This window comes from Pimephales promelas, chromosome 2 (assembly GCF_988280905.1).
Source record: "Pimephales promelas chromosome 2, fPimPro1.hap1.1, whole genome shotgun sequence".
NCBI classification, from domain to species: Eukaryota; Metazoa; Chordata; class Actinopteri; order Cypriniformes; family Leuciscidae; genus Pimephales; species Pimephales promelas.
This window is the reverse complement of record NC_142770.1, coordinates 41,029,485-41,101,573: the sequence shown is the minus strand read 5'-3', so window position 1 is coordinate 41,101,573 and position 72,089 is coordinate 41,029,485. Positions and strand designations below refer to the sequence as shown.

The 72,089-nt window shown below is 38.8% G+C and overlaps 2 protein-coding genes, 2 long non-coding RNA genes and 1 pseudogene across 13 annotated transcripts in view; 1 reads left to right on the top strand and 4 right to left on the bottom strand.

Annotated features, from left to right (window-relative positions):
- The window catches only part of LOC148997415 (NACHT, LRR and PYD domains-containing protein 3-like), a 56,835-nt gene extending 53,312 nt beyond the window's left edge, over positions 1–3,523 (top strand). For 6 of the 7 annotated variants that reach the window (XM_089122506.1, XM_089122508.1, XM_089122511.1 and 3 more), the window contains 2 exons: positions 2,216–2,389; positions 2,925–3,523. In XM_089122506.1, the coding sequence (XP_088978632.1) occupies positions 2,216–2,389; positions 2,925–2,943 (193 nt within the window). In that variant the 3' untranslated portion in view covers positions 2,944–3,523. Of the gene's footprint in view, positions 1–2,215; positions 2,394–2,924 lie in introns of those variants that run through there. The other variant, XM_089122507.1, reaches the window with a different exon arrangement.
- Positions 1–19,981, bottom strand: part of LOC148997414 (uncharacterized) — a 131,201-nt pseudogene extending 111,220 nt beyond the window's left edge. The window contains exons 1-4 of the transcript XR_016146598.1: positions 19,945–19,981; positions 11,569–11,664; positions 11,099–11,482; positions 10,869–10,970 (exon numbers count right to left, since the gene is read on the bottom strand). The product of XR_016146598.1 is annotated as an uncharacterized LOC148997414 (transcript). The remainder of the gene's footprint in view (positions 1–10,868; positions 10,971–11,098; positions 11,483–11,568; positions 11,665–19,944) is intronic.
- A 12,038-nt stretch (positions 19,982–32,019) lies between these two features.
- LOC120477264 (uncharacterized) lies at positions 32,020–60,396 on the bottom strand. 2 transcript variants are annotated; one of them, XR_016147349.1, is made up of 4 exons: positions 60,366–60,396; positions 60,215–60,277; positions 32,938–33,029; positions 32,020–32,133 (listed from the first exon to the last, which is right to left on the bottom strand). It is a non-coding gene; the product is annotated as an uncharacterized LOC120477264 (long non-coding RNA). The 2 variants fall into 2 exon arrangements; XR_016147347.1 differs by having other exon boundaries at positions 32,033–32,294.
- On the bottom strand, positions 46,372–49,098 carry LOC148997413 (uncharacterized). Its single transcript, XM_089122628.1, has 5 exons — positions 48,927–49,098; positions 47,572–47,652; positions 47,433–47,471; positions 46,932–47,357; positions 46,372–46,851 (listed from the first exon to the last, which is right to left on the bottom strand). The coding sequence occupies exons 1-5, from the start codon at positions 48,934–48,936 to the stop codon at positions 46,391–46,393; spliced, it is 1,017 nt and encodes a 338-aa protein (XP_088978754.1). The 5' UTR covers positions 48,937–49,098; the 3' UTR covers positions 46,372–46,390.
- On the bottom strand, positions 51,398–54,580 carry LOC148997412 (uncharacterized). 2 transcript variants are annotated; one of them, XR_016147333.1, is made up of 5 exons: positions 54,438–54,580; positions 53,056–54,332; positions 52,519–52,574; positions 51,711–51,896; positions 51,398–51,483 (listed from the first exon to the last, which is right to left on the bottom strand). It is a non-coding gene; the product is annotated as an uncharacterized LOC148997412 (long non-coding RNA). The 2 variants fall into 2 exon arrangements; XR_016147332.1 differs by having other exon boundaries at positions 52,519–54,332.
- Positions 60,397–72,089: the final 11,693 nt, after the last annotated feature.

Here is a 72,089-nt window from a genome sequence, read left to right as displayed (position 1 = left end):
ATTTATTTCAGGCAATGGCACAAAAGTATAAGGCAGACAAAATGTTTGTTAAGTCATACAGTGCAAAAAGAAACAAGAAACAAAAAAAAACAACAAAAAAAACAAACAAAAAAAAAACAACAACAAACAAAACAAATCGAATTCTACCTGAAAGGGAGTGGGAAGAAGAAAACTTAACATTGAAACATTGAAAATAAGGAAGATTTCCCGGATTCCACCCCCAAAATAAGGGATTTTTTTACAGGATTCTTAACCACAAACTTTAAAAATAAAGCAATAATCATTAAAAGTCTAAATAATTTTTAACTAGCCTACATATGTTTGAGAGAGAAAGAGACTGATATCATGGAGAATGTTTAAATACTAATATCAGCTTACGAGGGAAACGGAGGCGAAGTTAGTGCGATGAGAGCGCGCTGACACGGATCAACTCAGCCTTGTTTATTCTCGGCGCATCCGCGGCAAGTGACAAGTTTGGTGCGCAAGACCGCCAAGACTTCGTTTCACTTAGCTGTGTCTAAGCTGTGTGCACAGCTTTTTTGTAACAGCACGCGGCACCGCAAGATTAGCATCCGAGAATGAACGACTTCAAGCCGAATCTGTCCAAGCGTGTATGTCTCACACAATCAGAGTGTAAAAATACGTTGCCTGGATACAATTTGGGTGGACTGAACCATTTTATGATAATTGAGAGCAGGGCCGTGCACAGGGGGGTGGCCCGGTGGCTAGAGCCACTGCCCCTCTGCCCTCATCGTCTGAGGTGCCCCTCTTCCCACCCCCACCGCTCCGCTAAAATAAAAAAACGCTGATTCCGCTAACCCGCTACAGATTTCCCGGTCGCTCCGCAGCATCATTCACATGTGTCTGCGGCGATCTTTTGAAACTGAGTGAACACGACGACAATTTATGAAAGCTGTCGCATTAACAGGAAGGCTATGCAAGACAGTGTTTGAATCAGCAAAATTATTATTTTTTTTGTTTTGTTTTCTGTTTTATGTCGGTAATGTTTTGCTCTTGGTCTTCTGTTGGTGTTAACAACTTGTACAACATATATGCTAACACTTCTTAGAATTAGCTGCTTGTCTAATCAAATTATTGTACACCCGAATAGATCTAATACAAATAACTCCATTTTCTGTTTTTGGCATACTTTATAGACAAACTTTGTAGACACTTTGCTCTGTAAAAGGAAAAGGTAAATACCAAAATGTAAAACGGTAAATAGTTTCTGTTATTGTGACCAATGTGTAATTGTGAATCATTAAAAATTAGGTTATCAAGATCTTTCAGGGCATATGGTACCAAATAAAAAAGTGTTGCTGTAAAGGGAACAGGTAAATATAAAAAATGTAAAACAGGATATAGGCTAGTTTCTGTTATTATCAGCAATGTGTACGGTAATTGTGAAAGGGCTGACTTCTTATAGTTGAGGATTCGACGATTCGTTTCGGAGAGGTCTGATTTGACTATTAACCTCATTCTCGGTGCGCAAGACCCCATTTCGCTTGGCTGAGTGCACAGCTTTTTTTGTAACAACGCGCGCAACCCCGCATCCGAGGATGAACGACTTCAAGCCGAATTTGCCCGAGCATGTAGGCTATGTCTCACCGCACGGCAAGCAGTTTGCGCGTCTAAATTGCAAAGTTTATTGCAAAGTTTTTTTGTTAAGGTTTTGTTTACTTTGTGTGATTCGACTATGAAAATCCTTGAAAACGGAAGTTGAAGTTGAAAACAGCCAAATTGTGATGTTATATCAAAACATCTACAATAAAGTCTAAAATGTTTTTGAATTTTGAGCTTGTGCGGTCTTCTCTTTTAATTGTATATTTTGTAATTACTGGATCATTTGTGTTAACAAGCAACCACCCCTTTAGTGCCCCTTTTTTGGTTTAGGCCACTGCCCCTCAAAATGTCTGTGCACGGCCCTGATTGAGAGGGGGAGAGGGGCCCACGGACGTTTGTGTTTCCTAAACAAAATCATTTTTTGACACCAGGAAACAGCAAATAGGGTAATTTAAAGTGAATAATTTTAACAATCAAATATATTTTTTTTGAACCACAATTTTATTGGGGCCCCCTCTTAGTCATGGGCCCCGAGAATCGTCATCGTTTACCCCCCCTTTACGGTGCCCCTGGACAGCATTATGTTATTTATAGTTTAAGTGTTGTGTTTATCTCTGGATATAGGCTTAATGTGTGTCATTGTTCTCTACAGGTTGTGGGGTTGTGGAGTCACAGATGAAGGTTGTGTTGCTCTGGCTTCAGCTCTGAGATCAAACCCCTCACACCTGAGAGAACTGAATCTGTCTGATAATAAACTAGGAGATTTAGGAGTGAAGCTGTTGGAGGATCTGAGGGATAATCCACATTATAAACTGGAGACACTGTGGTAAGAATAGTTCTTAACGATTTTCATCATCATTTTCATTTAAATTTCAAATGGCTGATTTACTCACTAGAAATAAAAGTAATGGTTCAGATTCAGTAACACTGTGTGTGTGTGTGTGTGTGTGTGTGTGTGTGTGTGTGTGTGTGTGTGTGTGTGAGAGAGAGAGAATATAAATTAGTTTAATTCTGCTCATACTGTTGTGACTATAATATTAATAGTAATATTAATGTTATTTTCAGCTTTTCCCCTTTAACTGTCTCTGATAATCTGAGATTTGGGTTGTTATCAACAGATATTAAATCTGTAGTGAGTGTAATGATGATTTCTGCTGGTTCTGGATCAGCTGTCCGTTGTGTGAAAGTGACCTTTCATGTGCTTTTGATTTTGTAAAGTGACTTTGAGCATCAGATAGAAGCTATATTATCATGTTGGAGAAGGAATTAATATAGATTATCTAGTTAGTTTTCTTATGTAAAGATGTGACAGATGTAATATCTCATACTGCATATGTGACTGTGTCTGTGTTTTATTTTAGGTATTCGAGGCCAGTCTGATCTTCTGCTGATCATCTGATGGTGAATAAGGATCCACTACAGAGACTATCAGTCAACAGAGACTGAAGATACAGTGACTTCACTGTTTAACACTTCATTTAGATTTCAATCATCCTCTGACAGACCTGATGAGGCGGCAGTGAAACACCTTTTATTTCACAGCAAATTACACTTTCTCATTCATAGATTAACCATTTTATTTGTATAATGCACAGTATATAAAAATGTTGGCGTTTTAGAGTAAATATAGAGCCTGAATGTGTGTGTTGTACCAGCAGAGGGCAGGCCCGGTTCTAGAACCAAATCACTGAGGGTGCTTCTGAAAATAGTGGGGTGCTCAAAATACATACAGTAGTTCCCACATGACGTCACAACATACGGGCATTTGCCGACCCGGCGCCATTGCTGAGGGCAAAACAAAACATTTGAAGAAGCAATACGAGTTGAACGAAGTGAAATGAGTTTCGTGCTATAAAGTGAAAATGGTCATCTCCTGCTGGGTCAATGGATGATAAAATCGTGCCGGATGTTCAGTTAAATCGGGATTTTACACTATACCCGTCATTAGACTCCATGGATGTGAGAAGACTAAGCTTTTGTCCGAACAACGACGGAGATTATGGCGAGCATAAACAGGAAAGAAACTCACTCAAAACACGCACAAATTTGTTTGACAAAAGCACAATGTTGTGTTTTATTGCGAGTGTAAACAAATGTAAGTTAACACATTGCAGTTTGTATAATGTCCTGTATGAACAAAATGACGAGGTATTAAAAACATACAAAACAACATTGTTTCCACTGTTTGATCTCACATTCCAGCATTGCAATCTCAGATTATGTCCCTAAAGATCTCGCATATAATGTAGTTCCGCTGCATTAGCTACATTAATTAAATTGCACGCGAGTTATTTATTTTTATATTCATGCACCGAACCATGACCATGACGCCTGCAAGTACATGCATATTACAGAAAGCACCGTCGGTGACTGTTTTAAGGGGAACATAGGAATTAAGTTGTGCAGGCTATGGCTTTTTAATAGACTGATTAGCATCATGCTACTTCGCTATGATGACTAAGTTACTTTTCCATTGATTGCGCTTGAGCAAACGTCACCAAACCAACCCCACATCAATCTGATCGTACGCCTCCAGTGATTTCCAGCCTCGGAATTGCTCACATGTGTAAAAACTCCTCACCAATACCAGATAATGGTACACATGAAAATACTGTATCTGAGGCAAAGTTGCATAATCAGTGCTCAGTGCTTCCTTCGTTACTGCATACAGATCCACACCATTTATGAATGAAATGTTCGCATTGTACCTCTCTCTGTCTTGTTTTAATAGTCTCTTTATAATCTTTCACTTTGTCTTTTCATGATTTGCATAACAATATAAACAGAAATAAATATTTGTTTGTAAAACGTCATTCTCTGATCAAACTCTCCGCCATCTTGATTTTCAGTCAAACCTACCTAGACCGTTTTTCTGTTTTTCTTCAAAATCGAATCGTATCATCTCCAAACCCGACTAAAAGTTACAGATTTCGTGTCGATAGAAGAAACCGTTTTCGTATAGCGCAGCAGCAAAGTTGAGGCACGATGCTAAATGCAGTATTCAGGCTTTATTTCTGCAATGCCTTGACATATTGACACCAAACTTTATGTGTGTGATTGTCACTTCACTCTGACCACATCACATTAGTTTTTGTAACTGTGCCACCTATTGGTCGAAAGTGATATCCATTAAATCATATTTTTATTGACAGTTTCTATGATTTTTCTGCCATTTTGCCTACATTTGTCTTTAAATGTCTTTAATTGCTCATTGTTGCAGTTGGTCTGACACTTTCAGCAATGTTGGCATGACTTGTTGTCTGATTGTGCTTGGCTCCGGTATAGATACAGTCGGTTGGTCTGGGAACGCCCCCGGGAACGCCCCGTCACGTGGTGTGAATTTAGCCCGTGGGGGAAAACATTGCCTTGGCGCTCATTGAAATACATGGGGCAATCATGCCGAAGAGTTGCGGTGTCGTTTTCTTTACCACCAATAAACAAACAAATTATAAATTGAAGTTCTACAGCCTTTCTTACATACATACAGAACCGGATAGGAGGACAAAATGGCAAAATTAATCATATCTTATTAGATTACTGTGTGAGTAGAGGTCCGTGTGATATAGTAGTAGATGTTTAACTCGTATTAGGCAGTGGGCCAGATTTGTCTGACTTTACATCCCTTACGAAAAAGAACTATAGTAATCCTATGGCTATTAGTATTCTATAGTAGTGTATAATACTTCTGTGATGTTCTTTAATACCTATACTTCTAGGCTATGTCCCAAAATACTATAGTATTCCTATAGGATTAACGTTACTATAATATTTTGTCCTAAAATACTACAAGATTCCTTTAGTTGTTTTTCATAAGGGATGTTATTAGCGTTATCAGCTGAAGGTTATCAGACTGCAGTCTGTGAGAATTCGGATAACTGTCAGCAAAGTCCCTCTGCAACTTCGTAGCGACTACTAATGATCACCGTTTTACAAAAGGATTAATAGTTTGGAGTGAAGCATACGTACAATTGGTAAGTGACATGGTTTTATGGACTTATAGTAACTTATACGCAAGTTGATTGAGTTACAGGCTTGTGTTGCCGGTAGCTTCCGCAATGTCTTACCTGAAGATTCAACCAGATATAATAGTCTGGAAACGACACCTCCGGCCATTTGGTTGGGTCATTGACCCAGGTTTTAATTAAATAAGGGCAATCATAACCTATTACAGTTAATTTTGCAATGTACCGTTGCCGGTCGGCAGGCATAAATGACTCGCAATATGACATTTTTGTCATTCAAATACATAGGATAGTCGCGCTGCTTTCCCCCACACCGACCACGCCCCCCAACTATGACGCGTTGCCGACTGTATCTATTGCTGCTTGCAGCTATATTTTTGCATTGAAATTTCAATATCAACCATAATGATGATTCAGATGGAAAAACAATGTTTATTCAATGTTGGTCTGCAGTTTGATACATTCCATCGATACTATCGAGTATCAAAACATCTTGTTTTTTCGGTACCGAATTTCGATACCTAAGGGGTTAATCTCGTCAACGTTAGTGAAACAATAAGCATGCAGCATGATTGGCTGTGGCGGAAAAACACTAGTTTACGCGACTGTCCAGAGACGTGGCTCGTCGAACTGAGGCTTTTGTGTGTGTGTGTGTGTGTGTGTGTGTGTGTGTGTGTGTGTGTGTAAACGTCCCAACCGTCCTGATAGAGAATATGTGGAAAAGATCAAAAGTGTACCTATCTATGTGCCTGACTCAATGCCAGAAGAACTCAATGCAATATTTTCATATTCTTTCAGCAACAATAGTAAAGTCAAGTCAAGTCAAGTCACATTTATTTATATAGCGCTTTCACAATACAGATTGTATCAAAGCAGCTTCACAGTGATAACATGAAAGTAGCACAACACAGATCAACAACATTGCTAAACACTAAATAACCCCAACTGAGCAAGCTCAAAGCAAGCCAAAAGCAAGGCGACAGTGGCAAGGAACCAAAACTCCATCAGATTGGATGGAGAAAAAACCTTGGGAGAACCCAGGCTCAGTCGGGGGCCAGTTCTCCTCTGGCTTACATTCATATTGTTTTAATATAAATATTAAGTAAACCTCTTTGAATCAGTCCACATCCTAACACAACGCTCCACTCTTCTCCACAATGGTAACCCACTGTAATGTAAATGGTTCAAATAATTGCAAAATAATTGAATATTAAACACAATTACACACTATAAAGTCTTCCCCTTACCTCATTTTCAAAAAATACATTTTCAGTTAATGCAACACAAATCATTCATGTAATCCAACACAAACGGATTAAGTATACTTTAATTTAACATGCAGATTGAAATCAAGCAAATTAAGTTTGGACAAAATGTACAGCAATTGTGTTGCTTGAAATCATTTGAAGCAATTTTTTTTTTCCATTGAAATATATTTAAAGGCATTCCAGAACAGACTTTCTGAAATACTCACAGAAATGAAAGACTAAGCCTTTAGATTAGCATTATATTTTCTCTGAGGCCATGCACCTGCTACTTTCTTCGAACACTCCATCTTCATCCAATACACTGGAAATGGTCTCATCCAGGTTTTTTTTATCTCAAAATTAAACCCTTTACATTATTTAACAGCTGATAATTAAGTAAAGTGGAAAAGTTAATTAAATGCAATACAATAGTTTTTTGGTGGTAAAAGAAATATATGTGTGTTACTTTAACAAAACATATTTGTGTAAAAAGAACAGTGCCACAAAACCATTTTTTGAGTGCATAATCATCTTTGCAGCCAACACACTCAGTAAACACTTGAAACTATTAAAATATCTCCTTGAGTATTTTTTCCCTGACACATTTTTTCTTTTGCTTTGCGGCAAGCTTTATACACATTTATTTGTAGTATTTCTATTTTTTCACAATACATATCGTTTCAAAGCAGCTTTACAGAAAATGCATGCGTCTAAATTAGGGGTCGACCGATTATCGGCCTGGCCGATTATCGGCGCCGATTTTAAGCATTTTTATGGTTATCGGTATCGGCCATTTTCAAATCCGATTTGCCGATAAAATAATTTTATTTTGAAATGCGCTATTTTTGGCTCTAACGCAGCCACCTCTGTCGGAACTCACCACTCTGTAGACTAGACTTATGTCCCCGCACATCTGATTTGTTGATAGTCATGAGTCCGGCCAATCAGCGCGGCAAGCTGAAGGCACTGAAAGTTTTTGCACCGAGACCGAGAGCACTCGCTGACTGGAGCTGCTTCACGGATCACGCATCAGTTGTCTCTCAAAGGCATCAGTTGTCTCTTAAAGTTAAGGCAGCAGCAGATTTTGCTGAAGAAGCATTGCAATACACTGAAGTTGCAAAATACTTCAATATAATACAGCCCTGTGATTTCCGCGGTGCAGTAAACAGACAGAATCGCGGACTCCAGTCATAAAAACAGAATTTACTGTATAAAGCGGAATATCACGGAATTTGTCAACTTTGATGAATTAATAAAAAGCAGGTCAGTACAAATCAAACCGCAAAAAGACTATTTAAATATTAATCCTGCGTGTCTCTAAATGAATGGCGCTGACGTGTGATTTCATTTACCACACACACACATAACACACACTGGAGCACGCGTGACGCTTGCGCTGTTTTCAGCCTCATCCGGATCATTATATGAGGACATGATTGCATAAACAACATCTCCAGAGTCGCTCGCTTAGTCACTTCATGAGCTTTTTAATGCTTCAACTGAGAAAAGTTATCATCACATCATAGACAAACGGAAACTCAAAGATCTCCACGGCTACCCGTCAAAATAAAAGCTCGGTTTTTCACAAAGCCCTAAAAATTTAATTTTTGTTAAACTGTAAATAAATTGAATAAGTTTAATGATTTTAATGAATTAGAAATGCTTTTTGATTACTACAATTTTATTTAAACATTAAAATAGAGTCTTTAAGTTTTACAAAATGTTTTCAGAATGCTGCTGGGTGCTCCCTGCACTTTGTTTTTATTATTATTATTATTATTAATAACAGTTCTCATATTCAAAGATATGTTTAAAATCATTTAAAGAAAGTATTTGTCAACTTAATTTTGACATTAATTTACAGTTTTACACCAGACATAGGCTAAAATATAATATAATATATATATATATATATATATATATATATATATCGGTTCAAAATATCGATTATCGGCCTATTTGATCTGTAATAATCGGTATCGGCATAGGCCCTGAAAATCACATATCGGTCGACCCCTATACTGAACTGTCCATGATGGTCCTGGATCAACATTAGCGAATCTACCCTGCATTGAACTGATCATGATGATCCTGGATCAACATTAGCTAATCTACCCCATATTGAACTGATGACTTTATAGCAATTATCAAAATATTGATTACAATTATATTCAAAAAGCAGATTCTACTGTTTTTTTTAAAACGCATGTACTTTTTGCACACTTTATTCTGACTAAAAGCATAGTAGTCTGTTTTAAAGAGCAGTAATTTATTACCATTTTTAAAACATTATTATAAAATTGTAAGGAATATTACATTTGTGTGTAAGAGTATGTGAGAAGGAAGACTTTTAGGGGTTATAGAGAAAAGCAAGCTAAGCTATTAGCAAGCTAAGCTATTCACCGGCACATGGCAGTTGTATGTTCAGAGTTGCATTACATTATGCCATTTAAGTGTAATATTTCAGGATTTTTTCGTGAAAAAATACATTTACAAAGGTAGATTTTTAGTTAGGGAGAGGGTGAAAGAAAGAGGACAGACAAAATAACTTACCTTTTGTCGGTCAGCCGAGGAAGGTGGGGAGGGAAGATTCAAAATGGAGTGATGGGTTTTTGGGTCGGCACACACGGATGACATCAGAGGCTTGTGATTGGTTGATTAAATGTTGATCCAGGATCAACAAAATATGTTGATCCAGGAACACCTCTTACTTGGCAAAATCACGGTCACCCAAAGGGTCTTCAGTTCCTCTGCAGAACCAAAACATCTAATTGCATGTGTCCTTTTTGTGTTACAGTGGAAAGAAGTGGCCATTGGAGTGGGTGGCGGATATGGACACCTGTTAGTGCTCCTGTCAGGAGCCCAAGAAGGTTGTGGAGCACTGTTTTTTGTGTGTAGTTTGCCTTTCTTCTTACTGTTGTGAAAATAAACGCTTCTTGCTACTGGACCCTTTCATTGCCATTTTGGAGCACTTTTTTATGAGCATCCAAGACAACATAAAATATATCTGGGAATTTATTCAGAGAATAGTTTCATAAATTAAAAAATAAACATTTGTTGCTTTTTTATCCTTAACCTTTCTCTATGTAGAAAACATACTGACTCCCCTATGAATAATACATTATGTCCTGTCAGTGTTGGGATATTGAAACATATCAATCATCCATACTAATTAATTGATCACATATTTTGCCTTTGTACACATCTCTTCTGTGTCACACAATGGAATTGCCTTTGCATACAGCACCATGATTTTAAATGGCAACCTGTCAAACAACTTTATACAAAGCTTTTTTTACATAAAGATTGACTTAATTGCAATTTTTGCATTAGTCTTAAATATATGTAAAACTACATTACATAATGTGTTGAGTAATCATAAAAAATTAAAATAATGTTAACTGTTGCCTACCAGTCACATGATTAGGCCTACCAAATAAAGTGGGTTTAAAATTGTGTGTCAGTGCCCTCATAAAGCATTGCACCTACACTCACCTGAATGATTGTTAGAAACACATGTTCAATTTCTCATAAATGCAATTATCTAATCAACCAATCACATGGCAGTTGCCTCAATGCATTTAGGGGTGTGGTCTAAAATGGCCCCCACAGTCACCAGAACTCAACCCAACAGAGCATCTTTGGGATGTGGTGGAACGGGAACTTTGTGCCCTGGATGTGCATCCCACAAATCTCCATCAACTGCAAGATGTTATCCTATCAATATGGGTCAACATTTCTAAAGAATGCTTTCAGCACCTTGTTGAATCAATGCCACGTAGAATTAAGGCAGTTCTGAAGGCGAAAGGGGGTCAAACACAGTATTAGTATGCTGTTCCTTATAATCCTTTAGGTGAGTGTATTTGATGTGTCATTATGACATACAGTTTGTGACCTTACTTTGTCCTGGATGGAGCTGTCCCTGGATCCCTCGTCCTCTTCAGATGGCAGCGTTATTACCAACAGTGTATAGATTACTTTTACTAAGATTACTGCAAATGTCTTTCATTATCAAGGAAACAAAATAAAAAAAGTAGAACATTCTAACACACGAAGGGACAAGAATTATTTTTAAATATAAAACCATAGTTCCTACCATTTATGCAAACCAAAATGATTGCTCTGCCAGCTGATTCTGTGAAATTTGAAGAGTCGCAAGTGCATAACTGGGCAGGTCTCACTGTAGGTAATAAACATACTGAAAAGAGAAGAGAAATAATTTTAGCGAAGCATTAAAAATATGTACAATTAACATAATAAAAGTTAAAAAAAAAAAAATAATAATAAAAAAAAAAAACACTTTACCAAAAAGGTTCAAAACACTACCTTGATTGACCAGTGTATATTTGCCATCTTTTTTTAAGCAGCACACTGTTGGCTCAATGGGCTTGTAAATTCCCTCAATGCAGGACTCCCTGTTATGGAGGGTGAGTTTTTTGTGTATCTGCGTGTCACAATCCATACACAGCCACTCTTGTGGCATGCAGTCTCTGCAGCGAATGACGGCAGGAGATGTGCAGTGGCTGCAGTTCTTTTCTGGAGCCACATTGCAGGACAGCAAGCAGTTGATATGAAAAGACCTCGCTTTCCTCCACTCGTCTTTGGCTACAGATTGGCGCAAGCACCATGATGTGGATGTTGAAGGGGACTTGTTGGTGCCTTGAATGTCTGCTGAGGTCAGAACATCCTGCAGTTTCTGCATCTCAATGTCTAAAATACAGAAATAAGAATATAATAATTCCTTTCACGCTTATTGCTAAATTGCTTAATTACAGTAAGGTCAGGTGTCATCTTACCAAATAAGTGTTGAGAGCAGTTTGATTGTGTAACTGTGGGGACCTCCTCAGATGACTCAAAAGGTGTCGTGTCCTCACTGCCAACCACAGAAACAACTGAAAAGATAGATAGGAAGGAAAGAAGGAAAGAGATAATGTTCATGTCTTACAAGCATACAATACAGTGTTCATTTAGTGACTTAAGGCTATAATCGGTTGATTGATATGTCTGACACTTCCTTTAAACTCTAAACGTTTTTTTGAAAAAACTTGTTAGCAGCATGAACCTGACACTGCTGCTTCACTTCTACTTATTTTTTTTGGAATTGCTAAGCATTGCAGTTAAATCCATAACATAAGTAACACATCCACCATGTGGTGTTTCTGATGGCACAGTTAAACATTCAGTATTTAAAGGAAAATTATTAAAATCCAGAAACAGAAATCTGGCCAGGCCAATCATAACGCCGAATACGCAACTTTGTCCGTCAACAAAGCTGTAAGTAGATTAACGTCGGTGGACTTGAACTTGAAAACGGTATTGTTTAAATTACTGAAATGACAATATTTGAAAGTTGAGACTTTGTTTCATATCATCAGTAAGCTGCTCTGAACCCTCTCTCGTATAATCACTCGGTGAAACGTTAGTCTTTGGCCCGCGATGTATTTTTCACTGCGTGAGTGCATGAGATCATGATGTGTCTGACCGTGACTCGTGAGGAGAAGGAGGTCTCTGCAGAACAACAAGGGGCGTGCCTCAATTTGGGGGCGTTTTACAACCGGGTAGGCGTTTTACAACCTCTCTGCCTGGTTCGCTAAAACTTGAGTGGGACGCGCGATTCCCTTGAATACGCTTTTCCCATCAGATATGAGTGATAAAGCGAGAAAGCAGTGAAATGAGAGAGGTCACCTGTATGGATGTAAGTGGATTTGTGTAAACTTTCAATTTACGTCTGTTAACGTTAATTAGTTTGTGCAAATTTGCTTGCAACGTGATGTTGTTACATGATTAAGAAAAGCTCCAAGAGGTCTGCCACTTACAATCTATCGCTACCCATTATTAGCATAAGTTTGTTACATTAGTGTTGATATTGGTAGTTTACTTTCCTATTTTTTTTCCAGTCTGCGTATTCTAATATAAAAAAAAAAGTTAAAGTTAGCTTGTCAGACTAGAAAACAATAGATGTAAACAAATGTTAATGGGCTATTTCACCGAATATGTGTCATTTATGTCCAGGATATTATGGCCCGGTTTCACAGACAGGGACAGGGTTTAGCCTAAACCAGATTGTCCATAGTTCAATTAGACAAGGCAAGATTATTTATATAGCACATTTCATACACAACGGTAATTCAAAGTGCTTTATATAGAAGGAATTAAAATAATTAGGACATTTAAATAATTTTCATAAACATGCTTAGAATAAAAAAAAACATTACTGGTGTTCATCTTGAGACAAAACAACGGCAGTGATATATTTTAAGATCAGTCAGTGCAAGTTGATTCAGTTGGAACAGACTTACATTTTGGTCTAGGACTATAGGCTTTCAAATTGTTTGTGAAACCAGGGGTATAGGTAGCCTACTAATATGTACTATTAATTCAATAATAAAAAAGAATAACTATAAATATATTTTAAGGAAAGTGTTGTGCACATTAATCTAACTGAAAATTGTATCTTATTAAAAAATTATTAAAAACTATAATATTTTGGAGAAATTAGCCTATGTTTTCGTTCAGTCCAGAACCCACTCCCTTCATACTGTATATGAAATGGTGTTTGAGTGTGTGGTGCGCTTTAAGAAAACAAGAAAAGCTGAAAAATCATTGCTTGTTAAGTTTATTATTTTTCATATCAATATATCAATTTTAATATAAAATTTATATTTTTTCTGTTATTTATATTATATCTCAGTCATAACCCTAACAAAAACCTCTGCAGATCATTAGATTTAAATAGAAACATGATTTGACCTTTTCTAGCATTGAGATCAGCTCAGTAGTCAATGTTCAACACTCTTCATTATATCAGTGCAGGCATTAATACCTCACATGTGTAGTCAAACCTATAGACTAACATAATGGATGAATGATAACATTTTTCAGGTGTCATGAGACTGACAAAGACTGTGGCAAAGGCTACAGAGGAACAGGGTAAAGAGTTGTATTGCAGGGGTTCTGATGACTTCCAAGGATACTGCGGAGACAACTGTTTCTATGAGGCTGGAGGAAGCATCTAATGTTTCAGGCAAGCCGTTTTAACATTTAATCATTTAAACCTACTACTAGTCTCTATTTTCAAGCTAGTACTTATTTTTGAGATACTAGTATCTATTCCATTAAGTACTAGTACTTATCAAATAGCTATAGTGCTTATTCTTTAGATAGTGCCTTTTCTTTAGATACTAGTACTTATTCATTAGATACTAGTCCCTATTTATTAGATATAGTGTTTATTTATTAGTTACTAGTGCTTATTCATTAGATACTAGTATTATTCATTAGATACCAGTCCTTATTTATTAGATACTACTTATTCAATAGATACTAGGGCCTTTTCTTTAGATGCTTATTCTTTAGGTACTAGCACTTTTTTAAAATACTAGTGCTTATTCATTAGATACTAGTACTTATTCATTAGATACTAGTCCTTATTTATTAGATACTTGTACTTATTCATTAGATACTAGTCCCTATTTATTATATAGTGCTTATTTATTAGTTACTAGTGCTTATTCATTAGATACTAGTATTATTCATTAGATACCAGTACTTATTATTTGATACTAGTACATATTCATTAGATACTATTTCCTATTAAATAGATACTAGTACTTATTCAATTAGATACTAGTACTTATTTCGATAGTGACTAGTAACAAATTAAATTTTTTGCCAGTTGACTTCTATGGGGATCTGTCATTGAGATATCAACTGTTCAGTTCTGACTGGTATGTATTCCAATTGTGACTAGTACCTATACATTAGATACTAGTAGTTATTCATTAGGTACTAGTAGGCCTACTTATTTTTTAGATACTAGTATTAGTACTTATTCATTAGATGTCGGTACCTATTATTAGATACTAGTACGTATTCAATAGATACTAGTACCTATTTATTAGATACTAGTATTTATTCCAAATGTTTTATTTTACTAGTCACAACTGCTTTTTTACTAGTCTTATGTTATGACTAGTCAGAACGGCCACTGTAGAGTTCAATTAAAACTCTTACTGGTAAAATAAAAATTCTTACTAGTATGTACTAGTCACAATTGGAATACATACTACTCAGAATTGAACAGTTGATATCTGAATGACAGATCCCCATAGAAGTCAATGGCAAAAAAAAAAAAAATGTTACGAGTAACAAAAGAAAAGTTACTAGTCACTATTGAAATAAGTACTAGTATGTAATGAATAAGTACTAGTGTCTATTTAATAGGTACGGGTACTGGTATCTAATGAATAAGTACTACTATCTAATGAATAAGTACTAGTAACTAATGAATAGGCATTGGTATCTAATAAATAAGGACTAGCATCTAATGAATAAGTACTAGTATCTTTAATAATGTTCTAGTACCTAAAGAATAAACACTAGTATAAAGAAAAGGCACTAGTAGCTATTGAATAAGTACTAGTACTTATTGGAATAGATAGTATCTAAAAAATAAGTACTAGTAGCATGAAAATAGAGACTGTAGGTTAAAATTATAAAATGTTAAAACGGCTTGCCATATACAATGTGTTCCTCATGTTTGAACTTGCCACATGTATTGTTTATCAGTAGAGAATGCTGCATTTATCAATACAGTTTTTCATCATATTGGTCAATAAAGTGATGCTAATGTTTTCAGAGTCATTATTCTAAGTAAACACATTTTACCTTATTTTAAAGGTCAATATGTTTTATATGTAATTTAATGTAAGTTACAAATATCACTTAAATATCAGTCATTACATATAAACATATTTTGAAAAATACAGGTGAGAAAGACCAATAGGGTACAATCATTTTCACCATTGCTTTACAGTATGATTTGATATCATTATTGGAAATTGCTATTAATTTACCTTTTTAATCACCGTTACAACTTGATTTATGTTGTGTTCACACACACAAAACGAAATTAAAACTATGTAATTATAAATAGTTGAGTAACAACGTATTTTTTAATACTTGTTTTTAAATGTAAACCTTTTAAGGTTTACATTTAGAGACAAATTACATGTAGGTTGGAGAGAATATTATAAATACACACAGGCTATTATACAAGATCTGTAACGCCTATCTTATAAAAACGTGAAATTTGGTTTGTGAAAGAATTTCTATTTTAAAGAAAATAGGTAACTACAGTAGACTGTATATTATTTTATGAAATGTTGTCGCGATATAGACATAATAGTAAAAATCAAGAAAACGAGAAATATTAATAACGCATACGCTTCTGAAAGGGCTTCCGGATCCGTTCCGTACGTTTTGATTGGATGGTTGGAAAATGCCTAGACGGGTTTGAAAACGCCCACTAATTGGGAAACGCCTTCTTGTTGTTCCGCAGAGACGTCTATTTGCTCGTGAGAGCCGCCTGGCTCGTCGCTTGTCGCACAGTAACTAAAAAAGGCGGGTCTTTGCGAATTCCATGATAATGCATGGAATATAAGGCAAAGTGCCACTAAATAACAGGGATAATTTGTGGGGGGCGTTGCGTGGTAAGGCTTTAGTAATCAGATGGCTTGCATTATCTGTCCACAGCCAGCCAATCACGGGCCCCCTCCTTGCTCGGGCCCCGGGGCTTCAGCCCCGCCTTGCCCTATGGTTAATGCGGCCATGCATAGAACACGTTTATTTTGTGATTTTACCGGCCTGTTGCTCCAGTGTTTGAGAGACTCGAAAGTTCACGTGCACGGCATTAATGATTAACCACGTCAAAATCATGCAGCACGTAAATATATAGACCATTTCAAAAGATGTAAACAACACTGGTCCAGAAGCACTTCCCGTTTCAGTTTGTAACTGTTTTCTTTATTTCACATGTAAAGAAAACATTTTAAAGATGTTTGTTTAACTTTTTGATTCAGTTTTAAATGTTCTGTTGGTTGTATTTTATCCCAGCTTTTATGTAGTGTTAAAAAACTGAAACAGGAAGTGCTTCTGGACCAGTGTTGTTTACATCTTGTGAAATGGTCTATACATACAATAAAGATGTCCTGAAAGTGCTTTGTAAATAGAATATGAAAGCAGTAGCCTACTGATTATATCAAATAACATTATTGTCGTTGAATATTCAACTGTAAACCTGGACTTTCACAGAGAGCTTTGGTTATTAAATTAAACCTATAAATAACCTGCAGGGAACGTTCTGGAAAGGTTCTCTTTAGGTTACAAAATTAAACCTAAAAATAACCAGCAGGGAACGTTCCCGGAACGTTCTCTTTAGGTTATAAAATTAAACCTAAAAATAACCTGCAGGGAACGTTCCCGGAACGTTCTCTTTAGGTTATAAAATTAAACCCAAAAATAACCTGCAGGGAACGTTCCCGGAACGTTCTCTTTAGGTTATAAAAATTAAACCTAAAAATAACCTGCAGGGAACGTTCTTGGACGTCGATGGATGTATAATTTTGCTTTTTGTGTTGATCAAACTCTATATTCGCCTAAATGGCTGGCAACAATATATCCGGTAGAAGTTTTTAAACATTGTGATTTGGATACAAATTATTTCAAACTGCTCAGGCACAGTGAGCAGGGGGAGAGAATTAATTTTGTAAATGCTGGTTTTGAGACCAAGGTGAACCATAGACTGTGGTGAACTTGAGACGGTTTTGCACAGCGCACTTGAATTCGACTATGAGGTCTTAAAGTGACAGACGCTACTAATAAAGTTCCATGTGTGTCAATAATGTTAATCAAACATCAGAAAGAAAATAATTTACTGCCCTTGACTGAATTACTTTTGCAAAATTAACAAGAATGAATATTGAATTGATAGTGAAAACCATGTATTGTATATTTGATTACTTTATATAATATACTATTATTCAGTGCTTTAAGTTTTTCAAGTAGGTCGATTTATTATGTGCCTTTGTTCTATTTTAATTTGTGACTCTTGTCAGCTTGAGATTATTTTCTTAAGCTACTATTATTTTTTATGTGATATTGAAATTGGTCACAATAATTATGAAATTTTAGTGGCAATACATTTTGATATGATAAAAAATCGTGTTAAAAGTAATAACTTAACTGTGAAGTATATCATAGATGGATAAAATGACTCGTATAATAATATAACATTTAGCTCATGTAGTTGGTGACCTAAAGAGGTGGGGGGGCCCTGCAGTAACTCATAGCCCCGGGGCCCAGTGAGCTCTATTTACTTTTAGTATGAATCGGCCTATCAGCAGCAAAGTTCAATAAAATATGCATTTTTCATTGAAGTACCCCCTTCTTTCTTGTGTTTACTATCATTTTCACAGAATTAAAGCAATTCATGCTAAATTTTAGAAAAATTTAATAATTATCTGATTAGTCGACTAATCGTTTCAATAGTCGGTGACTACTCGACTATTAAAATAGTCGTTAGTTGCAGCCCTACATGTAATGTTTTTTCACTAACTAAAAAACGTAATGTTCTCTTTATTATAGTGGTCGTCACAACCCCAAACTTTGCAAAAGATGAAATCCTTTGTGATTACCATGGCAAGGTAGTCACAGCTGCAGAAGGAAGGGCCAATGTGGAGAGCCAGCACAATGAGCCTGGATACGTTTTCTTTTTTAAATCTGGAGGAAAAGAGCTGCATTGATGCACAGACCTCCCCTTGCTCATGCCACCCTCACAAAATAAACCTTTGGAAGACTGATCAACCATTCCCGGAGGAACCCTAACATTAAGCGTTTCCACTGTAAACTCAAGGCACATGGGCAGGACCAGGATATCATCCTGTTCAAGGCTATAAGGGACATTCGTGTGGGGACTCAAATCAAATATGATTATGGAGTCAGGAGACATTCTTTCCAAGGAGAGGGCCTGGCCTTTGAATGGCTGGACGAATAGGCCATTACAAATAGTGCTTTTTTCATATACCATATTTGTTTTTTTACCACACAGAGTTTTTTATTACTTATATAATAATTTATTCTTTACTTGTTTAAGTTTCTTCATCTTTATGATGATTGTAAATAGTTTTGTACAGTTGTATTTTCTTCTAATTCATAATAAAATTTGTAATGAAAAATGCTAAAAGAAAATTTTTTACGGAAGCCTTGAACCGCAGCCAAAAAAGAAAAATCTGTAAAAAAAAAAAAAATATATATATATATAAATAAAAAATCTGTAAAAAAAAAAGTCAAAAAATTTTGAGATTAAAGTCGAAACATTTCGAGATTAAAGTCGAAATATTTGGAGAGACGAGAATACAGTCTAACGTAGATGCTGCGTGTGTGTGCACTTGCCATTGTCTCACATTTCCACACAAACAGGCATTCATAATGGCCAATAGAGAGTTTCACACTGTGTGTGTGTGTGTGTGTGTGTGTGTTTTGTTTCATCAAAGGAAATTTAACAGGTGCCAATCTACCAGCATTAGGCTACCATTATAGGATGTTGTAAAATATACTGTGCCGGAATAGACTTTAGCCTATAGAAAAACCAACACGGAAAACACTTTTCAGACTGGATGGAGAAATCCAGCTTTATGAATGAATGAATGAATGAATGAATGAATGAATGAATGAATGAGGCATTTATACAGCGCTTTCATATGTCTACTAGGCCTACACTCAAAGCGCTTTACAATCATATCAGAGAATCTCTCCTCAACCATTAGTGGTTATTAAATCTTAGTAAATCACAGGATCCGGCCAAATGATTGGATACAGAATGATGCACTTAAAATGTATCCAGAACGTATTTATGGTGAAGAGTTACGGTTACTGTTGTGTTCTCGACCCAGATAGTGTTGACTAGACGAGCACGAAAACACCTCAGAAACACTTGCACGTGTGTAAAATTTAGTTGAAAGCCCAGATAAAAGTAAAAAGTTATATTTTGTGTTAATCCATGGCAGTTCGACTTGACAAGTGCATTTACTTACACAAACAGATGCGCACTGTTATGAATGCACACACTTCTATGGAAGACTGTATTATCGTAATGTTTTGACTTTATTCTTGAAACGTTTCCACATTAATCTGAAAATGCTAGATTTTTTTTTTATATTGCGGTTCAGGGCTTCTGTAAAATTGTGAAAACTTTATTAATTTTAAAAATAACAGTTTAATTTCTAAAGTTTTGCATGGACTGACTCCACCTGCACTTTCTACACAGATTAAACAACGGTCTGACAAAGGTTGTTGTACCAGAGCTTCATTCAGAGGTGATATAGAAAAACTACCTTTGGACAAACTGTTCTGTCCGTCAGAGGAGGTCATTTTTGGAACAGCATCCCAACAAACATTAGGGAATGTCCCACTTACTGCACATTTTAAAAACACCTTAAACAGCTTCTAGAAAGTTCCCAGTTATGTCCTCATTTTGAATAATTTTAGTGAGACAATGTATCCTGCCTGAATATGTTTCTTGCTTGATATTGTATATTGTCATATTCAACTGTTGCATTATTTTATTTGTCGTTGTCTTCCTTCCTCATGTGGGGACATGGGTGATGTTCGCTCTAAGCTGCGCCCGTGCAAAATATAATAAAATGCCACGCAGAGGACCGACGCGAAACGTGTGGAAATGCATTTGATTATAGTTTAACCCTCAGGTGCTCTTCGTTTCGGAGTCACACTTGTTATCTTCCAGGTCAAAAGTGACCGAACACCTAAAAATGAAACTTTCTCAATCCCAGTAAAACCAATGCAATTTATTTTTGTTCTATAATATTTATTCTTTTTAATTTAGTATTTTGAGACAATTTAATTGAATTTATTAATATTTATACAATATTTATGGTTTATTTTTGCCATGGAAAAATATATATATTTTTCTATATATATATTATTTTTTTCAAAAAAATATTAACACAGTATTTTAGTTTAATATAGAGTCTAGGCCTTCAGAAAAAAAATATATTTTTTGAAGAAAATTAGCACCATCTGGTTACAGTATAAAGAAAAAGCGTAGAATCATGGTGTAACCACTAGATGGCATGTACAGCTCTCTATGGAGAGGCATGTGAATTCCCCAGCTGTTTATGAACACATTTTTGTTGTTGTTGTTGGTGGATTTGTATATATAGTTGAAACAATCTCAAAAACTATTTCTTATTAAAAAAAATTGACAAAAAAACAAAACTTCACAATCTTTTTTTTTTTTTCATTTTTTACAATTTCCCATTAATTTCCTATGGGGATATTTTTGACCAAAGACCACAAGTGTGACTATTTTTTACGACCACTTAGCATGCTCAGATCATGACCACAATTTTTTTGTGTGTTCACATACATAATGCCATACAAGTCACCAAGTTTCATAACATTGCGATGAAGCTGTGATTTTTAAAAATTCAAAACGTACTTTTTGTAATCAAAATGTATTGGTGTGTATGTGTATAAAAGTGTGTTTGTATGTGTGTGTGTGTGTGTGTGTGTTGGTGGGTGTGTCTGTTTTGCACTCTAGATCTTGTAGAGTGTCACCCCTTTCTTGCGGTGTACTTTTTTTTTTTTAGAATTGTGGCCGATTTGTAGATTGTACACACATAAATTCTCTTTTGTGTTTTTGTCAATTTCTCATTCATTTCCTATGGTCGGTCATTTTTGACCGAAGAGCACAAGTGTGACTATTTTTTTTTCGACCACTTAGCCTGCTCGGATCATGACCTCAATTTTTTTGTGTGTTCACATACCCAATGCCATAAAAGTCACCAAGATTCGTAACATTGCGATAAAGCTGTGATTTTTAAAAATTTCAAAACAGAAAATGTTTCTGACCGAAGAGCACCTGAGGGTTAAGTGAGAAATAATTTCAGTGCTCTGGTCAACTTCTGTAGAGTGAAAACTGGTGAATGCAGTTTACAGCTTTCATAGAAAGAGAATGAAGTGAGCGTGTGTGAGTCCTGTGTGCGGACAAAATAGCTCAATACGAGAGGCAACGAGAAAATCACATCGTAATGTTTTAAAGAAGAGTGGTTTGATTAAAGTGGTGGAAATAACTGTTGATGAGCATATTTCATTATATTATAACCCTAAATAAAGCATCTCACAAAGGTATTGTTTAGGTGACATTAGGCCTATATTTTATTATATTAAAGGCTAAATAAAGAATCTCACAAAGGTATTGTTTAGGTGACATTAGGTCTATATTTTATTATATTATAAGGCTAAATAAAGAATCTCACAAAGGTATTGTTTAGGTGACATTAGGTCTATATTTTATTATATTATAAGGCTAAATAAAGAATCTCACAAGGGTGTTGTTTAGGGCTCATTGCCATTAAAAAGTTTAAAACCCCTTGCTAAAGAAACTATTAGAAATTCATAAGGAATAAACAATCTGTCACGTTTTGATTCGGTTTGGTTTTGATCTTCTGTTTGCATTCTTAGTCACATGTCCTTGGTTTTCCCGCCACTTTTCTGTTACCTTCATTAGTTCATCTTCGTCACCTGTGTTTTGTTAATCACCTTCATCTGTATCACCTGGTTTGGTTAATTCATGTCTGTATTTAGTTCCTTCAGTTCAGTCACTCTTTGGGAGTAGTTTCTCTGCCTGTTTGTACCTGTCTGAAGTTTAATTTTCCCCAAACCATCTCAGTGTAACAGAGTACTTTTCTTTCTTACTATATTCTATTATTGGAAAGAATTGAACGGTCTTTCATTTTCTTTAATTTATTTATTTTTGAGCAGGGACAATGCAAAATATACATTAACCTTAAAAAGGAGAGATGCATTTTACCAGGTTGTAGCACTTGTGCTGATTTCCACCTGTAGTCTCTGGGCAGGCTGATGTCAACAGATATACATATTAATAATCCATTTATCCCAAAAACAATATATATGGCATTCATTTACAAATACACTCACACATACACATCAATTACAATTCATTTTGGGAACATGTTTGTTTTAAAAGAAGCCATTTTTTGGCCCGATGTGGAAAAGTGTTAATTTACAATGTGGTCAGTTCTGGGGCTCGTTCTTCTATACGAGCTATACGTTGCTTAAAACATCCGAGATCAAATGAGACATCTAAGATGATATCATCGTGCTAATCATGATCCGGCTAATTGGGTTCTTCGAACACACCTGTTGTTTATGATTAGTATCGCTGGATTGAGTTATCTGAGATAACTGCGCGTTCTCGCGTTGGTTTAAAAGGGGACATGTATCGATAGCAGAACCAGTGATCAGCAGCGCTGCTATTGGCTGTTCAGCATGGCCAAAGAACACGCCCAGTTTTTCTCCCAAGCAGAGCAAGCGCTTTTAATGCAAGGTTATGCCGAATTTCAGTCTTTAATTAAAACGCCAGGGAACACCTCAAAGTGTGCAAAAGCCAGGAGAGAGTGCTGGCAAAACTAGAAGACAAATTAAATGCGTTTGTGGTGGCCATAGATGTTTTAATAACTTATTATTATTTTATTTTTATTTTTATTTTCATAATTTCATAATAATCATAATTACTTTGTTCATTGTAATGTCGAGTCACCACACTATAATAATAAACATGGTGAAAGTGAAGTACAAAAATATTCTACTTAATGGTAATTTTAGGCCTTATAGGCCTACTAGTCTCTTTTAAAAAGGCACTGTTAAATAAATGATTGTCTGTTTATAAAAGCAAACAGGAAAAATGCTGAGAAAAAAATAATAATGATGCTACTGACCCTGGCAGAAGAGCTGACCCTTGGGTTGAATGTGAATTGCCCTGTTGTGAAGGGCATCCCTGGGTTCAGCTCTTCCAGACCCACATCAGGGACCAGTAGCAGCAACACCTTCATCACTGGGAAATGAGATTTAAATTATCTTTGTACACTGTGAAATAATTTGTTGCTGCATTAAATGAAGTAGACCTATAATCCAAATTGGCTGGTTTAGTCATTTCAACTGTTTAATCTTGAGTAATGATAAATTGCTTTGTCTTGTGAAAGTAAAAACTGATAAACTTATGTTAATGTAAAAAATATTTTGCCATGAGTTATCAATCACATTGCACTGGAGAGTGAAGAAAACTTCTTAGATGACTGTCCTTTGGAGGAAGTACTTTAATTTAATTGATGGCTTTAATTGATTTCTACTTGTGCCTATGCCTATTATTTCTGACAGGAGTCCACATGTAGGCTACAGAAAGGCCTACAAAGAAGAGTCTGTACACAGCAGTGATACAGGGGTGGGCAGTGTAGACAACTTTTGCTTGTTATTTGTTGCATTTGTTCCCTATATGAGTCTTCAACAGAGTATTTTGAAAAAACAAAAATCGGGGGGAGAAACAGAACTTGACTAAGAAAAAATTGCACTAGAAATAGAGTTGCTTCAAAATAAACTTCAGAGTAAAATCACACAGAGTACTATTACTGACCTTAATATCTTTTAAAAAGATGACTGAATAACTGGCTTTTCTTTACAAAGAACTATTGAAATAAAACTCTAAGCAAACAGAGTTTTGCAAATTTGTCTTGTCTTTTATTTTAGGCTTAATTAAACATTTTTTTTTTCTTTTTCTGATGTTGGCAGTGTTGTGTAACATGGCACATGCAATGTCACAGGCCCTGTCAGGTGCAACCCTCGGGGTTTTTAGACATTGAAATCTTCCCTTTAGTTGGCCAAAGCTCATGTCATTGTGTGCCCTTGTCCTAGAGCTGCATTGTAACTGGTCTGGGGTTTGGGTCAGGGAATGGGGTCATAAAACACCTGTCTCCATGCAGGATCCTGTTGTAATCACCTGTTTAATGGAAAAATGCAGTTCTCAGCATAAGTGTATGTAATACCGTGAGTTTGATATTTATAATTTTCCTTACCATGTTCAAATAATGTTCATAAATGTGAATCTCTTAAAATTCTTGAGTCATGCACAGATCCTGGCCATTTTGCTTTCACACTGATTTGTGATATAGAACATGTCACACACCATCTAAAAGATTTTACTCAGTCAAATGCCTTTTAAAAAAGTGATATAATATTCCAAATCTGGAATATTAAAAATTGTAATAGTAATTTGGCTGCACTGTATAAGCCCCCTTTCTGCTCACAAAATCCCTTCATTGAGGCTGATGGGAACATGTGTGTAGTCTACAGTGTATGGCACCAATCACGTAAGTTAAGCCTGAGGGACTGTAAGTCATAATCGGCATGGTCATCATGATTGCATTATCTTCATTAAAAATTATAATATACCCTAAGTTGGCAAAAAAAAAAAAAAAAAAAAAAAACTAAGAGCACTACTTTGTGAATGGCACGACAGAAAGCTTATCAAGTTCTCCGCATCTCCAATAGTGTAAAGGAAGCCACTCGCAAATAATTTTAGGGCAATGCAAACATTTTGTGCTGTTGTTGAAGCCCGATATAGAATCGAACATTAATGTGCATTTCCAACAAAATAATAAACGACACCCTCACGACGATCGTTTTACGAGAAAACAAAAATAAATCTCAGAAATTAAGCTACACTATCGCGCTGCGCTGAAGGACTTCCCGTATCAGCCGCGATCTAATCCTGTTTACATGAAATAAGCCTGCTCGCGAGCAGGTTCAAGCTGACGGACCTGTTGCTATGACAGCAAGTCCAGGATGAGCGTCGAAGAACCAAACGATCCAAGATCATGGCAAATCGCCAACAATCAAATCCAGCTAACTGAGTTAGCGACGTACGAAGAACAAGCCCCTGTTGGCAACTTGTTCCACTGTTTGATGGCCACACATGAGAAAGCTAAGCTGCCGAAAACTGTTTTACACCGAGAAATCGTGCACTCGCCCCGAACAGTCGACCTAGTGGCTCGAGATGTCATTTCTGAGCTCAGTGAGATCAACTTTTTTTAACAGAGGGGTTGCAGTACTATTTTTTTTATCTTAAACAAGAGACAGATATTTGAATATATGATTGTTTTCAAACCTAATATCCTATGTTTTTCCAAGAATATGACAATAATGAAATAACCGAGATTTCTTGTCATAAACGTTAGAGAAGTTTTCTACAAAGATTCCAGAGGCCTTAATGCTGTTTTACTTGCTTGTGAAAAACTCGTCATGCCGTATCGAAAGTGTGGAATTATCATCACATTTAGATGTAAATTAGATGCACCTATGAACCAATAGTATCTAATATACCTAAAATGTGCTATATGAATTTAACGTGTTGGTAATCTTTTTAATATGTTTTTTTAAATTTGGTTTTGGGTTTAGAATGACTCCTAAACATTTAATTTGGTCTACCTTTTTAATTTCCTGACCCTCAACTGATTTTGTTAAATGAAAGTTAAATGAGTTTTTTTTTTTGTAGCCAAATAGAAATCTTTTCCATTTCCTCAGTTAACTTTTGAGCAACATCCTTAACAGTGTTACCATGAATATACACCATTTTGTCATCAGCATGCATTATCATTTTAGCATTAATACACACACACGGAAAATCATTAATATAAAGTGAAGACAACAAGGGCCCTAATATAGAGCCCTGCAGCACACCCATAGTGCATGCTCGTAAGAGAGATGATACATTATTTATAGATACACTCTGCTGCCTTGCACTGAGAGAAGATTTAATCCAGTTAATTGTACTTATACTAATAGAGAAATGTGTTAATTTATCTCTCAGTAGTTCATGGTTTACTGTGTCGAAGGCCTTACGCTAGGGTGACCACCTGCTAATAAGCCCAAGGGGGGACAAGGGGTATGTTTCTGAGGGACAATGTGGGACACTGCTGGGCACGGCGGTGGTTTAGTGGTTTACTGATAGTGGTTTACCCATTTCTAGCACATACCACCTTACATGGCATATTAATAATGCCCTATTACCTCGTAAACATGTGTAGGCTAATTGCTGATATATGCTCATGAATAGGCCAATTTATTTTTTCTAAATAAAGATTAATATTTTGAACATTCAATGAATTGACAGATGCACTTCCACTTACGATTTGCTTAAGCTATTTAATTGTATTTATTTTTCATTACAATTAAGCTTTAAATCTAAAAAATTATATGATTAACAGGAATTATAGTTGCTCCACACCACAGGAACAGTTTAAAAAAAAAAGTCGAAAAAAAAGTCTAAACTCACAACTCCGAGGTTCACAGAACGAGAAGGTGCGCTGTCATGACAACAATGAAAAAGTTGACATCAACCTAGTCAGCAGGTCACGTGGGAGTGGCAACCAGTGTTGGGGAAGTTCACTTTCTACATGAACTAGTTCAAAGTTCAGTTCACACATTTTAAAATGAACTAGTTCAGTTCAAAGTTTGCACAGAAATGGAAGATTTTTCCCATCTTCACCGACCTCGTTATAAAATCCGTTTAAATGATCATACGACGCCTTTGTCGACGGCGGCTGCGGTGCGAGACTGGTGTCTTGTGTTGCCAGATTGGGTGTTTTTTCACTACATATTAAGCTCTGTTTACGGTGAGTTTTAGCCGGGTTTTCGCCTGGAAGGCTCTATAGAAATCTGGCACCCCGAAGTTAAACTGAGAGAGCGTGCTCAAAATGCTTTTTTTCTTTGCATGATTGTGTTTATGGGGTGCAATATAACATGTATTCGTGGTTTTTCTTTTTTTAAAAGTCTTATTTTTCATAAACTTCACCTTTATTGTCAGCCGCGCGCTCCTCTGTCCCCTGAACGAGCGGTTGACTTCCTGAGTCTATGAAACCACTCCCCCAGAAACAGGCAGTGGGCTCTGATTGGTTAGTTTGGGCCGGTGTGTTGTGATTGGCTAAACTGTCGCTCACATTGTCCGGAAGGTTAACGCCCATTACCTTTACGGGCGAAATGTGCCTGCGCTCCGGTCCAGATGCAGATGGTCCTGTAGAGGGACTGTGAGCAGAGCCGGCCCGAGGCATAAGCAAACTAAGTGGCCGCTCGGGGTTATTTTTTATTTTTATTTTTAGATTACTTAAACAAGTGACATAAATCAATGAATGAATGAATATGACTGAATGAATCATTCAAAACAACAAAACTCAGATTTAATGATCAATATACCTGCCTACAAGTTACAACTGCTGCTGTGTCTGCCTGCGTTTAAGTCATGCGCATAATCCTCTAGACACCTCGCGTGTGCATAGACAATATGTAGACAACTTAACCTTCAAGGTGTAAGGGTAGCAGTTTGAATAAATGATAAACATAGCAGTTTGAACTCTTCTCCACTTTATTATACCACACATCAGACCTCCAAAAACCCGCGACACTCCAGTAGCCTACCAAGTGCGCAGTCTGCACACGACCCATCTACGGCAAGCCCCGAGGGGGAAAATACATTGCATACACACATACAACGAGCGCCAGAACATTATTACCGGTATTATAGTAACAGACTTTGTTGGATTATATCATGTAATATCTAACAAAGTCTCTTACGATAATAATAAAGCTTTTGAGGACAGTTACACTGTATTGAGACAGTGGAGAAATAGTAGGCCAAATATTTTTAGTTTTCAACAATAGGCTTGTTGAAGCCTTGCTCTTATGTTTCTCAGTTTTGTCATAATTTTAGCAAATCATTTATTTTATATGTTTTGAGACAGTTTTTAAGACTGTTAAACTTTTTTTATTTAAGTAGGCATCTATTTTTTTTATTAAGTATTAATTTTGTTCAGTTGTAGCCTAATACATAACCAAAGTGTGTTCATTTATAATGTATCATTATTGCGTGACATTTGTGTCAATAATCGTCAAACACAGGTGACTCCGCGTCGTGGGAGGTGCCCCCAAATCAAATTCTGCTTAGGGCCCCCAAAAGGCTCGGGCCGGCTCTGACTGTGAGAGAGCTGGGACGGACGGAGCCGAGGGGTGAATAAGTGGGTCAAGTTCAAATGACAAACACCTGTCTGTGATTTTAGTGATTGGCGTGAGGAGAGCGCATATAAGCGGGCCGTGCGGACAACAGTTTGAGAGAGAGAGACTGGCCGCTCGTGCACGTATCCTATGGAGTCCTGTTACCGAACACAGGACATTTGAAAGCTGTATTCAGCGGGAAGAGTTTTCACTGCAACCGTGTTCGGCAAAGCTGTGTTTAGTGGGAAGAGTATTATCACCTATTATTTATTTTTGCCTTTGACATTCTAAGTTAACTTTATTTGAGCGCGACCTCGCGCTGTGAAGAGTTGTGTAAATAAAAGTGCACGAGTCCCAGTATTCGCCGACCCTGTGTCTCCTTTCATCACCCACACATAACAAACCTGTTCTTACATCACAAAGTGATGATTAAGTATATATACATGATAAATACATTTATAAAATGAGTACATATACAAATTCAGGTCCAAAATGTTTGTACGCGTCTGTCGTAGACGCAAAATAGCATAACTAAGTGGATATAAAGCCAGCGCTGGCATTTAACAAAACTAAAACATCACATCTGGAATTATACATGCAAATACATTTAAAATGATGAAGTCTTAGCCTACTTACAGGTTGTGGCCCAACAACTGCTGCCTCTGGTTTTAAAGTTGAAACTGCTTCATGTTTTAGTAAAAGTTTCTTGTTGAATCCGGTGTTGAACTCGTGGAGATTCTGGAAGCTGTCTTCCGTAAATGCGCAGCACAGAGAGCTAGATTACCATCGTCATTTTCAGGAACATAATCAAACATAAATTGTATCCATTGTTGACGAAGTACAGCGTCTGTGGGAAGCCGAAACACAGAAGACCTGACAGCTGCGTGAACAACACAGTCGACGAGCTGGAGCTGCTGAAATGCTCTTTTCTGCTTATTCTGGAGGGAGGGTTGATGCAAATGTGTGGGTTAGTGACGTACCATAACCCAGCTGTAGTCCCAATCCAGTCGTTTTTGTAGGCAATTAAACTTCCTGATTTTTAAAAGACGATATCTCTGCTTACACTGAACTTTCAGCGCTGCAACTTTGCAGATACTGTTCATGCACCAACAGCAACATTACACACTATTTAACATGAAAAAAGTAAAATCGCAGTCAACCCCCCCTTTAATATTCATCAATTGCGAAATCATGTTAAACACAGAGGAAATAATAAAAATGTAACTTCACTCAATGTGAAGTAGAAGTTATCGTTGGCGAGGTGGAAAAGAGGAGAGAAATGTTGTTTGGAGGGCACAGTGTGGGTATCCAATATGTCCGTCTAACGGAGCAGATATAGCAATTAAATCGTCAGACAGATAGATAATTAGAGAGATATATAGCCTAGATAGATCGATAAATAGGTGTATTATTTGTCCACTGGGGAAAGTTGTTTTCATTGTAAAAATATCTTCATCAGCTCCGGAATCATGGCATTCATGCATATGCCTTTAGTTTGTTTTATTTTTGATAAAATAACGTATTCGTGTCTCAACCATTCAGAAAGCTGCAAGAAATTACATTTGCGCTGAACTATTTCCCATTTAGATTATAAGCGACATCCGTAGCTTGTCAGATGCAGAATTAAATGGATGTAAATAAAATGCCCCATGACAATGTGTATAATGAAGCACAATGGCTGATCTTGCGCTCTTAGAAGATGTGGCGATTAAATGGAAGGATTCGAAGCATCTTCTTCACAACAAAAGGTGTGGAAAAAATATATTATTTATTGAAGAATTCCCTCATTGTGCAGTTTATTTCAGTTTGGAGTCTTGATTTCGTCCAACTCCTCGGCCCTCTCTAATTGAATTAATGACTAGACTCTTTTTTTGCCTCGACTTTGAAATCCGACCATTTCTTTTTTATTTCGGCCACAGTCCGAGGTTGTGAGGCTACAGCATTTACGGCGTCTGTTACCTTTTGCCACTCAAGTGCCTTTTTTGGCATTAGTAATGGCGAGAATATCAGTTTTGTACATTATTTCGTTCTGTTTACTATCTTATTTATGAGGATGAATTGTATAAGCCAATATTATTGAAGAACATGTTTCTTTCTTTTTTGGAAATATGTGTTAATTTGCATTTCTGTTGCAGATCGATCAAACGGGTGTTCGTGTAGGCTGTTAATTGTAAGACTTGCTTTGTGAAGTCTTCGTGTTATTTATGCAATTTATTTTACACAACCGTCTACAGTTTCACACACTTTCACGTGTTTTTCCAACTGCCGACGGTGTCACCATTTCTCATTTCACCCGTTTTTGTGCGTACGCCTGGGTCAGAGCTTGCGTGAAGGACCGCACATTTCACCGTCAAGTTTGCTTTTTATAAATACCAACTATTGCGTAGAGAGCGGCGTACGCCTTCTTTTGTGTGTACGCAACGTTTATAAATGAGGCCCCTGGAGCTTATCTCCTGACTTGTGTATATGCTTTACTATGGCTGTTTTCAGAGCTGTAGGGAAAGTACTTTCATTTATAGACTGATTTATAACTTTAGTGAGCATAAATTAATGTACAATACAAAGTATTTACAACACACTTACAATAAGTACTTTACTCTACTTACAATACAGTCTGTCTGGGTTGTCAGTTCACAACGAGGCTCCATTTAAATTTGTCACACATGGTCTGTGAGAGGCAAACAGACGTCCGGCAAAATCACAGTCTGAAAAAATAGAGTCTGTCCGGGTTGTCAGAGATCCAACCACTCCAGCTCCAGGACGTAGATCAAGGTCAATTATTTCATTGGTCAAACTGAGGCTCCTTTTACATGAAACTACAATGTTTAGATGCTATTGAGGCTCCTTTTACATGAACATCAAGTCCATACGCAAGCTCCCAATTTTGTCCAATCATCTATAGTTCATTCGCGAGCTCACAGTTGACAAACAAATCATTGATAGTTCATAGTCTTGTGTCATAAAATGTGACACAAATTGTAAAGAATCAAATGTCCAGCCACTCCAGCTCCTCTTCCTCCCCACGAAAAGTCCTCTTCTTGATGCCGTGGTCGAAGCAGATCTTATCATCTTTCTTAATGTCCGTGGTGGCCTGAAAGAGCAGGACGTGCCTGTCTCCCCCCTGAAGCTTCACTATGCAGTGGCATGGCTGCACGTTGTGCTTCTTCTTTGAATGTGTAATCCATCTCCCGATGGTTTCCAGAGACGGGTGGCACTCACAGGGGAAAGTCTCCGCATCGATGCAGATTTCGTCAGGGCCATGTTTGAAGAAAAACAGGTTTCCCAGCTGGTCCTGCGTCTCTGCCATCTCCCTGCCCTCAGCACCTGTGATCACCTTTCCGTGGAAATCACACAGGATGGAGCCCTTCCCGAAGGCCTTGGTTGCAACAACGCCTGTGGTCAAAAAGAGGGAGTCATTAATGTGCTGTTCATGATGTTATTATATTCATTTTATTTATGGATTTTACTGTGCTCATAAGACAGTTGTACATACCTTTCTGCTCCCCAAAGGCCTTCACAACCAGACCCGACCATTTCTGCCTGGTCACCCCCTTTGATGATGCCCGGGTCACTCTCCGCCTGTGCTCTGCTGAGCGGCCTCCACTTCGCCATGATGTCCTCTGGACGAGGATGATTGGCCGTCCAGCCCTCTGCATCTATGACTAGGATATTCTGATGTTTACCGTGTGCAGAATTTTCAAAACTCATCGGAACATGAAGTTTAAATCGAAACCAAGGCAATCCGAGAAACCTGCGGCTGTTCAAAATACGCCATTATTTCACCGCAGGGTGTCAGTGTTCGTCTACACTAGTGACGGCGACGCTGAAATGTGAGAACAGATGAATAACATCAGTACGAAACACAAACATTTCTTTATTTGGATTAAATATTGTGATCATTCAGTGTCATTTTTCAATGTCAATCGTTTTACTATTACATGTTCATGCCCAAAATGCTTAATTAATATTCAGAGAAGTTAACTGTCATTCTCCTCTAACTGCGGGCGTTCTGATCGTAGGCACCTCGCCATCATTCATTCATTCATTCAACTATTTTAAAAAGACAGGAATAAAGCACCAATGTACTTTTTATTAGTCAAATTCATTAAAAAAAAATGTAAACTCAAGTATAGAATATGAGTAGGCTAAGAGAAAAATACTGTTGTTAATGAGAAGACAGAAGACTGCTGCAGGTTAGTGGATATATATATATTTAGCCTATTTATTATTCAGAATGGAACAGTTGGAAAGAAAATATATTTATAGGAACATTTCAGCAGGCTCGAGATAATTAATACAGAGATCATTATTCATTGTTTTAATCAATTGGCATCCATAAAACGTAGTGATAATCTGCATTCTCATGTATGGACGTGCGATGAACACTCCCGGAAACTCCCGGTATGTAATAAGTAAAACGCGGAAGTAGTTGTGCAAGTAGTCCATTGTTTACACATTTAGCTTACCAGGTCTGACATTCTTTGATCCCTGCCGACGGTAGAACCTGGCCCAGGCTTTGACCATAGCGTCCGGATAACGTCCACGGACACAATGTACACTAAAAAGTAAATGAATCGTTTACCCAAGAGTAGTTATAGAGGGCCCCTTGTGTCAAAATGATTTATGGCTTTTTGATTGACAGGGGGCGGGGCTGGCCTTTGACCTTCCGGATGTCATCTTTGAAGTGGTCATAAACCTTTGACCTTTGACATACCATGTCTGGGATATCGATTAACCTTTGACCTAACGATCAATCAAATGGACAGGTGGTGTTGACCGTTGACCTTTTGCGTTCCATCTCAGGAATATCGATTAACCTATGACCTTTCTAATCCAAAAAACATGTGTGTGTGAACATGTGTGGTTTTGACCGGATGACCTTTTTTAATCCAAAAAACATGTGTGGGAACATGTGTGGTTTTGTCCCCTTAGTGACCCCAGGAAGCGATCGATCAAAATGGACAGGTTGACCCCGGTTGTCTGGTTTTATCGTTGATGTAGCCCCCCTCCCTTACCAGAAAAGTCGTCTATAAAATGGGTGGTCTCTGTTCTACAGAATTCACAGAGGGAAACATGAGTTACATGAGTATGGACGCTTTATCCTTACCTAAAACCCCCGAGATCGATCTGAGTAGCGTGATGATGGATAATCTGGCTATGGCTCCGAAAAAGTCAGTCGCTCGCATCGGTTTGACAAGCTTTCTCCATGAAAATACAGAATGGGTTAAAGACGAATTCAAAATGTGTAGCAAGCGTGTCTTTGGCTACAAATTTCACAAACCTTCGCGTTTTGTGATGCTCTACACCGTCGACAGTGGGGAAGAGTTTCGCGCTGGTCAAGATGAGTGCGTTGCATTTCCTGAAAAAGACTGGTCTCTATTTTACAAATTCGTCTGGAAGGATCTCAATGACGGTGGGGAAGAGCCTTTGTACACCGCAGAGTGGGATGGTATAACACCCGACTTTAGGTATCGGGTGGTTGGCGATCATACCCGCAAGAAGCCCGACGACTTCGTCTACATCTTCTGCTGTAAAGACAAGACAAAGCTCTCAAATATGAAGTCAGGAGTCATCGATCCTAACGAACATCATGATCTCTATGATTTACAATTTATGTTCAATTGGCGTGATCTGGATCTGCTGAATAGTGTTTTTTCACTCATCGACAAAATGTTCAAATGGTGTGACATGCTTGACGGATACAACAAAGTCAAAGTGCAGCTGTTCCACCCCGAGAGATGCCCCCGCAGCAGTTCCTTTACCAGACCATCTGCCCCCATTCACTACGGTCATCCTAAATCTCTGCTGTCAGACCCTCGTAAACGTCTTTACAACCCGTGGAAGAAATGAAAGACCGACTCCTCCCCCTCTTCTACAGATAAATTCCGGCGACCAGACCCTTCTCGACCACTATATATATATAAACCATGGCTGAAGACAACGGTACAGAGCCCGATCATGTATGTAGCTGCGGTATCTCTTTCGGCAGCATTCTCGACGACAACGCGGTCGACAATATTCTGACTATCGATACCGGACCATCCGACCCTCATAAGGACTGGCGTTATAAATCCGGCGCAGACTACGAACCTTACAACCCTACACTATCTTCCGATGTTGCTACAGACCCCGTAGCTAAACCCAGTTTCGACGCTACAGACGGTTGCTTCAGCGACATCGGATTCAAGATCATAAAAGCTGCTACAGTACTGATACTGGAACATCTCATCGGAGTCAAACGCAAGGATGAGTGTGAGGGGTGTCTGATTGATCATCCTAGCCAGATGCAACATTCATGCCTGTTTGACCCTCCCAACTACTACTTCGACACTCACTTTGATGAACTGTCTGCCAAGCTGTTTAAACCTAATTTCCACTCCATCATCGCGATCATCCTCAACCGCTGCGGGTTAAGATCACGTGCCCACCGAATTCAAGGTACGGTCGGAGCTATTCTGCACGAATTAAAAGACGAACCATTCATCCTAGCCAAGCTAGACGACATCAGGGGGAAACTTTTGGACAAAGCCTGTACAGAAATCGTGCATGATGTCGTCGATCTCTGGGAAGTGCTCTCAATCGTCAATGGATAGCGATCAAAGCTCCGAAGAAGACATCGACGACCCCGGCAACCTAAACGCCTTTATGGAAATGATGTTTAAAGATCATTACAAAGAGCAGATCGTTGGCCTTATGAAGAAGATGATTGAGGACTCATCCTATAACACGTTCCAAATTCTTTGTAATGACGATGACAGCAAACGTGTGTGCAATCTCAAGAAAATGATGAAAGATGTGAGAAGTCTGGGTGGTAATAATAGATGGGTCACTCTCCTAGCTTCATGTCTTGACAACCTCGGTGAAGATGATCCCGTGTGGGATAAGATAAAAGCTGTTCTTGATTTCATGGTCAATTCACAACCTAAGATACGTTTCGTCGACACGTTGACCATGTTCACGTATGTAACCGATATATGCATCTGTATGGACAAAAAAGCCAATCGATACGACAGCGACGATGAAGAGGAGATGGTCGAACGTCAAGAATTGATTAAAGACATCAAGCGGATTATTGAAATGTTTAGCGATTATATCCTAGACAGAGACATGTCTTTGGTCCGCAAATTTCTATTTCTGTTAGATTCCACTTGCCGATGTAGTTAGGTTATTTTGTTTATACTATGCATGATTGTCATTATAACCATTTTACCTCTATTCATTTGTACATATACTATGCATGATTGTCATTATAACCATTTTTACCTCTATTCATTTGTACATATACTATGCATGATTGTCATTATAACCATTTTTACCTCTATTCATTTGTACATATACTATGCATGATTGTCATTATAACCGTTTTACTTATCATCTATATCCTGTAATTTTTTAATAAAAGATTGATTCAAATCATCCTTACCTCTCATTCTTTCACTGGTCGCTGAATCATCATCATGTCCGAGCTGATGAAAAAAGCTTATTACACACCGTCTAACCCCGGATCTTTAGGTGGTAAAAAACGATTAAAAGATGCCGTGTTAAAGGATAGCGGAGTCCGGCTATCCGATAAACAGGTTTCAGAATGGTTGGCTGGGGAGGACGCTTACACATTACACAAAACAGCGCCGATAAAATACAAGAGAAATAGGGTGGTGGTATACGGAATCGATACGCAATTCCAAGCCGATCTCGTGGACATGATCGCTTATGCTAAGGATAATGACGGTCATAAATATCTTCTGACGTGCATAGATGTTTTCAGCAAACATGCATGGTCTAGGGTGTTGAAGAACAAGAGTGGGGTCGAGGTTACTAAAGCATTTGAATCTATACTCAAAGAGGGTCGAGTACCTCAGAAATTACAGACGGACAAGGGTAAAGAATTTTTTAACAAACATTTTCAAAATCTAATGAAAAAGCATGAGATTAATCATTTCGCTACCGCTACCGATTTGAAAGCCAGCGTCGTCGAACGATTTAATAGAACGCTAAAAAGTCGTATGTGGAGATTTTTAACGGCTACCAATTCGCGACGTTACATAGATGTTTTACAAGACATTATGCAGGGATACAATTCCAGTTATCACCGTAGTATCAGAATGAGACCCCTGGACGTCAGCAGAGACAACGAAGGTCAAGTGTTTCAAAACTTGTACGGGACTGCAAAGAACACAGAGAAACCCGACTTTAAATTTAAAGTCGGCGACGTTGTCAGGATTTCTAAAGTGAGAGGCCCATTCACTAAAGGATACGAGCAGAACTATACAGAAGAGTTTTTCACCGTATCCTCGTGCATTCCGCGTCAACCGCCGGTCTACAGACTCCGTGATTATGACGGCGAAGCCCTCGATGGGGTTTTTTATGGAAAAGAACTACAAAAAATAATCGTTAGTAAAAACAAATCTTTTAAGGTAGAGAAAATTTTAGGACAGAAAAAGCAAGGGAAATCTACGCTCGTTTTAGTGAAATGGCTAGGATGGCCTTCAAAATTTAACAGCTATGTAGATAAAAAAACTCTGGTGGACCTAAAATCTCCTTAAATCACATTGACCATAACTCGGGGGTGATCATACATCGGTGGAGCACCATGGATGAGCACGGGTTCTACGTCACGCTACCATGTAATGCGTCATCATGGGTTTATCCTGAAAATACCATATCCAGCTATATAACGAGACTAGCGAAAGCTATAAACTTGAAAGGTCACTGGCAGGTAGGACTAGCCGAAATCGAATATCCTAGAACTTGGTACTCCTTTAGCGACGAAGATGGAAATTTCACGCTACACACGGCCCCTGGACCCCAGAATGCCGGAAGCCTAAAAGACAGCGAGCTGTTTAAAAAAGACTTGTCTGGGTTTTCTGTTTCGAGGAAATTAGAAATAAGCGGTGGGTACTATGCGAACATTCGGGCGATCATCCGTGCGATAAATAAAGTTCTCCAGCCGACGGGTCTATTGGACTATGACGAAATAAAAAATAAAGTCTATCTGTTAGCGAGACCCAACGTTTCAGTGACATTCTACGGAAAACTCGCCACGATTTTAGGAGCGATACCGAATGATGCTCTCGGTCGTACAGCCTACCATAAAGAAGCTGATTTTAATACAAGTACCATCACTTACGCCCCTCATCAGGCCGATATCAACGGCGGTTTCTACACATTGTACGTTTACACCGACATCGTCCAATATCAAGTGGTCGGCGATTCTCACGTACCCCTTTTGAGATGTGTACATATATCGGGTAAAACCAACGAGACGGTCATTGCTAGATACGACAAGCCGCATTACGCATCGATCATCAAGGATCACATCACCGACATCACCATCGAGGTTAAAGACGATCAAAACAAACCGGTTCCCTTCACTTACGGAAAAGTCATTGTAAAACTACACTTTAAACCGAAAAATGAATTATCACTATAGAGAAAGTCCGGATTATGTCGCCTACTACCAAAACCAAGCCGGTGGTGCTTTACCGGGTTATGCCGGCGGAGGTGTTATGTACGGTAGTGGGTTAGGAGGTATTTTTAGGGGTTTGTTCAGGATGGCCATACCGCTGTTAAAAAGAGGCTTCAGCATCGCAAAGCCCCACCTAAAATCGGCTGCTAAAAATATAGCATCCGACGTCTTCTCGAACGTATTGATGCGTTCGCACGGCGATGAGGGTAAAGCTCAAGGGGGATCCGGTCTGATGGTCATGGCTCGTAAGAGAACGTCCAAACCACCCGGTCTGAGAAGGCGTGGTCAATGGACAATAAAAAAGAAGAAAACAACGCGTCTAACAAACAAGGTCTCACTCGCTCGTAGAAAGCGCAAGAAGACTGTTAGGCGAAACCCGCCGATCAAGAGAGGCGTAAAAACCATATTCTAACATGGCGTTACTGCATCGTATGTCGGGAGAGTGTATCAAGTCCGAGTTGGACTTATTTACGGTCCCTCTGACGCAGACCATCATCGAGAAAAACAGTTATTTAGAACTGGCTCCATTATCGGCCCTTTCGGACTCTGCCCCGATAGAGTTTTTTATCGCGGGGACCGGCGATGATTATGTAGACCTCAATAACACCATGCTCTATCTACGGGTGAAAATCACAAGACCCGATGGCACGGAGATCGCACACCCTTCGAAAGTTGGCCCTATCAATTACCTCGGAGCTACTATGTTTTCGCAAGTAGACATCACCCTCGGCGACAGGCTCATTTCGCAAAGTTCAAACACCTATCCTTATAGATGTTTGATTGAGAGCCTTCTCAACTACGGTAAAGATACGCTACAATCCCTGTTCTCTACATCATTGTTTCAGTTGGATACTGCCGGGGAAATGGACGACAGCGACCCAGCCGGTGAGAACGAAGGATTGCTTAAGAGGTCGACCTATACCAGACGGAGCAGGGAGGTGGAACTGTTCACACCCATACACGGCGATATATTCTTTCAGGAAAAACTTTTATTGAACTCGATCGATTTAAAGCTACGATTTATACGGGCAAAAGATGAATTCTGTCTGATGAGGAGCGACGATGTGGCTTACAAATTAAATATATTGGCGGCATCCCTTTTTGTCAAGAAGGTGACCGTTTCACCTCCGGTGAGACTGGCTCACGCGCAAACGTTACTGTCGACAACGGCCAAGTACGCCATCGACAGGGTCTGTCTAAAAACATTCTCAATCCCAACGGGGTCACGCGTTTTGAATCAGGAAAATCTGTTTTTAGGAACTTTACCCAAGTCTATCATCATCGGCATGGTCGACAACGACGCATTCACAGGATCCTACGCAAAAAATCCGTTTTCCTTCAAACATTTCAATTTAGAATTCTTAGCGGTCTACGTCGACTCTCACCAATTCCCCGCCAAACCTTTCCAGCCTAATTTCGAATCCGGTCTGGCGGCTCGTGAATATTATCAGTTGGTGATGGCGACCGGGAGACATCTAAAAGACAGAGCGCTCGCTATCAACATTGATGATTTCATCGACGGATATACGCTTTTTGCTTTTAACCTCACCCCGGATGAAGACTGTGGGCAGCACATTTCACTCATCAAGTCCGGCAATATCAGAGTCGAAGCTCGTTTCAGAGAACCTCTCCCCAATACCGTTAATTTAATAATTTACGCCGTTTTTGATTCCCTCATTGAAGTGTCTAACCGGAGACAGGTGTTGATCGATTACTACTGAGAGATGAACACGCTACAACTCACAGCTATCATGGATAAAATGACGTGTAAAACAAATTTTCTCGGGGTTCTACCGTGCGATCAACTACCGAAAAAACCCGTGAGGACCTTACCAACGATGGCTATCGTTAACACCGACCCGGCGGGGCTACCCGGCGAACATTGGCTCGCCGTTTATTTACCCGAACAGGGTCCAGCTTGTTTTTTCGACAGCTTCGGCAATCCGCCCAACAGCCCTCGATTCCCAACCACCATCGAACACTTTCTAGCTACCAACCACCCCAAGTACTATATTCCGACAGACGAGTCCAGGATTATTCGTCCAATACGTGCGGTCAGCACTGTTTGTTTTTTCTATATCATTTAGCTAAAGGTTGTGACTACGATCGTGTGATGAAGCTATACAGCGAAGATTATATAAAAAATGATAAAATGGTTTCCCGCTTTGTGAAGAGATTAAGACCCCATGTATGTGATGATAAAACGTTATCTTGTGTACAAACGTGTATGATCTATAAATAAAATCTTAAACCATTTATTTTTATCGTCTTTATTTAATTACAACATACAATTGTTTAAAAATCCAGCCATTTTTGCGGTTCGGCGGTCGGTATTTTAAACCCAGAGTCTCTCGGAGAAGCGCCGCGCAGATCTTTTCGTCCCTTATTGTAAGGTTTAGCGTCGGTTCTGGCTCGGGACAGATGTTTTCGTACCTTATTATAAGATCCTGCAGGCGGTGTAGTCGGGGGGCTGGTGGTGTGGTTCTTCAAAGATTGAATCAGGGACCTCACCTGATGATTGGGGACTGTGGAGAAAGGGATGTTTAAACCCGCAAAGAACTGTAGAAACTCCGACCAACCTAGAGGTCTCCGGTCATGTCGGATATTTTGTGGGGCCGTCACATTTTTTAACAAATCTACCATATGTGAACCGTGTATGACTTTACCCCTGAACACAAACTCCCCCGATTCATTCCAGCCACTTAGTCCTACGGCTTTAGACATCTTGTCTAATATGTATCTACTGTTTTTCACACTTCTCGAAGGGATATTCTTCAACACTTCGTCCACCACATTCCCGACAGCAGCGCCGTTTTCGCCATTAGCATCAGGCGTTTGCTCATCTTTATGATCGATATCTCTATCGGGTAAAGAAAGGGTTAAAACCGAGCTCTCACGATCGCCTTGTTTAACGATGGCCAAAAACCTGTTCAAGGTATTTGCGTAAAGTTTGGCTTTTTCGTAGGGATCCAAATCAGTCCGCAGTAATATATTTCTTATAGCACCGTCCAAATCGTTTTCCACGGTCTGCTGAATGTTCTCACGAACATTATCGCTTCTCAATTTTCCCAACTGATGGTGAGGAACTAAATACATCTTCTCAGCATACTCCATCCTATCGATTCGCTATCAAGCTCGTAAGAAATGGGACGGCTATGGATAGTAAAGGTAAAAGGAAGCCGCCCTTCTGGTTGAAGACGCGTTTCTTGGCTTCTATACCGATTTTTTTATTTGCCACAAATTTGATTTCCGCTCTTCTCTTTTTCAGTTTACGATACTGTTGTCGATTGACTGGGATCGTACCGTATAGGATGTTAAGCGCTACTTCACACAGCGCCAAAATGAATTCATCGGACGCCGATTGTAAAATAAGCCGTCGTTGCTTAGGACTGGCTTTATGTAACAGTTTTAACACAGGCAGGTATTTGCAAAGTCTGGCGGACATAATGATTTATCGCACTCTTCTTTTTTTCGGAATATAAACCACTTGACGGTCTGAAAGCAAACCTGTTCTGAGACGGTACTGCTCCGGAGTTTTCGCTTTATAGTCTATCATCAGGTAGCCGAAAGGCTGATTGACAGCGTCGTGATAACATTCCATAAAGTATTTCGTGTTTCCAGGGTACATCTGACGTCCTAGAAGGGCCACTTGATTGACGTCGCGGGGGTTTTTAAACAAAATTATGTAATTTGCGTTTAAGCTGATGGTACGGCTGGACTTACCCTGTACGAATAAATTTTGAACGATATATATCGCGCTGAGATTCCTGTGATGACAATATTGCGTGAAAACCCTCTGGAGTTCCAGGTTGGTGCTAGCTTGCTGCATCAAATCATCGACGATGAGAAGATTTGTCTTATGAATAGGAAGTAAATCATCATCATTCAGACTCTCGGGTATTCCTTGTACAAATTTAATGTCATACAGTTTCAGCACATCATCGTACAAAGGTTGCCAACAATCATACAACCACACAATATTCTCAATTTTCTTGGAGATTATAGTTAAACCTTTTTCCAACAAAAGTTTCACAAAATAAGACTTTCCAGAATTGGATGGACCACTTATAACACAACTAAATGGATGCTGAAGTCTGAAATCAAAATCGGATGCATCCAACGACCCCCTGTTCATCATCTGATCAGTATCCATAAGGAAGCGTGGTGAAATCAGGTAAAAGCCTGCGTTTATTATACACCACCTTGAAGCTTTTAACGACTGATTTGTTGTGCAAGGTCAGAGTCTTTTTATGCCTCACGATATTTTCGCTATGAGCCAGGATATGTTTGCTACTATCCCGTGACGTCACATACCCTTCAACCAGACCAATCAGGGACTCCATATTGATGACTCGGGAATTTTTAGCGTTCAGCGTTATACCCTTAGCCTTCATGCAGGTCTTACCTTTGGCCGTTTCAAACGCATAAGATTTGGGGGCGCTAGAGCAAAAACAAGATACGAAATCGTCCTCGTCTACCTCGCTCGTCAGCTCACCCAAATGATCCCCTAAAGGCGGTTCCCAGTCGCCTTCCCTAGACACAAAGATGACGGAATCGGTGTCCGAATATAAAAGTCGATCGCCGAGCCTATCCATCAATTCGTACAATTCCAGTCTGGCGTACGCTGTTGTAAACGCCCCTATAAACACGTTAACGTCTCGCGTCTTGCAAAGATCGTCTTTGCCTGGTTTATGCTGAACGAGAGCTACGTCGTCCGAGATGAATGTGAAATAGGACAATGACTCGGTATTGCCGAAAACGATGCTGGTGAAATCTTCAGGTTCGCTCACCAACGTCGTTTTCGGTAAGTTCTCTCTAAGGGAGAACCTCCCCCACAAACTATTCAAAATTAATTTCGTGATCGCTCTTTGAGCTGCGTTGAACCTGATTTGTTTTGGGTCGAGTCGGATACCCTCTTTTTCAAAATACTGCCGAACGTAGGCCTCTTTCTCAGCGTCCGTGCGAACATTAGACGGGTAACCGGACGCTTGTTGCTTCAAACGTAAAACCGTTTTCACGTAACCGGCAAACAACGTGTTCGACCGTTGCGGAAAATGCCAAACCTCGTCTATCTTGGCTATCACGTAACCCTTTTCGACGGCTTTTAAAAGCTCGATGCTGACCCAGCAGCCAGAGAGGGCTCTTTCATGATCATTGTGGCTACAGCTCGTGGTCTGGTTTTGTTCTTGAGCGCAGGTTCTACATAGGGGGAACATGAGTTTTCCCTGACATCTGTAAGGGAGAACGGGGTGTAGTAATTTGCGGGGTGGGTAGACGGTCGCTTTAATGATTCCAAAATAATTTTCGATCGATTGAAAGTCTTGGAATATGATTTGAGGATGTTCGATCGGATAGCATTTCGTAGCCTGACAAAAGGGGTAGAGGCTGGTAAAATCGAGGTACCTTATTTTCTCACCTTCGGCCGCCTTGTGATAGAGTTTATAAGCGTTAGTGCGACCTCCGAACAGGGCATCTCGCGGTTTCAATCTCTCGGGCGCGTTATAACCCGTCATAAAATCAATCACAGACGGGTCAGTCTTTTTCATTTTGTTCCATCGACATTCCCACATGACCTCGATTTGCAAACCGTAGGCCTTCTGCAGAATTTCAACTTTATCGTCAAACTGGCTCCTGAGAACACCATAAGGTAGCCCTGACAAGGGGTGACGGTGGTAAGGTTCGTAGCGACAGGAACAACCATGCCACGAACAACCATTAAACTCTAGCCCGTGCCTCACCCCGTCTTGTTCGTAGTAGCCATCTAAAAAGAACTTACCGACGGATACTTCACCGTGGTTTAGTGCGTGGTGTAAGTCGACGTTTCGAGTCTTTTTGACATACTCTAACCATTCTATAGAGGCGCTCGAATAGCATTTGCTCTGACGGACGTACGCTTTGTTATGGGTGAGAGCCAACGTATTTTTCTCGAGGAAATGGGTTTTGAAGATACCCATCGCACAACTGGCGATCGTCGTAAAACTGAAAGGATCTACTCCTGCGCATTCGATGAACGAGCTACGGTATTTCATACACCCCTCTCGCAGTAAGATCACATCGTTTATGCCATACTCCTTCAGCTGTCTCCTGAAGCAAAAGAACTTACCCTGAACTGTGCTGTACCAAGAATCAAACTTTTGCTGATCCTTATCGCTCATGTTATCGTAGTTGTAGAACTTTTTGTCGGGGTAAGGTCCAAAATAGTCAATATTTTCCCTAGTGTTGAAAAGATGGGGAAAGTACCCTTTTTCGGTCGTCTTTAGGTCCAACGCGGCCGGCATTTTAGATAACGACATCGGGAAAAAAGAATAACTGTCGAGGTAACGCTGCTTAAAAGCGGGGTCGTACATGTACACTAATTTACATCCCTGCATGATGACTTCGATCGCGATCCCTAACTTACAAAATTGCTCAAGAAGTAGGAACGAATCAAATTTCGCAGCGTAATGGGCTATGAAGCAGTAGCCTTCGTATCGCGGTTGTCTGAAACGTTTGATTAGCTTTGCGATGCAACGAGGACCCCATGCAATATATTTTCGCCCCTGAAACGTCATGGCACATACGAAATTCGCAACATGACGGCCATTTTCATAGCGAGTTTCAAAATCGTAGAAAATATATTTCTCGCTCAACTCCTTAGCCGCTAACGGTTGTATGAAACATTGATGCTCCCCACCATCGGGAAGAATTTCGCGACAGTGTTCGCATTTGTCTGGTGCACACTGGTGTTTTCTTTTCTTAACACCGTCTTTAACTGTGTAACGGCTGTTACATTGTTTGCAGTATTTTATAAGATCGCAGGCTGGCTTTTGCTGACCGGGAGGATTGTTTTTTTTATGCATTTCGAAGCAATATGTCGATTTGCAGAAACGCATACAATCTAAACAGTGTACCGTCGTTTTGGGATAGGTGTGACATGCCGGGTCGAAACATATGTTACACACCTGCTTGCAACGATGGCTTACACGATCCATGTAACCTTTGTAACAAAATTCGCATACGTATGAAGTACCGATGAAGGACGGCAAGTTCAATATCATGTAGTAATGACCGTTATCAAGATAGAGGAACAATGTTTTTGGATGCGGCTCGTCGCTATTCTTGTAACTTTCTAGGGTCGATGCGTTGGATCGGTGAAATACGACGATTTTAATGTCTAGCTCGTCTTCAAACGACGCTATGTCGCTAAAACCGATTCGATCTTGGATCGAGAACCCCGCCCTGTTTTGGATCGCTGCGGCCAGTTTTTCTAACTCGCTCTCGGGTTGATGAGGGTTGAGAAAACGGGCCAGACAAATGGAGAAACACAAGTTATTTGAAATATTTGTGGGACAAAATAAACTCGACTTTTTTCGTTTGACTACCTGATCAATGGCAAGATCTGTAAGTTTACGACGACCCCCACCCTGTCGGTTTTGCACAACAGACGCTTCTATTTCTACCGCAGTATCCGATAGTAACTGATCGTTGCTCTGCAGAATTTTTTCAATCTGTTCAAAAAGCAAATTAGGGTCATAATTATTTCCACTGGTTAAAACAGCGCCGGCAGGTGATTGAAGAGTAGGAGCAGAAAGGGTCAAATTGATCACGGCACCGTCACCTCCAAAATCTCTAGCGAAGGTCACGATGTCATTTAGCATGTCGTGTAAGTAACTGTGATAAGCGACCAAATCTGTAGAGTTGATCTCTCTCAGATTCATGGTCCTTCTCAACGTCGCCCCGTTAAAGCGTGGTCGCGGGGTAATGCGATATCCGTTAACGAACCCGCCGCTACGCAACAACCTATCAATTTCGTCGGGGTTTAATCGTTGTTCTCTAGGACGAACACCTTCAGACAAACTATCGACACTACCTGTAGGGGAAACATTATCGGCGTTAGGACGATCGTCACTATCGCTATTGTTTAAAACACCTCCGTGCTGATCGTTCGATTCATCGAAATTTGAATTTTCAAATAATTGAAAAAGTTCGGACTCAGTAGGACACTGTTGGGATTGTACATCGAGATAATCTTCTAAAGACTCCGGAAGCGTGGTTATCATTTCAATCTCATTATCATCTGGGTGATCATCGATGTTTAAATCAGTGGTGTGGTGAACGGGCGGATCGTAGAGATTGTGATTCAAATTTACCGCTAATTCGAAAAGATCCAACTCTGTAGTGGGGTGTGATGTTTCTAAAGAATCTGGAAGCATACTTATCATTTCAAGCTCCTCGGGAGACAGTTCAGCGTCAGATTGGTCTGATTGAGGGGCTGTAAAAAAGTGTTGTGAACCATCCATTTTTTAATTTCAGACTGGCAAACAATAATCACAGTACATAAAACATGAGATAATAGAAAAACAGAAATATCAAAGGACTGTGTATAAAAGAGTATAAAAACAAACAGAATATAAAATTATTCTTAAGCAGCGTATTACATTTCCTGAGACATTGTATCTATGATGACTATCGTTTTACCTATGGTTATGGAAACGGTAAAATAGTTCATTGAACATATCCATAATAAAACGATCTTGGATATCAAATCTGCTACGCATCTCTAAGCGGAATGTGCAAAGATCCGCGTACGTCGCTTCTATTAACCCACGATTATGTATTAGTTCCTCAATTAATCTAGCGTTCGCCAATGCACTATCGTCACGATAGCGGCGTATTTCTAAACACAATGTTTGCAGATCAGCAGTATTAACGACCATACGCATCTGAGTGTTATCGGCGACATCGATCGGTTGGGGGTTCAGTCCTAGTTCTTCAACATCGATCTCTCGCTCTTCCTGCGGATAGTGGTATGGTGTATGACCAGCATTTGAGGTCGATGGCGTCCAAGAGTTCCGTTCCAAACCGTTGAGTTGAGGCTCCCCGCAGATAGTCACATCGTCGGATTCGTCATCAGCGTCATGGTCTGAATCATGTCCTGATGGGAGAAAAATAAACAATCAATCATAATGATAGTGTATTATTTCAGATTAAATATTACTCATGTGATAGCCTTACCATAAAAACTGACGGGCGTGTTTGGAGGGGCTGTGTGATGACTCTTTTTAGTTTTTTTTCTCGGTGGTTCTAATTCTGTAGAGTCAGGAACTGTCTGGTCATCGAAGTTGTCTGAAGAAGAATTAGGACCGCTGTCATGTTTGCTGTCTTGAGCGGTGGTGGAATTAGCATCGCTGTCTTGAGTGAGACTGTTAGCCGATGTGGAAACACCGGCGCTTGTACCGGGGACACACTCTTCTTCGCTGTCTTGAGTGCGACTGTTAGCTGCTGTGGAATCACCGTCGCTTGTGCCGGGGACACACTCTTCTTCGCTGTCTTGAGTGCGACTGTTAGCTGCTGTGGAATCAGCGTCGCTTGCTCCGGGCTCACACTCTTCTTCGCTGTCTTGAGTGAGATCGATCAGCGGGGGATCGGGGTGAGTGACGTCTAAAATAAATAAAAAACATTAGATTTCCGTAAAAACATAAAAACATTACATTTGAAGATAGATCTCTTTCTCACCATTGTTACCGTCGAGTAGATTGAAGTCCTTGACAGCGGCTGTGAATTAAACATTTGAATTAAAAATTAAATTAGTAATTGTATTAAAATAATAATTAAATTATAATAATTTAATTATAGGGAATAGAAACGTCCTTACATGAAATAGCTGCATCAATGGCCTCGACCACACTGGCCACTGTGTCAAAGGTCTCAAAATTAATCAGCTGCACGTCCGAACCTTTGAAGTAAAAAGACTGTTATGGATTAGACAGCTTTGGTGAGAGTTTTTATGAGAAGGTTAGATGACGTACCAACACACACACATACACACACACACACACACACACACACACACACACACACACACACACACACACACACAGAGAGGAGAAAAACATAAAAGACATGATTAAAATGAATAACATTTATGTGACATAAAATAGAATAAAACAATTTATGTGGCAATAGAAGAAAACAATTTATGTAACATAAAATAGAATAAAACAATTTATGTGGCAATAGAAGAAAACAATTTGTCGTATAGAATTAGAGAAATGGAGACCGCATGTTGTTTTTACTAATGAACGCGAGAGGGAGCATTTATCTACGGAGTGCATGTCATGTTACCTAGAAACGCAAGAGGGCGGCATTCAAGAGGTCGGTATTTATCTGCAAACGGAAGTCATATCTACTACGGGCCGTTGGGGGGCGACCATCACGAACGTGCAGTCAAACTCAACCTCGCACGTTTCTAAATAAAGTGTGAAATAATGTTCATTAAAACGGTATTGACTTTTCAAAAACATATAAACATACGATTGTGAAAATGTCGCTGGGATCATCGATGTAGTGTTCGATTGGATTTTCAGAGAAAACAGCGTGGTATGGTCAAGGCTAAGCGGGCTAAGCTAAGCCATCGAAGCTAGGCTAAGGTATGTTGTGATGACACGTGACCGAGCAGAGAAGCGCGCTTTTCAAAATAAAACCATAATAAAAGTATTTACGAGCTACATTGTACGATAATGATAAGCAAATAAATGAAACTTGAAAATAGTTTAATTGTACATGGTAGATAAGCCTTATCTACAAGATAGAGCTAGAGTTATTTAAACTTTTAAATAGTTTTTAATTATAAAAACATCATAAGCTTAAAATGTTTTTAAAATTAATAGATAATTAATTATACTTTCAATCGTTTTAACGGTAGGCTACAATCAGTCTAGGTCTTATGTTCATGCCGTCGATAATCAAGATAAAATAGTAAAACTGTGATATATGAATGTTTCAGATTTAAGAATAAGATCGAATAACCAGAGGAATTTAAACTAGAGAAAACATCAAAGACGATTGATTGATATTGTACACGTATAAGCTTTCTACACATATAAACAAAACATTGTAGGAAAATAAAGATTTAAAGCATCAAAGACCATTGATTGATATTCTACACGTATAAGCTTTCTACACATATAAACAAAGCATTGTAGGAAATAAAGAATTGTTTTTACTCACTATTATCCATTTTGTTGAGGTTTTGGAGAAAGTCTTGTAGAAAAAATGTTTTTCCTCGTCCTGTGAAGAGAGACTTTCGTTGGACCGCGTTTAGATTTGAAATGATGATCAAATGGGTTTAGGCCTATTTATATCACACTCCCGAGAAAACAAATGGTCAGTGTAATACTCTGTCTCTCCGCTAGATGGTATTATTGGATTGGAAATGAAATGTCCCCTCAGCACCGATGTTAGATTACGTATGAAAAAAGCGACACCGCTCTTTTTCATAGTTTATCTAGCGTATGAAGATGATAACGATTTGAGCACGATGGTTTTAATTAAATCATTTCAACGAATAGAGTAGTTATTTTGTATTTTCGCTAAACACATGGGTTTTAGATTAGATATTGCGTCCGAGGTAGGGTGGTGTGAACTTTGACACCCACCCCCAGTGTACAGGATAAGCCTAATCTGCTAAGGGGTGAGAAATCTGGTAAAGTAATTTAACCGGCTGGGGGAAAGTAAGATGGTTTTATTTTTGATAGACTGTTAGTCAACTTATAATCTATAAAACATGTTGTTTTATTTTACAATGAATGATAAAGCATTTTATTGATATTGTTTTTAAATTAACTATGGTTTTACCTTTTAGCTAGTGGGAAAAAAGGTAGAAGTTTTATTGCTACTGTAGTTGCAAGGGATGCTGTAAGTGTTGTATCTCTCGGCTGAACAAACACATACAGATGGTGTTGGCAAAAGGTGAATGAGAGAGAATTGTTTTTCAACATCCTGAATTTTACTTTTAAGTGAAACAGGTTGTGGGAAAGTGCAATAATTTTATTCTCAGTCTCAGCAGGATACAGGAAAGTAATGCTGTCACACACACACACCCACAGAAAATAAGTGTGAGAGGGTCCCTCTGACTTGGAGGATTCAGAGAGGTCTAAAGTCATTTATTGCCATTTATGACACAGAGACACGCACACACACGCCACTCCGGCCATGCATGGGGGAGAGAGAATCACAGGGAGATCTTCACAACTTTAAACTCATCTTTTGTAAACCACATAAAGTATTGTATGGACATCTTAGGAACTACTTTGTCAACCAGTTGGAAAAGTAAGATGGCTTTTATTTTTTGATAGACTGTTAGTCAACTTATAATCTATAAAACATGTTGTTTTATTTTACAATGAATGATAAAGCATTTTATTGATATTCTTTTTAAATGAACCATGGTTTTAACTTTAGATAGTGAGGAAAAGTTTGAACTTTTTTCTGTTTCAGCACAGGATGCGGAAATGTAATGCTGTTACAGGCACAGACACACAGACAGAAAAACACAGATGCTGCTGTTGATGAGAGGTTTTTCACATCTTGATGAAAATAAAGGAAGATGCTTTTTCACATTTAAATCTAAATGTTTTTTCCTTATAATCTATAAAACACGGTTTCATTTTTTAGCTCGTGTAAGATTTTTTCTCTGGGTGAAGGAATGTTTCAGCCATCTCACACCCCGACTGTCACAGGGCCGAAGGCCGGTGAGAGAATCTTCACCACTCAAGTAAGCCGCTTTTATTTTACAGATCATATTGTGATACGGGCTATATTAGAAAATTATCCATCATCACGCTACTCAGATCGATCTCGGGGGTTTTAAGTAAGGATAAAGCGTCCATACTCATGTAACTCATGTTTCCCTCTGTGAATTCTGTAGAACAGAGACCACCCATTTTATAGACGACTTTTCTGGTAAGGGAGGGGGGCTACATCAACGATAAAACCAGACAACCGGGGTCAACCTGTCCATTTTGATCGATCGCTTCCTGGGGTCACTAAGGGGACAAAACCACACATGTTCCCACACATGTTTTTTGGATTAAAAAAGGTCATCCGGTCAAAACCACACATGTTCACACACACATGTTTTTTGGATTAGAAAGGTCATAGGTTAATCGATATTCCTGAGATGGAACGCAAAAGGTCAACGGTCAACACCACCTGTCCATTTGATTGATCGTTAGGTCAAAGGTTAATCGATATCCCAGACATGGTATGTCAAAGGTCAAAGGTTTATGACCACTTCAAAGATGACATCCGGAAGGTCAAAGGCCAGCCCCGCCCCCTGTCAATCAAAAAGCCATAAATCATTTTGACACAAGGGGCCCTCTATAACTACTCCCAAGGTAAAATTATAGAAAAACTATTTCTTTCTAAACAAAATGTCCTTCTTATGCGTGGATTCTTAGAAATATAACATGCAAACTTCCAATTACCTCATTTTACACTTATATAAGCTATAAAAAATAAAATAAAAATAAAAAGAGTAGAAGCATACTTGTTGAGCCCAATAAAGCCATCTGTCTTGTTCGTCTCGTTTATTTTAAGGCTATTTATCTGCCTGTAGGAACATTAAAGATGTGTTGAATATTTACACACCACTCATTCAAATGCATAACATATTTGTTGAGATATGCCAGAGATCCTACTTAGAAATGATGATTTCATGGAGGATTTCACGAAACGTTTTCTGATGTTGACCGCTGACTCGATGACTTCCTTCTACAGGGATGATCTATGGAAATTACACTTAAACATCACTTCAGTCATTTTTGTATGTTTAAGAAATAATTCTGCTTAAAAATCAGTGACTAAACATCTATTTACATAAATAGATATAATATTTAAAATACATTTTGAATTTATGTATGTGTTAGGTGCATTAAGTCACCCTGTGCCCTGTAAGACAGTAAATAATATGCTTCTACAATGAAATTGTATATGGATAAATTGAGCACATACTTTGAGAGCGATGGCCTCATTAGAACCATTTGAAATCGAGAAGACCTCTGCACATGTCCCCTCGCCAATCTTTAGACAATGGTTCATGCCAGCTGGAGGGACACAGTCAAAAAAACAAAGTGGTCCGCTCTGCTGGCATTCCCGATATATTCTATCAGCATCGCTGATATTCTCATCACATGAAGTCTGGAACACAAAGGCGGAGTAAAAAAAAAAAAAAATGGGAGAAAAGAGACAACTAGCATTATTTAACTCACTTGTCTGCGTTATAGTGCAAAAGGCAGAGAGATAGTGATCTTCAAATATTTTAAAAGAAAGTTGGTACTTTTCTGTTATCCGGACCCCACGATGGCCTACCCCTAACCCCGCCCCTAAACCTTCCCGTCACTGGGGTTAAGACCAATGAGGGATGACTATAGTTCTGAAATGGTATATGGTGGGGTCCGGATAACAGGAAAGTACCAAAGCATATTTTAGCAAGGGAACTGTAAACATTTTGCTATAGAAACTCCTGGCAAAGTAGGCTAGTTGCTTGGGAAACGGAACCAAAACATCTAGTCTAACTACATAAACTGCATGTAGGGTGACCAACAGTCCTGTTTTCCCAGGACATGTCTTGTTTTCACATCCTGTCCTGGCCGTAATTAGTCCATAGCCTACTTCAAATGTTTTGAAATTAATAAGGCATCTTTGCTGTAAGAAATAAATGTAGTAATAAATTAATAAATAAATAAATGTAGTACTACACAGTCATAAGTCACATGCAATCATGGCCATGGCTCAAGTTGGTGCTACATGAAAGACTAACCTGCTTGATAGGCTAAAAAACGTCACTCTTCCTCCTCTAATTGATGTGGCGGGTACCTGCAAGCACACTTAAAAAATGTTGGTGATATAAGGCAATTGGCTACACGGAAATATAGTTTCCTAATTCCTACTGTACAACAAATAATAATTACACCATGTTGTATACATGTTGTATATTGCCGTATTATGGCAACACGAACTTAATTGGTCGACATGGGATTTGTAGTTCTTTGGATATGGACGCAGATTAAGCTTATATACATAATGCAATATCTCGCATTTGTTTGCACTTATTTGTTGAATGTTTGTATGTGCAAATCGTTCAGACTGTACAGGGTAGCTAACATTAACTTATCTCACTAACGTTATCCACCTAACGTTAACTACAAAACATACTACAGGATACGTAACAGAGCATTGATTTCATCGATAGTGCTCACACATGATTCTATCGTCACATTTACCATTACAGCAAACGTATCGCTAAAAAAATACCTTAGCAAGCGTTAGCTCACTACCCACCTGGCTACAAACATACCTACTTTGCCGGGGTTCTGGAGATGTAGCCTAGCTATGCTGATGAATTTCAGCTAGCTGCTAACGTTAGCTAAATCACACAGGCATTCGCATATCTGTCCTTCTGACGTCATGAGCACTCACATGGTTCTAACTTTCCATTTACCATTACAGCAAACATGATTCAATAAAAGAACACGTACCCCTTAACATTTATCACTAAAATAACCCAGTTTTAGGATAATGGGATATACGAGTATTACATCGATCACGATGTCACGTAGCCTACAGTCTCTTTAGCGAACCCAGTGGACGTTTGTGTTTCAAAACTGTAGCTATACGTAGCGGTTGGTACATATTTCTGGCGCTGCAAAAAAGTGTGCAGAGGTACGTATTTCCAATGAGACCGGGTTGAGGGTGGGAGTCAAACGAACTTGGTCCATCTGTACTTCCTTGGCCAGGCAGGTGTCCTCCACATAACAGAGCATTGCGTCTTCCTTCTTGTTAAAGTAGGACAGCAAAAGCAGCAACATCTCTTTGACGTCTTCAGAGCAACCACTCAACTCTCCCCTGATCACTCTCAAGTTTGTTACAGCCTGTAGGAACTTTTTGTTCCTGTTCACACCAACAGTATTGAAGTAGTTCAAGAGTCGTTTCCCCTTCAGATCCACATTCCGGGTGAAAGTTTCTTTAAGTCCAATTCCGGCAAGTTCTTTGAAATGGACTGCCATGCCAAGTTCGTTGAATAAAAATGGCCACTCTTTCAGGAGGCATTTTATATCTCCGCCCTGGTTCACTTGTTTACGCTGTGTGTAGAAAGTCAATTTCATTAGACGTTTGACCTCCTCTGCCTTCGTTTTCTCATTTTTGGGGTCATAGAACGCTTCGCATTTTCAATTCTATACTGCAGTTGCTTAACCAAAGAGTGGTACCCTGGCCCAATCACATCTCCCTCGATTATGTCTTGCAGAGATTTAGGATATTTCGCCACCATCTTTTTAGCAACTTCGGTAGAACTCTTTTTACTTGGGCAAGGATTTTTTCGCATCATCTCTTGAACCACAATCCGGACCATCTCTCTTCTGATCCGTGGACTTGGACGATTACCTCTCTCTAATAACTGCATTAGTTCCTCTGGTAACTTGTCCCATGGTACCAGAAAGGTGTCCACCCAGTCTGGATTAGGGCTTTGGGAGTGGTTGGAAGAGGTTGACTGTGAACTTCTGGATAGAGACTCAAAGGTTGAGGGAGGTCTTGGCGTGGCATCAACAGATGAGCTGCTGCTTTCAGGGGTCTGGCCTGCACACAATTATCAATACAATGTGAAATTTCCAACCTTTCAGATGTTTTACGCCATCTAATTGTTAGCACTGGTAGCATTCTGTAATGTAATAGATCACTTACATCTCAATTTCCAAGCAACAATTACTCTTCAGGCTTAAATTGGCCTCAACGCTGACAGCAAATCAGCTTCCTTAATAAATGTAAAGTCCTCATATGTCTCCACACCAAGAGATTGCAAGGTCTCTTCTAAAATGTCCTTTGTCATCTCTGGAAGGTCAGACAAGACCTCAGTGATGGCGGAACGTAGAAACATTCTCTCTTGAGTCAGACATTTCTAGAATCAAGCAAGTAGAAATTAGATATTAGTGAAGTAACAACATGCATTTAAGAGGAGCCACTTCTTTTGAATATGTGTCTGATGATTTAAAAAAAAATTGTGCATCTAAAAGAAAAAAAAAATTATTTATACTTTCATATTTTTCCAAATGGTATGTTTTTACTATATTTTTTTACTAACCATACATGAGCATTTTTTGTGTGGTTTATCCACCACTGTGGCCAAGACCTCTTTATTTCGACAGCACACTGTGTTTCAGTGGAATGACTTGATGCCCGTTTAAAATGTATGATGGTAACGGATAAAAATCAACCAAATCGTTAATGTTAAGACATTGCAACCTGGTGTTCTGTTTTGTCACGGAGTACAGATGGTATTCAGAATGATAGTCAGCTTTATGTACCCCCATCACAAAATACACTGTGTCATCATTTTGAATTAAAATAATGAGAAGTTCTCCAAACTCAATGGCCTCATCATTTTTTGACACAAGGAAATTACCTTTTTTATATGATGTACCTTTGTACACGATGTCTGTGGATACATTAGTATTAATTTCTGAAAAAGTAAACTCTCTTACTGCATGTTTAATTGTTTCACTGTAAAGGTTGGGATAAAAAGTGCAACAGTCTTTGACTTGCAGAAGCTGACTGCATCCTGGTCCAGCTGAAAGATATGCCTGAAACTTCTGATGTCTTTCAGATAAAGTTAGGCAGATGTTTTTAAAGTTTTTCAAATGCCTGGCGCATCTCTTGAAGTAGGAGTGTTTGCTTTCAAAACGCATCGTCCATATACTCTAATCAAGGGGCCAAATTTAAAAATAAGTGCTGGATAGTGCCGCAAATAATGATGTTTTGGTTTTAGTGGACTTTCAGGAAATAAAGACTTTCTTGATTCCAAATATTCTTGGATTAGAATATCAAGATAGGCTACCTGTGCTGATGAAATCGTTTGCGCACAAATCATATCAACAATATCTTTAAGCTGGAGAGTTAACTGCCACACATCATCTTCTGGATTTTGCACTTTGTCACCAATTAATACAGGAAGCAATCTTAAGAAATTCCAATTCTGAATGGCTTGCCCTGAAAGCTTGGGCACCTTAGAGTTGACAGCACATGGCTTTGTGAGAGAATCAGTTCCTTTGTACTTGAACTGTTTGATGCGCCGGTTCAAAATTGAATATGTAAGCCATTGCTATAACTCTATAACTCCCAGTATTCGCCGACCCTGTGTCTCCTTACATCACCCACACATACAAACCTGTTCTTACATCACAAAGTGATGATTAAGTATATATACATGATAAATACATTTATAAAATGAGTACATATACAAATTCAGGTCCAAAATGCTTGTACGCGTTTGTCGTAGACGCAAAATAGCATAACTAAGTGGATATAAAGGCAGCGCTGGTATTTGACAAAACTAAAACATCACATATGGAATTATACATGCAAATACATTTAAAATGATGAAGTCTTAGCCTACTTACAGGTTGTGGCCCAACAACTGCTGCCTCTGGTTTTAAAGTTGAAACTGCTTCATGTTTTAGTAACAGTTTCTTGTTGAATCCGGTGTTGAACTCGTGAAGATTCTGGAAGCTGTCTTCCGTAAATGAGCAGCACAGAGAGCTAAATTACCATCGTCATTTTCAGGAACATAATCAAACATAAATTGTATCCATTGTGGACGAAGTACAGCGTCTGTGGGAAGCCGAAACACAGAAGACCTGACAGCTGCGTGAACAACTCACTCGACGAGCTGGAGCTGCTGAAATATGCACATGCCCTTTTCTGCTTATTCCGGAGGGAGGGTTGATGCAAATGTGTGGGTTAGTGACGTACCATAACCCAGCTGTAGTCCCAATCCAGTCGTTTTTGTAGGCATTTATACTTCCTGATTTTTAAAGGACGATATCTCTGCTTACACTGAACTTTCAGCGCTGCAACTTTGCAGATACTGTTCATGCACCAACAGCAACATTACACACTATTTAAAATGAAAAAAGTGAAATCGCAGTCAACCCCCCCTTTAATATTCATCAATTGCGAAATCATGTTAAACACAGAGAGGAAATAATAAAAACGTAACTTCACTCAATGTGAAGTAGAAGTTATCGTTGGCGAGGTGGAAAAGAGGAGAGAAATGTTGTTTGGAGGGCACAGTGTGGGCATCCAATAGGTCCGTCTAACGGAGCAGATATAGCAATTAAATCGTCAGTCAGATAGATAGATAATTAGAGAGATATACAGTATAGCCTAGATAGATCGATAAATAGGTGTATTATTTGTCCACTGGGGAAAGTTGTATTCATCATAAAATATCTTCATCAGCTCCGGAATCATGGTATTCATGCCTTTAGTTTGTTTTATTTTTGATAAAATAACGTATGACGTGTCTCAACCATTCAGAAAGCTGCAAGAAATTACATTTGCGCTGAACTATTTCCCATTTAGATTATAAGCGACATCCATAGCTTGTCAGATGCAGAATTAAATGGATGTAAATAAAATGCCCCATGACAATGTGTATAATGAAGCACAATGGCTGATCTTGCGCTCTTAGAAGATGTGGCGATTAAATGGAAGGATTCGGAGCATCATCTTCACAACAAAAGGTGTGGAAAAATATATTATTTATTGAAGAATTCCCTCATTGTGCAGTTTATTTCAGTTTGGACAGTCTTGATTTCGCCCAACTCCTTGGCCACCTCTCTAATTGAATTAATGACTAGACGCTTTTTTGCCTCGACTTTGATATCCGACCATTTCTTTTTTATTTCGGCCACAGTCCGAGGTTGTGAGGACACAGCATTTACGGCGTCTGCAACCTTTTGCCACTCAAGTGCCTTTTTGGCATTAGTAATGGCGAGAATATCAGTTTTGTACATTATTTCGTTCTGTTTACCATCTTATTTATGAGAATGAATTGTATAAGCCAATATTATTGAAGAACATATTTCTTTCTTTTTTGGAAATTCGGAAATGTTAACTTGCATTTCTGTTGCAGATCGATCAAACTGGTGTTCGTGTTGGCTGGTAATTGTAAGACTTGCTTTGTGAAGTCTTCGTGTTATTTATGCAATTTATTTTACACAACCGTCTACAGTTTCACACACATTCACGTGTTTTTCCACCTGCCGACGGTGTCACCATTTCTCATTTCACACGTTTTTGTGCGTACGCCTGGGTCAGAGCTGGCGCGAAGGACCGCACATTTTACCGTCAAGTTAGTTTTTTATAAACACCAACTATTGCGTAGAGAGCGGCGTACGCCTTCTTTTGTGTGTACGCAACGTTTATAAATGAGGCCCCTGGAGCTTATCTCCTGACTTGTGTATAGGCTTTACTATGGCTGTTTTCAGAGCTGTAGGGAAAGTACTTTCATTTATAGACTGATTTATAACTTTAGTGAGCATAAATTCATGTACAATACAAAGTATTTACAATACACTTACAATAAGTACTTTACTCTACTTACAATACAGTCTGTCTGGGTTGTCAGTTCACAACGAGGCTCCATTTAAATTTGTCACACATGGTCTGTGAGAGGCAAGCAGACGTCCGGCAAAATCACAGTCTGAAAAAATAGAGTCAGAGATCCAACCACTCCAGCTCCAGGACGTAGATCAAGGTCAATTATTTCATTGGTCACACTGAGGCTCCATTTACATGAAACTACAATGTTTAGACGCTACTGAGGCTCCTTTTACATGAACATCAAGTCCATACGCAAGCTCCCAATTTTGTCCAAACATCTATAGTTCATTCGCGAGCTCACAGTTGACAAACAAAACATTGATAGTTCATAGTCTTGTGTCATAAAATGTGACACAAATTGTAAAGAATCAAATGTTCAGTCACTCCAGCTCCTCTATCTCCCCACGAAAAGTCCTCTTCTTGATGCCGTGGTCGAAGCAGATCTTATCATCTTTCTCAGTGTCCGTGGTGGCCTGAAAGAGCAGGACATGCCTGTCTCCCCCCTGAAGCTTCACTATGCAGTGGCATGGCTGCACGTTGTGCTTCTTCTTTGAATGTGTAATCCATCTCCCGATGGTTTCCAGAGACGGGTGGCACTCACAGGGGAAAGTCTCCGCATCGATGCAGATTTCGTCAGGGCCATGTTTGAAAAAAAAAACAGGTTTCCCAGCTGGTCCTGCGTCTCTGCCATCTCCCTGCCCTCAGCACCTGTGATCACCTTTCCGTGGAAATCACACAGGATGGAGCCCTTCCCGAAGGCCTTGGTTGCAACAACGCCTGTGGTCAAAAAGAGGGAGCCATTAATGTGCTGTTCATGATGTTATTATATTCATTTTATTTATGGATTTTACTGTGCTCATAAGACAGTTGTACATACCTTTCTGCTCCCCAAAGGCCTTCACAACCAGACCCGACCATTTCTGCCTGGTCACCCCCTTGATGATGCCCGGGTCACTCTCCGCCTGTGCTCTGCTGAGCGGCCTCCACTTCGCCATGATGTCCTCTGGACGAGGATGATTGGCCGTCCAGCCCTCTGCATCTATGACTAGGATATTCGGATGTTTACCGTGTGCAGAATTTTCAAAACTCATCGGAACATGAAGTTTAAATCCAAACCAAGGCAATCCGAGAAACCTGCGGCTGTTCAAAATACGCCATTATTTCACCGCAGGGTGTCAGTGTTCGTCTACACTAGTGACCGCGACGCTGAAATGTGTGAACAGATGAATAACATCAGTACGAAACACAAACATTTCTTTATTTGGATTAAATATTGTGATCATTCAGTGTCATTTTGCAATGTCAATCGTTTTACTATTACATGTTCATGCCCAAAATGCTTAATTAATATTCAGAGAAGTTGACTGTCATTCTCCTCTAACTGCGTGCGTTCTGATCGTAGGCACCTCGCGATCATTCATTCATTCATTCATTCAACTATTTTAAAAAGACAGGAATAAGCACCATTAAAAATTCATTAAAAAAAATGTAAACTCAAGTATAGAATATGAGTAGGCTAAGAGAAAACTACTGTTAATGAGAAGACAGAAGACTGCTGCAGGTTAGTGGATATATATATTTAGCCTATTTATTATTCAGAATGGAACAGTTGGAAAGAAAATATATTTATAGGAACATTTCAGCAGGCCCGAGATAATTAATACAGAGATCATTATTCATTGTTTTAATCAATTGGCATCCATAAAACGTAGTGATAATCTGCATTCTCATGTATGGACGTGCGATGAACACTCTAACCGGAAAGTAGTTGTGCAAGTAGTCCATTGTTTACACATTTAGCTTACCAGGTCTGACATTCTTTGATCCCTGCCGACGGTAGAACCTGTCCAAGGCTTTGACCATAGCGTCCGGATAACGTCCACGGACACAATGTACACTAAAAAGTAAATTAATCGTTTACCCAAGGTAAAATTATAGAAAAACTATTTCTTTCTAAACAAAATGTCCTTCTTATGCGTGTAGTCTTAGAAATATAACATGCAAACTTCCAATTACCTCATTTTACACTTATATAAGCTATAAAAAATAAAATAAAAATAAAAAGAGTAGAAGCATACTTGTTGAGCCCAATGAAACCATCGGTCTTGTTGGTCTCCTTTAGTTTAAGGCTGCTCAGCTCTCTGTAGGAACATTGAAGATGTGTTGAATATTTACACACCACTCATTCAAATGCATAACATATTTGTTGAGATATGCCAGAGATCCTACTTAGAAATGATGATTTCATGGAGGATTTCACCAGTGGTGGAATGTAACGAAGTACAAATACTTCGTTACTTTACTTAAGTACATTTTTCACTTATCTTTACGTTACTTAAGTAGAATAAATAGTGCATACTTTTTCCTTTTACTTCGTTACATTTTGCAGCAATTATTATACTTTCTACTCCACTACATTTCTACAACTTCTGTTACATTTTCATTACATTTCCTGATCAGTTTTTTCCCTGCCAAAACGTAAACGTTGCACGTTTGTCTCACCAGTGACGTTTGGTTGCCATAGATACATCAACTAATGCGTCTTGCACGCAGTGTGTTTATCGTGCAATTTATACGCGAAAATTTGTTTTTACATGCTTAGGAAACGCACCGTGTGTAATATACGTTTGGTTAGGATTATGGCAAGCCAAGAGGTTCAGAATTACACCTGTGTAAAAGATTTTTCTTTTAATAAAAATCACTAAACCTATCTTTGTTTTATGTCGTCCTTAAAGTTTGAAAATGTATTGTTTTTTCACCATCGTGCATTTTTTAAATCCAACATTTGGGTTTGTCCATATTTGACCCAAAATTGGCTTAAAACAAACCAGCATTTTTTTTAGAGTGTGGTTATTTATGGACTTAGCATTCAATCGGTCTGCTATTGTTTGCCAGGCATTCTCTCTTTGTTTTATTACAGCATCTGTATTGGCTTTTTTACATATTATATGTTTCACTTCTTCATGCGTTTCCATAAGAAGCTGTTGCTCATTAGGTGAAAAGTATGCCGCACGGGTTTTGTCCATTTATGGATCGGTGATTCTGTGATCGTTTTCGCACTCTTTTTAAGAATGCCGTGAACATGCATTTATCCAAACTATATACACCTGGCTTGACATATCCGCGCGTTCTCATCCTGGCTCAGCAAACGTGCAACGGATTAAGCCAGGATGCACTGATCAGACTAGGTCAAACCGCGACTGTTCAGTTATCCTGGCTTTCTTAATTCTACTTTTGTGCAATACCCCTCTGGTCTCATTGTTAATACGTAGGTTACCCCCTTGTCTCCTTCCAAAGAACATTCACAGTGAAGGATTGATCATTATTGTGCCAATAAATACAGCATAATCATTCACAGGATATCTATTTACCTGTCTGGTCTCAGGACTTTCCCCAGGAGTGGTGCCGAAGTCATCTTCCGATGCTCTCACCCTCTTCCTTGGTGTGTCCGTCTTACGGCGATGACGTACTCGCTTGAGTCCCACTCCAGTGTTGTCTTCCCCTTGAAGCACAGCCTCCAAAAGCTCTAGGGCCTGCTTGACAAGTTTGTGACATAAAACTTGTCTGCCGTCTGAGTGTCGTGACACATGAATTTTGATATTTTATTTCTGTCCGTTTCTGGATGAGTGAATTTGGCCTAGAAATGGAGGGAAAAAGTAGAAAACAAAAGCAGTTTTAGGAGACAACACCTAACTGAAAGTCTCTGAAATAGGAACCCCCAAAACGAGAGAAAACACTTACATGGCTGGCGACGGAGGTTCTCACATCGGTGAAGTTTGGATTTCCTTCTGGCGCTTCTGAAATATGTCACCAGCTTTTTGCAGACATTTGTGGTGGATGTGAAAAAGAAATATTTTGCTGCACTGGCAGCGGGAAGTCTTTGTCTGATGTTCAGGAAGCGCTGCATTCAGTCGAATTCCTCTCTGGTGCGTGCAATTTGTGCGGGGCCAAACATCTGGCTGGTCTTGTGCTGGAGTATCTGTTGACACACACAGAAAAAAGGTTCCAGAACAGAGATTAAACAATTTGAGGTCACCTGATGTCTAAAAAAGAATGTAATACACTCAGGTTGATCAGGAACACATTTTCCATAGGGCATTCCTGAGCCTCCTCAACCTCCTTGATTGTCATATTTTGGTAGACCCCCCCCCCCCTTGGTGACCATACATGGCTGACAGGTAGGCAGATATATGACCATAACATTCCCACTGATGGGCTGTGGAGGGATCATCACTTTCCAGGAGGACTATAAACAACACAGACCACAATCTCAGTGTTCATGTTGCACATTTCTTATTCTCTGTCAGTACAATGAGTTAAATGGGTGAAAAAAACGTCCTCAATATTTTGGGGATGGCCTGCTTGGCCTGGCTCAGACATTTCAATAGGGAGGCTTTGCTAAGCACCTTTTGTTCTTTAACAGTCTTTACCGCAGTTCGGTGCATGGCAAACTTTCTCTTCAGTGACTTTCTGATGCTCATCATCTCCCTGCGCAGACCAATCAGCACTGTCTTTGACAGTCGACCGGAAGGGGGAGGAGTTTCACATACGTAATTCAAGAACGGAGACACGTTCTGCACATAATACTCAATTGTTGTTTCCTTTTTGTGGGCCTTGCGCAGGGAGGCGACCCACCTGCACACAAACAACAAACGCCCTCTATGAACACTCATTTTTATTATTATTATTATTATTATTATATATTTTTTTAAAAACAGCATTAAAAGAGCCACATAATAAGAAATTGACTTACGCATGAATCCTGCTCGTCTCATTCAGGAAGATCAGGGTGCTCAGTCTCGTCTTACCCTAGAGCTGGGCGATATATCGCACGATATTGTTATGCGCATCTAATCAGTAAAGCCGGTTCCTTGATTAGCAGTAAATCACCTTCACATGCCTTCAAATGGACGATATGAGTGTGAAAGTTAATGAGATAATTAAGTGATTAATTTAGTGATGATTGAGCATTATTGAAGACACCTGATGATCACAAGCAGAATCGCTGAAGGACAAAATCACAAATTGAAAGCCACCGTTATGGAGATCAGTGTTTGCTTTAGTTGGGCTCTTGACACTTTTACTTTCACTTTAAATTATGTGTGTCTGCTGTTATTGATTAATAGCACTCAAATAAGACATCTTTGATCTTATAGTGTTGGTTATGTTTTGACATAATCATGCTGTGATCTATAAAATGAAATTTTTCAGATAATTTGGCATAACTTGTTAGCAAATTTAGTCATTGTACTGCATATCTGTATTTTTTTCTTTTAACAGAAATATTATTCTGATCCAATCACTTTCATGCTTATTTAGAAACACAGAGATCAATAATCTTGAGGTCTGTGTGTGCCTAAAGGGAGGGTTTTTTTCTTTTAAGTAACTTTTGAGAAAACTGTCTATTATATTTAACATTCTGGACATTTATTCAGAATCTAAGTCATACACTAAGCAACAGAATAAATTATATGTTATAAATTTTATAAATAAACATTATAAATATATATATATATATATATATATATATATATATAAGTACATAAATTTTAAATGATAAATGTCATTATATGACCACAATCATTTTATTATTGTTTATTATTGTTCATCTGATAGATATAACTCAGATGCAACAGCAAATAAAAATATAAAATTAATAATATAAGGGTGAAGAGCCCAACTAAAGCAAACACTCATCTCCATAACGGTGGCTTAAAATTTTAGATTTTTTTCCTTGTGATTCTGCTTTAGGTGTCTTCAATAATGCTCAATCATCACTCATTTAATCACTTAATTATTTCATTAACTTTAACACTCTTGAGTGTGGACTCATATACACTCCCAGGTGTGTTAGTTTAACACGGGAGATTTTGTCATGACGAAGAGCCGTAGTTCACTGACCAGCTGAGCCATATCGCATTAAATATCGATATCGATATGTCCTCGATATTAACGCGAACTGGCTCAGCTTGTCAGTGATCTACGGCTCTTTGTAGTGAATGCCGCTCCATCTGAAAGCAGGTGAAGGAGATTTACTGCTAATCAAGGAACCGGCTTTACTGATGAGATGCGCATTCAATATCGTTCGATATATCGCCCAGCCCTATCTTACCCTCACTCATGTGTGTTAAGAATTGATTAATTCTATACATTTTGGCATTTACATCATCAGTATGTTTAGATGATGGGTCTGGCCCTAATTGGTTGAGCCAAAACTCTTCCGTGATGTTATCTGTGCACAAAGACAAATGACTTACTATAAAATATATTAGATATCAGAATGTATAATTTAAAGACACAGAGCAGTGATTGGTATTAAATAGTGACTTACTTTAAATTATACATTCTAATGCCGGGGTTGTACTGCACTGCAAAAAAAGCTTTTCTTATAAGTTTTTGCTTAAAAAATCAAAATCATCTGCTAATGGAACAAGAAAAATAATTTTAATTCAAACAAAAACAATATTATTTTTTTTTTATTATTTCCAATTCGCTTAGTTTTGATTTATTTCCCATCTTCATTTAAGACTTTTTAGATATTTGGACTGGAAACAAGACCCAAATACTAAGTAAAAAAAAGCTTTTTCTGCAGTGTGGCAATGACATTTCAGAAAACACCCAGTTAAAACAATGCAAGTGCACTCACTCAGTGTCACCCCATGATCTGGGGGGCTCTCCGGCTCCTGAAAGCTGGGTGGCTGCTGGCTGGTGGAGGGCTCTACATCACTGGATGGCCTGGGCACGGTGGGCAGAAGGGTCACCTCCAGACCCGAGAGAGGAGATGAGCCTCCTGGTTGCCTTGCTCAATCTTCCCGCACCCTTGGATGCTGACCTCTTCTTCAACAGACGGTACCGCCGGGTAATGTCGCGCAGGGCAGTGGTCAGCGTGTCAACACTTTGATTTAGGTTGCTGTTCTCAAGCCGCAACTTTTCCACCCTCTCTTTGCAGTCAGGACTGCTGCACTCTTCCACGTCCTCGTTTAAGGGCACATCAGGATCCTCAATTTCTGGAAGCAAGTCCAGGGTGCTTACCAAGGGAACCGCTGGGTTAGTGGCCCTAAGTGCTGCAATCTGTGAGATTATCTTCTTCCTCTTAACAGTCTGGAGTGTGTTGTCCCTTTCAGCACGGGACAGCTCCACGTGGGATTTAATGCCCAGTCAAAGATGAGACTTTGACCGGGTGTATCTCGGAAACCACGCCCACTTGGAGCTCCAAACTCCGGGCATTGGTAGGGACACATGGGCCCCCCATGACCCCAGAGTATGGAGCCCAAAGTCGGCTTGGTTCTCGAGATACACCCAGTCAAAATCACACAGTAAATTCCCCGGTGTTAAATTTAACACCGCTCGGTGTTTATATGGGAACCACCAGCAGGGTGTTAAAAGTAACACGGATACAGTGTTAAAGTTAATGAGATAATTAAGTGAATAATTGAGTGATGATTGAGCATTATTGAAGACACCTGATGATAACAAGCAGAATCACTGAAGGACAAAATCACAAATTGTAAGCCACCGTTATGGAGATCAGTGTTTGCTTTAGTTGGGCTCTTGACACTTATACTTTCACTTTAACTTTGTTTGTCTGCTTTTATTAATTTATAACAGTCAAATGAACAAAGAAAACAGTGATCTGATATTGTTGGTTATGTTTTGACATAATCATGTTGTGATCTGAAAAATCTCACTTTTCAGATGAATTGGCTTAACTTGTTAGTAACGGTTTAGTGATTGTGCAGCATATCCGTATTTTTCTTTTAACCGAAAATATTTAATAACTACTATTCTGATCAAATCACTTTCAACTTTATTTAGAAACACAGACATCAATAATCAGCCTGTGTATCTCAACCATGGTGACATTAATAATCCTTGTTTCCACCAATCACAACTCATTAATGGCTCCCATCATGCATTGCGGTATGAATAAATTATGATCTGAATTGTCTATGTAATTTACTTTTCCTAATTGAATATTCTGCTCGTCACCATTGTTGAGAAACATTGACTGAATTTTGAGGTTTATGTGTGCCTATAAGAAGTTTTTTTTTTTTAACAACTTGTAGAAATCCATTATATTATATCTGACATTCTGGATATTTATGTAGAATCTCAGTTATGTTGTGACCTACAAAATTATCCACGAACATATATTTCAAATGAATTTCATAATATGACCAACACCATCATATAAATTGTCTCTTTGTTCATCTGGCAGGTATAACTCAGATGCAACAGCCAATTAAAATGTAAAGTTAATAATAAAAGGGTCAAGAGCCCAACTAAAGCAAACACTCACCTCCATAACGGTGACCTGAAAGTTAGGTTTTCTCCTTGTAATTCTGCTTTAGGTGTCTTCAATAATGCTCAATCATCACTCAATTAATCACTTAATTATCTCATTAACTCTAACACTGCCTCAGTGTTACTTTTAACACCCTGCTGGTGGTTCCCATATAAACACCGAGCGGTGTTAAATTTAACACCAGGGAATTTACTGTGCAGCATCCAACTTGTAGCTTAATAAGTTACTGACTGGACTTCACCACATAGTGTGAAATCCCCAAATGTTTACAGGATCTGACCCGATGAAAATGTCGAAGTAAGAAACAGCATCCATCCTGTAACCTATTTGACGGGTCCCCTCCCTGGACGTTCGAATATTATGCAAATTGTGCCTAATTAATGTCTGTAATGTACATGAGTGTGTGGAGCTGTGTCCCCTGTGTGGTGTACAGTAGGTTTCACCTCATAAAAGCACTGTAGTTATGAAATATGACCCATTAATGTACAGTCCGGGAGGAAGCCTATAGGAGCTCTGTGGAATAAGTTGCAGGTTGGCTCCAAAGTTTGAACGGCTATAACTCGGGGACCCGGCCGCCTAGCCACACCAAACTCGGGTCAAAGTAGGGTCCAGAGGGGCCCTCTCCTAGCCCGTGCTTCTAGCGCCCCCACAGGCCGAGATACGGGGCCCAACAGGAAAGGGTGCACTTCAGAAGGAAGGGTCGCAGAGCCTCGGGACACTGGGGTCTGAGAGGACCACTAGAGCGCCCTCATCACCCCGAAGCACGATCCGCTGGGAGGAGGAAGTGGAGGAGGAATATTACCTCCTCCTATGATCTCCTCCTGGAGGATGGGTGCTCAGTGTCCTGCAAAATAACACAATACAACATCTTCCAACTGCACATCATACGATAATCTCTGTCTAAAACAGATGCGCTGTTTAATGACAAGTGTACTCACAGTGCGGCTTATCATCTCAGTGGTTGCCTTGGGGAAGAAAAAAAACATTGAAAAAAATAAATGAAATGTGAAATATTACCACAAGCTTTAATTTGTTATAAACCAAGTTAATAAAGATTAAGATTTTGCCAAACAACAAAGCATTTTCTATCAATACTTATTTCTACACTTACCTCTTCACTCACTCCTGATGTGACAACACCGCTGTCGCTCATCATTTTGCTATTATTACTATTATTTCACACAAATGCCGCATTTATTATTTTTATTTGAAAGAAGAAGATCATCAAGCCTGTAGTTTCTTGATCAGTTACCAAAGAATTTAAAATATTAATCAAAATCTTTACCAACAATATAAATCTTTACAGTCACTTTTGAATCCATTTAACCAAATATGTCCATAATAATCTACTGACGTTTAAGGGGGCCCTAAAAAGGCGGATATTGACGTATGGTCAAAAGACGTCCCAAGACGTCAGTTATATGACTTTTTGGGATGAGACTGTGTTAAGGAAAGACAGGCAGAGCTCTAAAAGCAAAGGATTCTCACAGATTGTGGGTCCGCAACAGCAGAATCTGGGACTACAATCAGCTCTGTCTGCTCTTGCCTGACTCACATGGATCCTTTCCATGTTGAAGGATCTTCTACGGCGTGGTTTTTGTAACCAACCAGCCCAAGGAGTCTGAAATGGACAGAGACAGAGAAGCTGGCAGTGCCTCTGCTGCTGCTGCTCCTCCAAGGTAAGTTCAGTTATTACATGCTTATTACATGATAATAAATAATATATTTTATTGTTCTTAAACCATTCCATTGCAAGATTAAAATTAATGGGGAAGACACGGATATAATCTTATTTAAAGCACTGAAGGACATCACTGTTGGCACACAGCTCAAATATGACTAAAGAGAGGCTCTTACCGTGGAGAGGGCCTGAGTCTAGAATGGCTCGACGAATAATCCAGTTCCAGAAAAACACACATTTTTTTAAATAACTTATTTAATAGTTCTGTTCTTTATATGTTTATTTTTTTATTTTATTTTTATTGTATATAGTTTTTTATATTTCTATTTTCTTCTAATTCTTAATAAAATTTTTTGTCTTGAAAAAAGTTGTCAATTACAATATTTTGAATTACAATAACGTTTTGGGAATTTAATCAAAGTTTATGAAGTCCAAAGAGGAACTTGTTTTACAGGACTGTAAAATATTCATGTTCAAGTAAGATTGCAAGTTGGTTTACTCTTGGAGCAATTCAAAAAATAATCCTCCACTTGGTGATCCTGGGAAGATGGCACTTGGTCTGCCTGGTTCAGACTCACAACTATATCAATCCCTGCAAATACTGTGAAAACCCTATCTCGGTGAAAACTCAACTGATCCTAACGACATAGGCCTCGTTGAAATCGTCTATTAGCACTGAAAATAACAATATAATTTTCCTAATTTTTGGCAGAGGATTGGCTGAGATATCTGTCGAAAACCAACATGCGCGTTTGTTGTCCGCGAGATGAGACGCGGGTGACGTCACTATCCCAGCAAATTCTGTGAAAACCATATCTCGGCGAAAACTGAACGGATCTGAACGCCACAGGGCTCGTTGGAATCGTATATTCGCACTGAAAATAACAATATAAGTTTTATAATTTTTGGCTGAGTTTTGGCAGAGATATCAGGTGAAAACCAACGTGCGCGTTTTCATGGCGGCCGCGAGCGGAAGTGCGGGTGATGTCACTGTCTCCGCTCTGAAAACCCAGAACAATAATTTTGACAATACATTTGATAATATATATCTGTGTCATTCTGTTAGTTCACCTCACCTCCTGATCCGAGACGTTCATTCTTTTGCAACTTCATATTTATCAGGTTTGTTCTCCTCCTCTCGTGTCGTTAGTTGTTGACTCGTCAGTGTCTGACTCTGATCTGTGCTGTCTGCTGGACCGTGCCGTGTGTGATATACAAAATGATTAGTTCATCTCTCGAGTCTGGAGTTCGGGATCGGCCAGGTCTGAGTCTTTCGTTCTTCCTGTCAGTCCCATCGAGACTATGCTGAGTCCTGAAACTGCAGCCTCGGTTGTGTTATCTCTACGGCTCTGGGAAACGGTTGAGGAGCGACCAATCAAAAGTTCTCAGCATGCTCCTCTCATGAATATGATTAAATACTTGCTAACTACATTATTTATTCATATACACACTACTATCATTACATATAGACAAACTAACTTACATTTCTTATATAAAAGTAATGTAAGTTAGGTTTCTCTGCTTTTCTTTTAACATTTGATGCATAGCCTATTGTTTGTCATAACTAACCAGCGCACAGAAAGCCTGTAGCTTGAATAGGATCAAAGGTTCATTCCTCTAATTCCTACATATGATGATTGAACCATCCTGTATGTGACTGTACAGTGATCATATATCCTTTCTGATCTAATAACCAGTATTGTCAAATATCATATATCTACAGATTTACACACACATAAACACACATAATCACACACACACACACGTACACACTGTAAAAATAGAGTAACAGTGATAATTTTTATCTCTCGACAAGAGTCTCATGTTAACGCAGCATGTTAACGCCGATAACGGCCCACTCCTGATAATCTATGTTCACAGTTGAGTTGGGAGCTGACTATACCACACAAGCTAAATCTAACCGCGTCCTCTAACTGACGCTTTCCTTTAGCGTCAGTTAGATGACGCCGTAGGATCGCGTCATGTAAGTGACGCTAAAGGGCGCCTAAAACGTCAAATATTGAAGCATGGTCAAAGGTGACGCCTTGGGGTGAGAATGCGTTGATGCAGAGGTGGAAAGTAACTAATTAAAGTAACTAAAATTAACTAATACTTACTAATACTAGAAAGTAACTAGTACTTTTGTTACAGTACTTCACTAGATGTAAAAAAAAAAAAACTACTTTCTTGAGTATAATTAAAATTTGGTACTTTTACTCTTACGTGAGTAGAATAAAAATAAAGTATTCAACATCGCTACATTTGTTTTTCACCAAAAGTACACAGTACTATGGAAGCACTTTGACAAAAGTACCAAAGAAGCAACAGGGCATTTGACAGACACTTTTCAAAACGACTGTGGTGGAGCACTGCGCTTCAGCCAATAACAGACAGATCTGAAGCACTTCAGCCAATAACGGACAGGTCTGACTTGGGTGCAAAACCAATCAAAACTTTCAGTTCGGCTGGGGGGGCAGGGCGCTCAAACCGTGCTTTGACATTCAATCATTGCGCTTGTGTTTTGAATCAGTATCGCTAACGTGAATGTAAGTGAGTTTTGCGAATATTCAAATATAATTTGAATTATTAGCAACACCTTAAATATGTAATCCCATTGATAATACCAGAGCAGTTAAAGTAAATTTAAAAAAAAAACTCGGCTCATAACATGGACGCAGTTATTTCACTGACGGAGAAAGAACAATGTAAGTGTCTAAAACGCATGTATGGCTCAATTAAATGGTAAAGCTTGCCCTCTTTAACAATACAATTAAAGTACAGTAAATGTATGAAGCAAATGTTGTACAAAGCTGAAAAACCTCAACAACAGTGAAATAAGGTTGCATGATTTATCTGTCAATCAGAGGCATGTAAAAGGGTAGTTCGTTACAATAGCAACAATGGCATCCCAGAACAAAAAAAAAAAAACATGTTGGTTTGAACATCAGTTCACTGCTGCTTTGACTAATCTTAAATCAGCACTAATCTTACACATTCTACATTGATTAAAAAATAAAATCAAATGTTTTTTAATCGTACTATTATTTTATACAGAAATCAATTATTTATAATTCAGATGAAAATAATGTTACATTGTTAAATAATAATATTAATTAAAATTAAGAAAAACAAAAATATTGATCTGAAATATTGCAAAATAATTTTAATTGAATTCAGGTACAATTACCAAACATATCACAAGGTTTTATTAGTTTAATTAATAAACTAATTATATAAAACTATTGTCAGTGCATTACAAATAAACTGGTTTTATGCCTTTATTAATAAAACTTATTTAAAAAATACAATGCCTTATGTCTTTTTGTTTTGTTTTTCCCTCCATTGTACAGAACCGTAATGTATGAACCACACCGTGACTTCTGTGTACCGTTACACCCCTAATACCAAGGGGTCGCCTTTGGAGAATTCATGAATTTTGATATATTCATGGAAAATTGTTTCTAATGTCACTCAAATCTGGTGTGCATTTGAGGCTACTGTATATTTCAACATGTAATGGAAAAAGTGTTATAGGTATATAAAACTCCATGAAACTCCATGTTAAATGTCACTCTAGAGCAAACATTTTAGCTTACCACATGTGTAAATGTGTTTTTCTTGACTGAATGATTTGAAGACATACAAGTTGGAGCAAAAAAGAACCTTGCTAAATTGACTTATGCTCCTTTGTTTTTAGGTGCACTGAAGAGTAATGCAATTACTCAAAAGTGTGAACCGCAAGCAAGTGGAAATGGCACTGGGGAAGTGGCGCATGGACCGTGGAGGGGAGAGGGCTGCAAGAGCCCAAAGATAAAAGGGAGCATCCACCACGCCCTGAGTGTATTTTGTATTTAAAGAGTAGTTCATTTTTGAAAAAAAAAAACAAAAAAACTTTTGCTGATAATTTACTCACCCCCATGTCATCCAAGATGCATGTCATTCTTTCTTCACTCGAAAAGAAATTAAG

Coding starts and splice junctions, on each gene's coding strand:
- LOC148997413 (XM_089122628.1), bottom strand. Junction 47,358..47,432: donor TCTACTCGACGGTAACAATG/GTGAGAAAGAGA, acceptor TATTTATTTTAG/ACGTCACTCACCCCGATCCC. Junction 46,852..46,931: donor CACGCCCGTCAGTTTTTATG/GTAAGGCTATCA, acceptor TTCTCCCATCAG/GACATGATTCAGACCATGAC.